This window comes from Pongo pygmaeus, chromosome 18, assembly GCF_028885625.2.
Source record: "Pongo pygmaeus isolate AG05252 chromosome 18, NHGRI_mPonPyg2-v2.0_pri, whole genome shotgun sequence".
Lineage (NCBI taxonomy): Eukaryota > Metazoa > Chordata > Mammalia > Primates > Hominidae > Pongo > Pongo pygmaeus.
In genome coordinates, this window is record NC_072391.2 from 3,497,241 (window position 1) to 3,567,663 (window position 70,423).

The following is a 70,423-nucleotide window of genomic DNA, read 5'->3' on the forward strand; positions in this document are numbered from 1 at the left end:
GCAGGGTTCTCCGCGGGACTCGGGGTTTCAGATATCGCCCGGCTCCTGGGCGCTCGCCCTGGGCGCACGCGCAGTCGCGAGGCCGCGCAGCGGACTGCATCTCCCAGCAGGCCCCGCGCCACAGGCCACGCGGCGCCACTGACTCGGGGGGTGGCCAGTTTCCTGGCCTCCCCGAGATGCCGATGAGCTCCCGGCTTCCGGAGCCGACGAGGCCGCAGGGGCCAGTGGGATCATCTTCAGCCAGCCCAGAGTAGCCGAAGCGGGTGGGGCCTGGCTTGGGGAAGGATTCATCGGGGGAAGCTTATTAACAATTCAGATTTCCGAGTCTCACCCCGACACTGACGCACTGGAGAGCGCCTGGCCCTGGGATCTGCGTTTTCCCAAACGCTCCGGAGTAATTCTAACCCAGGTTGCCCGGCAGTCACAACGGCCTCAAGCTTGTTTTCTTCGCTTGGATCCAGCAGCCCTGCCCCCAGTCACTCCCAGAATTTCTGGACGCGCCCCGTGGCCCCGCCTCTCGTCTCCAATTGGTCTCTCGCTTGTCCCGTCCCCGCAGGCAAATCTTCCCTTCTCATTGGTAGGTGGTGAGTGTGTGGCGAAACCTGACCTAATGGGCACTGGAGTTCGCAAAACGTGACCCGGAAGTTGGTCACGAGCAGGCGCCGTGGGCTTGTGGTCGCCTAACTCGTGCGCTGAGACTTCCGGCGTGGGAGCAGAGGTCTGAGTCTTGCGTGGGTCCTCTGTAGGGTGGGAAGCGTGGCGCTCGGTTCCTGCCTCGGGGAAGTCGTGGCGCAGATGGGCCACGGGGTCGGCGTGGCGGCGCTTGGGACCGACTGAGGCCTAGGCGCCGGAGCCGGCCGCGCCTGGGCTGGAGCGGGGCTCCTCGGCCTGGACTAGGAGCCCCCAGCCCCGGGCTCCTGCTGGCGCCGTCCATCCTTACATGGGTTCAGGGCGCCTTCGTAGGCGGGCACGGCTGGTTTCGGGCTAAGGCGCTCTGGAGACCTGACGATGGCGTCGGGCCCGGTCTCCCAGGAACGGGAAGGGCTCCTGATAGTGAAGCTGGAGGAGGACTGCGCCTGGAGCCAGGAGCTGCCCCCGCCTGACCCAGGGCCGAGCCCCGAGGCCTCCCACTTGCGCTTCAGACGGTTCCGCTTCCAAGAGGCAGCTGGTCCCCGGGAAGCCCTCAGCCGGCTCCAAGAGCTTTGCCATGGGTGGCTTCGGCCTGAGATGCGCACGAAGGAGCAGATCTTGGAGCTGCTGGTGCTGGAGCAGTTCCTGACCATCCTGCCCCAGGAGATCCAGAGCAGGGTGCAGGAGCTGCATCCGGAGAGCGGCGAAGAAGCGGTGACCCTTGTGGAGGATATGCAGAGAGAGCTTGGGAGACTGAGACAACAGGTGAGAGAGAGAAAGAGCTGTTTTATCTGTGGTTTGTTTAGCCCTGAGCACTGGGACATTGCGCCCCCGGTCGAATTCAAGTAAATTGCCCTGAGTAGACCTTACGTGGGGAAGAGGACTTGTGATTTAACCTGGAACACTCATTCTCCAGATTTTCCCCAAATGAACGAAAGCAGTGAAGAGTGCCCTGTTTCCACGCGGAGGCAGTGTCCCTGCAACAGTTAGTGTTAGCCGGGGAGTTAGATCGCCAGCGTTCAAATCCTCAATCTACTAGTACTAGCTTTGTTACTTTGGCAAATTACTTGATCTCTTTCGGCCTGTTTTCTTATTCGTAAAATGAGGGTATTAACATACTTTCTAGGGCTTAGAGGGAGAGCAGCATGTAAAGTTGTGAACACTACTAGCTTATAATGAGTGCTTAGTACTTGTTAGCTGTTGTTATATTAGGGTCCACGGTCTGGTCTTCTCTGCAAAGCTGGGCCTCCGTTAATTGTGAACTTTGAAAGATAATTTGGCACCGAGGCCCTGAGGTCGTTGGTCCCCAGGGCTGCCCCAATTTAGCTTATCCTATAGTGAGGAATAGAAGCACCTAGAAAAGGTGGGGAGAGCAAAAGGGAGTGAGGTGTATCTTAAGAGCTGTGTGGGGAAGGTGTGCTCTGGGAGTGGGCCCTTTCCCTAACCCCTCCCCCTGCACATGGGATCAAAAAAGCCTTCAGTGTAAACCGTTTTTCTGTTACCTGGGCCCAAAGGGATCGCCTGAGGTTCTCTGTTGAAGGCTTGCTCTCAGTATCCTATACTAATTTCCCTTCCTCTTGGGCCCTGTTGTGATGAGTGATGTGGGTTGGTTCCCAGGTCACAAACCATGGGCGGGGAACAGAAGTGCTTTTGGAGGAGCCTTTGCCTCTGGAAACAGCACGAGAGTCACCGAGCTTCAAGCTGGAGCCAATGGAGACTGAGCGAAGCCCTGGCCCCAGGCTGCAGGAGCTGCTAGGCCCCAGCCCCCAAAGGGACCCCCAGGCTGTAAAGGAGAGGGGTGAGGCACAGTTATCTGGGCAGGTGGGAGGGAGGAGGGGCTTGGGGGTTGCCCCCGACACTAGCAGGATGTAGCACCGGTGCGAAGGAGAAGGAATTTCTGAAGTTCAGGTTCTCACCTATGGAATGAAAGACCTGCAGTTGGTGGTGTGGGTTCTCCTGGGGCTGGGGGAAGGGAAGGGAGTCTCAGTAGAGCCCTTTTTTATGCAGAACAGAGGCGATTTAGAACCACTTGAATGATGCAGGGTTTGGAGTGCTTCTCTTGGTATTCCTTCCCTCTCACCCTGTCATTTTGGATATCAGCTTATGTTAGGCCTCTATGCAGTTTAGTGTCATCCGCAAAAGCAGAGACTGGGTGTTGGGGAATGGATACTGTGTTTTAATAATCCTTGGGTTGCCAAGAGTTAGGAATGCCATTCTCATTATAATTTCTGTCACCTTCAGCATTATCTGCTCCCTGGCTTTCTCTTTTTCCTCCTGAAGGGAACGTGGAAGACAAGGAGATGACTGGGCCCCAGGTGATGTGGAAGTTTCCATTATCTCCCCTCAGCACCCTTCCTCCCCTGAGTGTTGGGGGTGGGGGGTTCTCCATGTGGAAGGTCCTTTCTCCCTCACCACAGCGTCTCCCCCACTGCTTTGTCTGTTTCACACCTCACTTGTAGGCCTGACACCCTTCTTCCCCCATGACGTGTGCTTGGCATCCCTGGATTTTGCCCCTTTAACCCATGACTCTGCTTGAATTGTTCTTGGTGCATCAGGGGCTAAAGGAGATCTTGTGCTGTTTCAGTTGCCTGAGAGCTTAGAGGACGTGGCAATGTACATCTCCCAGGAGGAGTGGGGGCATCAGGATCCTAGTAAGAGGGCCCTCTCCAGGGACACGGTGCAGGAGAGTTATGAGAATGTGGACTCATTGGGTAAGGACTTCTTTTCCAGGGATGATGACTGTGCCATTTCTGACCAGGGTCCTGCCCCTTATTCATTCACCTCCTGGACACAGACTCTGAGTTTTGCCAGGAAGCCTCCACAGGAGACTTCCCTTTGTCTAAAGTCCCCTGTATGACAGTCATGTATCTGCCAAGTGGCACAGTTGGCACAGGCAGCCCTGGACTGGAGTCCCAGCTGCCAGAGCCTAAGGCGAGTCTGAGCCGTGTGGACTTCCTAGGGCAGAGCAAATCCAATGCAGTGACAACCTGCCAGCATCATACACATGCAGTGTCCCAGGATGCTGGGGGGGCTCTAAATGGTTGATTCCTTGCAATTTTGAGATGCTTATTCTTATGAGCTCGCCAGTGTTTCCTGTGTTCCGTTAGTGTTTCTAGGCTTATCCCCAAAGACAAAAATTTCAGGGGTAGTAGGATCAACATTCCTGCCTATCATCTCTCACAGCCCATAAAAATTCAGAAAGTGGGGAGGGTCTTGTGGAAATTTGGAAACAATGTATAGCTCCAAAGTAGGCTAAATCATAAATTAAGATGCACCTATGTCTTGTACTATTACTCAGTGTTTTAAAATTATGCCTACAGAATATGACAGACTGACATATAGTTGGATTTATGTGGAGGATATGCCAGTATTTATTGTACAATTCCCTCAACTTTTCTGTATGTATGAGAATTCTTTTAGTAAGTTGGGGAAGTCTTAACATGAAACAAGACTGTGTGTACATTATGATTATACCTATGTTGAAACACACCAGTAGAAAGACTCACTGGCGTGGTGGTAGTACCAGTTACTCAGGAGGCTGAGGGGAGAATCACCTGAGCCCGGTAGGTCAAGGCTGCAGTGAGCTATGATGATGCCACTGTACCTCAACTTAGGTGACAGAGTGAGACTCTGTTTCAAAACAAAAAAAGACACACTGCACATTGTTTCCATATATCAGGTTTGCCTAAAAAGTATCACAACTATACATTTGTTGACACTAATTCTGCAAACGCAATCTCGGCTTGCCGCAACCTCTGCCTCCCGGGTTCAAGTGATTCTCCTACCTCAGCCTCCCGAGTAGCTGGGATTACAGGCATGCACCACCATGCCCAGCTAATTTTTTGTATTTTTAGTAGAGACAGGATTTCTCCATGTTGGTCAGGCTCATCTTGAACTCCCGACCTCAGGTGATCCACCCGCCTCCCAAAGTGCTGGAATTACAGGTGTGAGCCACCACACCCGGCCTTTTTTTTTTTTTTTTTTTGAGGTGAGTCTTACTCTGTTGCCCAGGCTGCTCTCGAACTTCTAGGCTCAAGCAATCAGGAAGTGTGCCACTGTACCAGTTTCCATATTACTTTTCACTGCTGTGATGTCCAAAGTTGAACATGGCTCTTTTAGTGAGAGATGCTAAATAGGAGATCAGATTACAGCTTGTTGGAATTAAACTTCTGTTGGAGTCCATGTTTGCTGGAGGTGGAGGTTTTTGTTGTTCTTTTTGGCACAGCATAGAAATGGCACTTGTGGGTTTTAATCTCATGGTCCTCTTAGAGCCCTGGGTCCTTTTCTGATTGTCTATTATGTTGTATTTTCTTTCCCTGGAGTTGCCCGGTCAAATTTAGTTCTATTTTGTATTTATATGTAGAGACAAGGCTCTTTTATGATATTAAATGGATTATTCAAGGAACTGACCATGTTCATTTTATAGTTGTTTTAATTACAGTAGTGTACATTCTCATTGCAAAAAAACATGCCAAGTACCATGAATATGTTAAAAAAAATCGGCCAGGTGCAGTGGCTCACACCTGTAATCACAGCACTTTGAGAGGCCGAGGCAGGCAGATCACTTAAAGTCAGGAGTTTGAGACCAGCCTGGCCAACATGGTGAAACTCCATCTCTACTAAAAATACAAAAATTAGCTGGGTGTGGTGGTGCACGCCTGTAATCCCAGCTACTTGGGAGGCTGAGGCAGGAGAATCGCTTGAACCTAGGAGGCAGAGGTTGCAGTGAGCGGAGATCGTGCCACTGCACTCCAGCCTGGGCGACAGAGTGAGACTCTGTCTCAAAAAAAAAAATAGTCTCCCTCCCCTAATTTCTTTCTCTAGAGGTATCCACTGGGAAGAGTTTGTGTATATTCCAAGTAACTGCTGTCAGATTTATGGAGCATTCTGTATTTATCCACTGAGGGCAGGGAACAAGACTGTTTCCCTACCCTGGTAGAGGAAAGTGGCAGTACAGAAATCTGTTTCTTTCATTGTGAACAGAGTCTCACATTCCCAGTCAGGAGGTCCCAGGCACCCAGGTGGGACAAGGAGGAAAGCTATGGGATCCCAGTGTCCAGAGCTGCAAGGAGGGCCTGAGCCCCAGAGGCCCAGCTCCAGGTAAGGAATGAAGACGAGCGGCCTGCCCAGCAAGCAGCAAGGCTCTCACAGTTAAGAGTGAGGCATTTTTTTGTTTTGTTTTGTTCTGAGATGGAGTGTCACTCTTGTTGCCCAGGCTGGAGTGCAACGGTGTGATCTCGGCTCACTGCAAGCTCCGCCTCCTGGGTTCAAGCGGTTCTCCTGCCTCAGCCTCTTGAGCAGCTGGGATTACAGGCATGCGCCACCACGCCCGGCTAATTTTTTGTATTTTTAGTAGAGTCGGGGTTTCTCCATATTGGTCAGGCTGGTCTCCCTGACCTCAGGTGATCCACCCACCTCGGCCTCCCAAAGTGCTGGGATTTACAAGTGTGAGCCACCGCACCCAGCAGAGTAAGGCATTTGAGGATTTGGGTGCAGGGTCGGCCCAGCACAGCGGCCAGAGAGGTACATTACGTCCTTTGACCCTGCCATTCTCCATCCCAGTGAGGCAAGTGAGGAACCCAGGGTGCAGAGTTCAAGGAGGCCCTTACTCTTGAGCTCACTTGCCCCACCCTAGTCTCAGCCCTGTTCCATCCCACCCATTCCTGAAGGGCAGAAGCGAGAGGCTCAGCTGGAAAGGAAAATTCTAAGACTGGTCTCGGCTCTGATTCCTTGACCAGTGGCCCGACACTTTATCCTGATGCTTCTCCAGAGTGCTTTACCTTTAGGAGAGGATGGGAGACTGAGGTAGAAGCAGCCCTTCTGGGCTGCTGACCTAACAGGCAGCAGCAGACAGGTGGGATTTTCTTTTCTCCAGCATAGAAATAATGTAAGGGTTTGGTTTCTCTCTCTCTACCAGGAGAAGAGAAATTTGAGAACCTGGAAGGTGTTCCGTCTGTGTCCTCTGAGAACATCCACCCTCAGGTGCTGCTTCCTGACCAGGCCCGAGGGGAGGTACCCTGGAGTCCTGAGCTGGGAAGACCTCGTGACCGGCCGCAAGGGGATTGGGCGCCTCCCCCAGAGGGTGGAATGGAGCAGGCCTTGGCAGGAGCCTCAAGTGGCAGAGAACTGGGGCGACCAAAGGAACTGCAGCCAAAGAAACTCCATTTATGTCCCTTGTGTGGCAAAAATTTCTCAAACAACTCAAACCTAATTAGGCACCAGAGAATACATGCAGCTGAAAGACTGTGTATGGGTGTGGACTGCAGTGAAATCTTTGGTGGGAACTCACGTTTCCTGTCACTACACAGAGCACACCTGGGAGAGGAGGCCCACAAGTGCCTTGAATGTGGGAAATGCTTCAGTCAGAACACCCATCTGACTCGCCACCAGCGCACCCACACGGGTGAGAAGCCCTATCAGTGCAACATTTGTGGAAAATGTTTCTCCTGCAACTCCAACCTCCACAGGCACCAGAGAACACACACGGGGGAGAAGCCCTACAAGTGCCCTGAGTGTGGGGAGATCTTTGCTCACAGTTCCAACCTCCTTCGGCACCAGAGAATTCACACTGGAGAGCGACCTTATAAGTGTCCTGAGTGTGGGAAAAGTTTCTCTCGGAGTTCACACCTCGTCATTCACGAAAGAACTCATGAGAGAGAGAGACTTTACCCCTTCTCTGAGTGTGGGGAAGCTGTGAGTGACAGCACCCCCTTTCTTACAAACCATGGAGCCCACAAGGCAGAGAAGAAGCTCTTTGAATGTTTGACTTGTGGGAAAAGCTTCCGGCAGGGCATGCACCTCACCAGACATCAGAGAACACACACAGGAGAGAAACCGTATAAATGTACCCTTTGTGGGGAAAACTTCTCTCATAGATCCAATTTAATCAGGCACCAGAGAATCCACACAGGAGAAAAACCCTATACCTGTCATGAGTGTGGAGACAGTTTCTCCCACAGCTCCAATCGGATTCGCCACCTGAGAACGCATACGGGAGAGAGACCCTATAAATGTTCTGAATGTGGAGAAAGCTTCTCTCGGAGTTCCCGTCTTATGAGTCATCAGAGAACTCACACAGGTTAGTAACAGCGGGGTTTCTCTTTGCCACAGGTGAGGTGGCATATTCAGAGGGGCCTGTTGGCAAGAGCTGGTATTCCCTGCCCAGCCGACCAAATGACCTCTGCATTCTTCAGGTAATGGGGGCTCATTGTGAGGGAGGTGCAGAGGCAGCAGAGGATTGGCATGAAACTGAAAAGGAGTTCTGTCTGCATGAGAAAGGATGGCAAGTCTCTGAGGTGACCTCAGGGTGGAATTCTCTGTTAAGTCCACCCTGCCTCAGGGTGCTTCTACCCTCTTGGTCTTTTTAAAGCCAAGGTGTGATTTGGGTGCCTGACTGTCCAGTTTACCTTAACAAGTTTGGGAATCCATGTGATGTTTTTGATACTTCTTCCTCATTTGGGACATTCAGTAGGAGCATTTGGGCTTCCGGGACCCCTGAGACCAAAGAAGAGGGGCCAAGTGCCCTGGGAAATCAGCTGAAGGTCAACAAAAGACTGGTTTTGAGTTGCAGCTGTCCCGAAGGCCCCAGTTGGGAAGCCATGGGCAGTCCAGATCAAGCCACCACGTGCCCTACGATTGCCTAACAGGAGTGCCCATTGGCAGATCACACATACAAATGTGACCTCAGACAAAAAGGAACCAGAGGCCCAAGGGCAATAATAAGGTGGAATTTGCAGGTCAGCCCAAGAATTGGCAGAGGAAGTAGGTGTCTGATTACCCTTTGTGGAGAATGAGATTCCCCCAACCTGTGTGAGAAAAATAAACAGCTCTGGAGTCTTCTTCCTGACTCCAGAGGAACAAGAGCATTCCAGGAAAGAGAGATTCCCTGGAAAATTGAAAATGTGAATCCTAGGGGGAAATTGGGGATTGTGTCTTTCCCTGTTGAAAATGTTTGGATGGGAATAAATATCTTCAGGAAACATAAATGTGTGTGAGTCTTCATTGAAAGCCTCTGTCTAGACCCCCGAGTGTTGATCTGTCTCCCCTCTGCCTTGGTCAGAGGCCCTGCTTTCTCATAGACTTACGGGGTTGGTCAGGAAGATTCTGACAAAGGAGGTAGCAGACAGGCAGAGGCAGGTGAGGTCCTGGCAGCCTCCAGGCTGGGACTGCCATGTGGTAACAAAGGGTCAAGCCAAATAGCTGCTGGGGTGATGCTGTCATAGGGTCTGTAGAAAGTATTCTTTCCTTCTGAGGTCTATAGCAGTAAAAATGTTTTCAATTCTTTGTTTAGAATGTTTACATTCTTGTTCAGTAGCTGAGGAAGATCTGACTCTTAGAGAACAGGATATTTTGGTCTTGCAACTGATTTCCAGGGTGGAAGCTAAGATGGTCTCAGTATAACTGAGTTATTGATTATTAATGGTAGGAAGATATAGGAGATGGAGCAATTATTAAGGGAAAGCATTATATTTATTTTTTGGTAGACATGGGGTCTCACTATTTGCCCAGGCTGGTCTTGAGTTCCCAAGCTCAAGCGTTCTTCCCATCTTGGCCTCTCAAAGTGCTGGGATTACTAGCATTACATTTTAGAATGGCATATCAGAAATAGGAATTGTAGTAGTGTGTATCTGTGGGAAACGGGGGAGTATTCTAAGAGTAGGAAATCAGATGCCAGGAAAACACCTCAGGATACGAACCCGGAGGAAGGTATCCAGCTGTTCTTCGGGTGAAAAAAATGAAGAAACAGTCCTTTGGGAACAGGCTGATGGATATAGCAACTGGAAGTCGTGGAAACAGCGCTCCATTGATCCTTCTCTCAGCCCTGCCTCAGTTTAGTATGAGTTTTTCTTTGGTTGTCTGAGCTAGTTTTTTAATATCTCACTATTTCTCATTTCTGTAACTTCCTCTTAATCAGCTTGTGCACAGGAGGAGGGCAGTGGTGGTGTGGGGGTTGAGGTCAGGGAAGTGGAGGGTTAGGATTAGAGAGATCAGAGTAGGATCAGCAGGACCACACTCCAGTGGAGCAGTGCAGGGCCAGCCAGGCTGCTGATGTCATGAATTAGATGGAATGTAAAGCTGGTGTTCCTACAAAGCACTCTGGTTAAGATGGCAGTTTATGTGGACAGAGACTGGAAAGCGCCCCTTCCATCTACTCTCCCTTGGTAACATCACCCACACAGATCTTATGATGTGGTCCAACTGGTGCTGCTCATACTTGGAACACTGCAGCTTGAAGCTAGAAAATGACTCTCGGGTATTTGCCCTAAAAAGGCATTCCAGTGGAACGCTTCACTCAATCTTCAGTCTAGTTCCCCTTCTAGTAAACTTCACATGCTTAGCTGTTCTTGGCCTGTTTTAATGAGATGACATCACAGAAAATAACTACAGAAAGCAGCCCTATGCCTAGCATGTAAGAAAGTACTCTATTTGTGCCACCTGTCAACAGATGATCCAAAAGATTTCCTTCTAAGCACCTAACACTGACTGAGGTCACTGAAGACCACAGTGGCAGGAATTTCAGGGACTGATGACATCTCCTTCCCTTGTACTCATGTTTGAGAGAGTAGGTCTGATTCCCTTACTGCAGGCCCCCATGAGGTCTGATACGGTTTGGCTCTGTGACCCCACCCAAATCTCATCTCTAATTGTTATCCTCATGTGTCGAGGGAGGGACCTGGTGGGAAGTTCTTGGATCATGGGGACGGTTTTCCCCCATGCTGTTCTCCTGATACTGAATTCTCCCGAGAGCTGATGGTTTTAAAAGTGTAGCAGTTCCCCCTTCACTTGCGTGCTTGCTTGTTCTCTCTTGCCACCTTGTGAAGAAGGTACCTAATTCCCCTTTCCCTTCCACCATGATTGTAAGTTTCTTGAGGCCTCCCCAGCCACACAGAACTGAGTCAATTAAACCTCTTTTGTTTACAAATTACGCAGTCTGTGTATCTTTATAGCAGTGTGAGAACTAGGTCACTGCGAGAGATGTCCAAGTTAGTGCTTTTTCACATTAATACTTTGCCCACTAGGGCTCTTGTAAAAGAAGCCAAAACAGTTTGAGTGGCTTTTATGTCACAGGGAGACTAACCCTGGGACAATAAGGACCTCTAGCCTCTAAGTCCAAATGGGTACAAAGGGGTCTTGGGAGATGTGGAGTGACCCTGAGCAGCAGCCATACATCCTTAGGAAAGGTAGCACATGAAACCAGCAGAGATGCTGGTGGGTGAGAACCAGTGCCACATCTAAGCCGTGTGAAAAGGCCTGGCAGGGTCAGGCTGGGGAGCAATGATGACAAAGCCAGAGGTGGGACACAGACTGGAAGAAGTGTTTTAAAAGCACTGAATTTTTCAGAAAAATCCATCAGAAGTCACTTTAAAAGTTTTGATGGCTGTAATGAAAGAACTTTTGGGTCTCAGCACCATAATCTGAAATTTGAGGTTTTAAACTCAGCACTTTTTTGTTTTGTTTTGTTTGAGATGGAGTCGCTCCGTCGCCCAGGCTGGAGTGCAGTGGCACAATCTCGGCTCACTGCAAGCTTCGCCTCCCGGGTTCACGCCATTCTCCTGCCTCAGCCTCCCGAGTAGCTGGGACTACAGGCACCCACAACCACGCCCGGCTAATTTTTTGTATTTTTAGTAGAGACCGGGTTTCACCATGTTAGCCAGGATGGTCTCGATCTCCTGACCTCGTGATCCACCCGCCTCGGCCTCCCAAAGTGCTAGGATTACAGGCGTGAGCCACCGTGCCCGGCCTAGACTCAGCACTTTTTAAAGAAGAGTGATTCATTACATTAACTGATACTATTTTGGAATGTGCAAAATCACCACTGCTTTAAAACTTGTAATTTTTGAAAGTGTTTCACAAGCATTTGAAACAACTAAGTCATGTAAAGTGTTTTAATGTGTGTTACAGGAAAACCACCTAGCAAATTTCTTGGCACTAGGAGACTTAATTTTGGAGGTCAGGAACTCAGGAATAGCTAGATGAATTCAAGCAAAATGCATTTATTTATTTATTTATTTGAAATATTTTCTTTAACTCTTCAGTCTAGCTTGCAAGCACTCCCAATTAAAAATTGACTTCTGTTCTTGAAAGGGCAGTTAATATTTCCTTCCCATCATACACTTTTTAATAAGAGCAGCTAAACCTTGCCTGAGTGGTACAGTGAAGAGGCGCTGGGAATGATCTAGGTTAAGTTCAACAACGACAAAATGGTTGAGGAAAAATGACTCAGATCACAAAAAAATTCTGAACTTCCAGTTAATGTTATTGCTCTCAATTAGCTACAGAGACACCTTAAATGTCTCAAAAGATTCCGTCAGAAATCTGGTGGCTCTCAAGCATCCCCAACCTGCTCCAAGGAGAGTAGTATTTCTCAAGGCAGCGAGAACGGGAAAGAAAAACATTAAGGAGTATCATTCTGAAGTCCAGCGTATGTTTTTGGACATCATGAGGAATTGCTTACCCTCCATTCCGTTCAAGGAGGCCAGTGCCCCACTCCCGAGGTGCTGCTGTCCTTGAGGGAGTTCTCGGCTCTCCTGGGCCTCCCGGGAGGAGGCCAGCCCCAGCACCCGGCACAAGGGTGAGGGCCTGGACTTCTCGGAGAAGTTCCTATCCCCGGGAGTGATTTGCAGAACCAGAGACTCCCTTTTCAGGCTTGGGCAAAGCAGACGCCTCCTGCTCCGCATCGGCTCACACGCGGCTGGGCCCACGAGCCTCCTCCAACCGCCGCCCCGGGCCTCGGGGCTGCCGCTCCCCTGAGCGTCGGCTGTGCCCCCAGAGGCGAAGGCCGCCCTGCACCCGGTCCCGGCCTTTCCCTGTCCTCTGGCCGCTCCTCCTCCCGCGGCCGTCCCGGGACCTGTGCCCAGACCCCTGGGGCCACGATCACGCCCCCGCCGCCCAAGTTACTGCCCCTCCTCTTCCTTCCAGCGTTCCGGCCCGGGTGGTGTATGGTGGTTGCGGTGTATGGTGGTTCCCGCAAGCACAGCCGCAGGGGTTTCCTCTCCTAGACTCGAGGCGGTGGCGCACCTGCACCCTCTAAAGCTTCCCCGTCGGCCCTCGCGGTCTAGCGGGAGGCGCGGAGGGCCGAGCGACGTGATGGGAGAGCCGAGCTGGGGTGCGTGCGAGCGGGCGCCAGGAAAGCGCGGGGCCGCCCTAGGAGCTGGGCCTTTCTTTAAACAGTGGGAGGCTCACGAAGCGTCTAAAGCCCGAGGCTCCCCTTTTTGTTTTAGTTCGCTCTCTTCTGGTAAGAGAATAAGGGTTGGGCAAGAATGGAGAGGGGACAGAAAAGGAAGGCAGGGCAAGTGAAGAGGCAGAGTCGACGCAGAAGGTGAAGGGGGCTTGGACCAGGGCAGGGCAGTGAGGAGGAAGAGTGGAGAGGAGAGATCCAGGAGGTGGAGCGGTCAAGACTTACGTGGGCCGAGACCCGTCTAAAATCGTAGGATGTCCCTCAAGGACACTGGCCTTGACCTGTCTTTCCTGCTCTTCTCCGCCAGAGGCCCCCAGGGCAACGGTCCAGGGACCTTGCAGCTTGCCTGGGAGATACACGTGCCCACCGCAGAGACTGAGCCCCTGCTTCACAACTTTAAATCCCAGCTCAAAAGTCACGCACTGTCCTCTCAGACACCTCCCCTGCTATCCAAGTCTCAAAGGCCCTCCCTATGCTCACTTTGGCTCCGGCCCTTACACATCCCATGGTGGTTTGTTCTCATTCATTTTCTTGGTTATTCAGAGCTGAATCTCCAACAACATGCTATTGTCTAGTACATGAAACAGTTAACAGGAAGTTTCCAGAATCAATAAGTACTTTTGAAAACTGGGGTGACTCTCGGTCACTCTAGGAATTTATTATCACTAAAAAGAATGATGATGTTTGATGCAAAGACCCAAACTAAAAAGAACTAGAGAGCTGCCCAGAGTCCTCATCTGCCATCCCCCTCTGCTTCCACAATCCATCCTGTCCCAGGCCTGGAAGGTCTTTCAAAAGAGGCAAAACATCAAGCAAAGAGTAATTACTACCCTCGCCCTCACCCAACCCCAGCTTGCAGTCATTATGGACTAATCTTAAAAAAAGAAAAAGTCAAGCTGCTTGATGTTAAAGGTCTCCCATCTTCCACCAGGCTGCAGACTGCATAAGCCAAGAAAGCACAAATCAAGCCTAAACTGAATGTAAAAAGGATGCCCAGTGGCAATGTTGATAAATTTTTTCTACAAGTTCTGGGTAATAGAATAAGACACAAAAAAGATAACTACTGAATTTACAAGGTGAAAATATCAGCAATCACTACTAATAAAAAAGGATCCCACTTACAGCAACAACAAACCTACCTAGGAACAATAAAAAATATGAGAACTCCATTAAATGAAAACTGCACTTACAATTTGAAAGGAGAAAAAAGGAATGTAAATTCTTCCCAATTTTACTTAAATTATGAATAAATTCCCAGAGGGAGTTGGTGTCTGGAGGAGGCTTGAATAAATTTTATGCTGAAGTTGACTTAGGATAGTAAGAATAGCTTGTATATTTTCGAACATGGAAAGTGGGGATTTGCTTTTCATTAAAATTCACAGGCCGGGCGCGGTGGCTCACGCCTGTAATCCCAGCACTTTGGGAGGCTGAGGCAGGCGGATCATGAGGTCAGGAGTTCAAGACCAACCTGATCAACATGGTGAACCCTCGTCTCTACTAAAAATACAAAAATTAGTCAGGTGTGGTGGCACGCGCCTGTAATCCCAGCTACGCAGGAGGCTGAGGCAGAGTTGCTTGAACCCGGGAGGCGGAGGTTGCAGCAAGCCAAGATCGTGCCACTGCACTCCAGCTTGGGCAACACAGCGAGACTCCATCTCAAAAAAAAAAAAGAGAGAAATTCACATTAGCCAGTAATGAAAATGGCAAGGTACTACAGCAACAGTAGACACCAGTAGTACTGTATTTAGTCACTCATTTTATACTATAATTGCCTAGTATTCACCACTGTAACAGAATACGCATCTCAGAAACAGATTTTTTTTTTTTTTTTTTTTGAGACGGAGTCTCGCTCTGTCGCCCAGGCTGGAGTGCAGTGGCGCGAACTCGGCTCACTGCAAGCTCCGCCTCCTGGGTTCACGCCATTTTCCTGTCTCAGCCTCTCAAGTAGCTGGGACTACAGGCGCCTGCCACCACGCCCGGCTAATTTTTTGTATTTTTAGTAGAGACGGGGTTTCACCACGTTAGCCAAGATGGTCTCGATCTCCTGACCTCGTGATCCGCCCGTCTTGGCCTCCCAAAGTGCTGGGATTACAGGCGTCAGCCACCGCGCCCAGCCAGAAACAGATTCTTGAAGATAATATATGAGAAAGGAAACATTGAAAGCCAATAAGAACTAATTATCCAAACAATGCTTGTTATTTGCAAATATCAACTCACCTGACACCTTATATTAAATAGGGAACAACCATAAAGATACCATTCTTTTGGTTACAAAATTAGCAAAAAGCTAAGAGCATAACAATATTCAATGTTGGGATTGGTGCCTTGGGAAAAGTACTTTCAAAATAATGGCAAGAATGTGAAAGCAATTTAACAGTGTGTATCCAAGTTTTTTCAAAAGTTCATTCTATTTGACCTGGTAGTTCAACTGATATGTTACATCCCCTGGTGGCGTATTGAAAAACCATCAAATGTAAGGTTAAGAGATTTTAATGACCTAAGGGAAACTCTCAGAAATAGTGCAGCATGATGGTTAAAAGCCTGAGCTTTGGCATTAAATAGAACTTAAGTCTCATCTCTGCTATTTACTAGTTTATGTGACCTTTGTCAAGTTACTTAATCTCTCTAAATCCGTTTCCTTATGTATTTGAAAAGGGAAGTCATTATTATGAAGACTAACATATATATACAATCCTATATACTCTATAAATGCTAACTTATTAATAACAAACCATAAAATATGTTGACAGTAAGAGATAAGGTTTTATTTACAATGTAATCTCCCTATTTAAAAAAATATATGGTATACATCGAAGTGTTGGGGATATCATTAGTCAATAGAATTGAGTGCTTTTTATCTTTTTTTACATATTCCCTATAATCAGCATGTTACTTTCACAGTAAAACAAACACTAAATAGATAGTAACAGAGTTAAGAAAGCAGAGTGTGTTTTACCATTAAATTGAAAACCTAATCTATCCTTATCTTAAAGCTAACTAGAACTAGTCAGCACAGTTTCATTGTTATATACTATGATTACAAACTAATGCTTTTCTCAAAGGCATTCCACCTTATATAATCTGGGACAATACTTCATTATTCAGATCCTTGTGTAAAATTTAAAAAAATGAATTTATGAAACACAAATTTAAATAAATTTAAAGAAACACAAATGTATTATTTTTAAACTGTAAATTTTATAACCATTATATAAATGGACACTGATATACAAAATAATGTCAGTTGCTAAAATATGACAATTCACAGCTGGCCTACATCATATAATGGCAGAAATCTTTAAACACAAAATCTAATGATTAGAACCAGAAGTTGAAGGCCCACTGAAGGAGTCCTTAATATTATGAGGCCTAGGTTTCAAAAAGCTACCAATTCTAGAATGGATTTTACTCTGGAACTGTTTCTTGACTATTTCTTGTTGCATCTCTTTCAGTGTGAAGTGGAATCTCCGAAACTCAGGTGTGGCATCAACAAAGTCAAGAAGGTAGTCCAAACTCTGTCTTACAGCAGATAATTTAAATTCAGCAGTCTGCTTTTCAGCTTCTCCTCCTTTTTGAACAACTTCCTTTGTTATTCCACCTTTGGTTTTTAGGAGACAACCCTTTTCTTCATCTCCATTTAACCACACCCTATCATCATCCAACTTAGTTTCCAACTCTCCACATTTTTCAAGAATTTCTCTATAATCCCCATCTTCTAAGCCTTGAAAATCATATTCAGGTTCCTTTTTGTAAAGAAGATTTTCCCATGCATTTGCTATGGTTATTTGTTTTACTTCATCCCAACTTTTTGCCCAGTTAAAAATTGCACTTTTTATATTGTAGATTTTAATTTTGGAAACTCCTTTATCTCCTTTCTCTTGCTCATCATCACTTTCTTCAAATATTACAAGACTCTCTTCAAGTTGCTTCCATCTATATAGCCGTTTGCAGCTCAAGATCACACCTTGATTCATTGGTTGAATCAAGGCTGAAGTGTTATGGGGAAAGAACATACATTTTATTCGACCATCCTCACTGGTTAGGGATTCAGAGGAAGGATGAGCCGGGCAACTGTCCAGAAGTAACAATGCCCTGACGTCCTCTTCATGAAATCTTAGAATATTAAGTTGAAAATGTCGGACCTCAGGAACAAAGTTTTGAAAAAACCATTCTGAAAACAATTCTCTGGTGAACCAAACATCTTTACTGGGCTTATATATCACAGGCAATGTACTTGTGTCCTCTTTCACACTTTTGGGCAGTTTTGATTTTCCAATAATGATTGACTTTAATTTATGAGTTCCGTCTGCATTTGCACATAAAAGGGCAGACAACCTTTCTTTGTTTATTTTCTTCCCTGGTAGGCAGATATCTTTCCTACTTGCCTGAGAATTTTCTGGCATTGACTTCCAAAAGAGGTCCGTTTCATCCCCACTGTATAGCTGAGCTAGACACAGTTTCTCCTCTTTGATTATCGTGGACAGTTTTTGTCGAAATGGCTCAACATTTTCAGAAACTGAACTTAGGACTTGTTCCCCACATCCTTTTCGGTTCCCAATTGCATGCCGATTTCGAAATCTAAAAAGCCAACCAGTGCTAGCTTTGAAATCTGTTCGCCCAAAACACCGTGCAAATCTCTCTGCAGCAGCCTGAAGCTCCACGCCTCTTACTGGAACACCGGCTGAGCGTTTCTGTTGGTACCACATGTAGACCGCATCATCTACATCACCATATTTGGCTCCGGTTGTCCTCTTTCTCTTCTCAGCCCCTACTAATGGCATGTCCTGCTTCAGTACAAAGTCCAGAATTAACTTCTTATTTTTTTTAATGTCATAAAATGTTGACTTACTGATTCCAAATTCATCCATTACACTTTTAAGTGATCGTCCAGCTTCGATTCTACTTAGAACCTTCATTTTCTCCTCCAAATTCAGTGTTGTATATTTCCCTCTCTTATTCATACTGAATTTAACTCTGAACCACCAACAGGAGAAAACAAAGGGAAAAGCCTTAATGAATTGGCAAAAAAAACCCCCACATTTTTTAAACAAAACTTAGCTCAAAGCCCCAGAAGGCATTGTATTGGAGGATAATGGACTGAAGGGGATAACCATGACTGAAGAGCTAGTCTAGAGGTGGAGGTCTTATGTTCTCAGAAAGCTGCCAGTTCCAAAGTCCTGTCTGGCTCTTGCTCCTGCAAGCCATGAGTGATCATTTTTCGGAATGCCTCCTACTTCTCTCTTTTGACAGATACAACAGCCTCAGTCAGGAATGACAGGAATACCTGCATACTTTCCCTAACTCAATACCGGAAAAGGGACAATATGAAGAGAGGAGGGATTGAGCAAGATGTGCCCACAAGAAAGGACCCAGGTGGGATAAGTTTCCATAAAAACTGATGCTTGAGAAGAAGGGAGTGTGAAAGACTCAAAGGCAATGACAGAGTAATCCTGTGTGTAGCAGAGATGCAATGTGGCTTCTCTCCTTCCAAAAAGACCTGATTTTACCTCACTGCTAGAAAAGAAAATGGTGCTCAAATTGCTTTGTACATAGCGTTCACTGGGCAGCAGTTTATCTACCTTTATAAGGGCTCCAAGCTACAAGGACCCTGACATTGGGATGTATGGAGAGCTGGAATTCAGGAACAGTTGTACCGAATCTTGAAGTGAAGAAGAAAGTAGTTTCTGTTGTATATATGAATGAAATCCAACTTTTATTGCATTCAGTATAGTATTCTCAAGCACCATGCTTTAACTTGAATGTCTCTTGTGTTTGCCAAGGTAATATGTAAGTCTGTAAATAATTTATTTGTCAGTGGCACTTTACCATTCTCAGATCTTCTTTCTTGGGAACATCTGATGTATTCTCAAGTGCTATTTTTCACTGAAACAGTTCTCTGTTTGAGATATTATCAAGTTTCAGAATCACAGCAATTCTTAGAGATGAGCCCAAAAGTTTTACAAATATTTCACCATACTTAAAAAATTTTAAAGATCTGTCCTTTCATTTGTTTTCCTAAATTTACATTATAAGTAACATACTTTTTATATTTGAGACTTTGATTTCTCTTCAGGGTTTATTTTACTTAATTTGAACCAAGACTCAACTTTTCCACAGAAGAAATCTAAAAGGTTTCTCTGCTGCTGTTTCTGATCAATTGTTTCTCATAAATCCTACTGGCAAACTCTTCTGTCCCTCTAGGCCCTCAAATACTCTTTTCAGGTCCTCCTGGTGCTCCCCAAAGCCATTCCAGGTCCTTAGAAATGTCTTAGTCTAGATTAATTTCCTGGTTCTTATTCCAGATACACAACCTCATGGGAAGAAACAAAAACTGCCACTTTTATCCATTCCAGGTGCTATGAAGAAAGAAAAGTATGTCAGAGAAATAAGGGAAATGGCTGGTATCTCAATTATTCTTCCTCTTCTTTAGGGCAGAATCTGACTGGCCCATTCATTCCTCAACTACATAGAATTCTCTCTCTCTCTCTTTTTTTTTTTTTTTTTTTTGAGACAGAGTCTTGCTCTGTCACCCAGGCTGGAGTGCGATGCTGCCATCTCGGCTCACTGCAACCTCAGCCTCCCGGGTTCAAGCAATTCTCCTGCCTCAGCTTCCTGAGTAGCTGGGACTACAGGTGTGTGCCACCACACCCGGCTAATTTTTGTATTTTTTTGGTAAAGACAGGATTTCACTATGTTGGCCAGACTGATCTCGAACTCCTGAACTCGTGATCCACCCGCCTCAGCCTCCCAAAGTGCTGGGATTACAGGCGTGAGCCACCACGCCTGGCCCATAGAATTCTCTTAAGTCTCTCATCTAAAAACCCAGAAGAGTCAGACCACTGGTTTTCCTGTAATATTCATTGCAAGAAATGCCAACTATGAGTTATGGAGCATGGAGAAGATTACAAGAGAATATGGTAGTAATTAGGGTGTGGAGCCAATGGCAGGCTACGATCAAGCAACTTTCTAAATGAGGCAACTATAATTAAGGCAGTTAGTAAGTGATAACTCAGAGATAAATCTTGGTTTATCTCTTTCACTTATAAATGGAAAAATAAAAAAATATTTGCTAGCCAATAGCAGCACCATTAACTCGAGCCAGTCACCTAGCAAAAATATTCAGGCCACTATGACAGTCGTGTGGGTGTCTCAGAATTAATGTATTTGCTTTCAATGCTTCTCAGCTGTGCCGTCGTCTTTTTTTTTTGAGATGGGGTCTGGCTTTGTCGCCCAGGCTGGAGTGCAGTGGCACAATCTCGGCTCACTGCAACCTCTGCCTCCAGGGTTCAAGCCATTCTTGTGCCTCGGCCTCCCAAGTAGCTGGGATTATAGGCATGCACCACCATGCCCTGCTAATTTTTGTATTTTTAGTAGAGACAAGGTTTTGCCATGTTGGCCAGACTGGTCTTGAACTCCTGACCTCAAGTGATCCACCCACCTAGGCCTCCCAAAGTGCTGGGATTACAGGTGTAAGCCACTGCGCCCAGGCACAGTCATCATTTCTAAAACAGTGCCCAAGCAAGGGGAGGTGAAACCAAAAGGAAAGGCTCAAGGAACGTTTGTGGGCTTCAAAGGATAAGCCACTATGGCAGCAAACGTCACACAATGAAAATCATCAGTGCCTCTTATTCACTATTCACAATTTGTGCCTTGCTGCCTCTTTTTCCCATGAATCCCTTTTCCCTTTAACCAACTTCCTATGTTATTAATCAGGCCTGTCAATGATATACAAAGGGCACTGCTTAGCACTGCTAGCAGAACTTCACTTATTCAACTTAATAAATTCTAATTATATATTCAGCATTAGGCCAGGTGATGAGAATCTTAATGCTGAGGATGTTACTGTCCACTGGTTCTGATAGACTGAGAACAATATTTACTTCTGAAGAAATGAAATCCCAACCTGGCTGAGATTTTAAGGAAATGAACCTACTTAGACACATATTCAAGTGACTTAGGCAGATGCTCATTATTAAATCTCTGTTTATCTTTCTCTCTCACTTAAAATGGATCAAGATCTATGCCTAAGAGGAGTTACATACCATCCCATCCAAAAGCAAAAATAGCGTAATGGCCTCTCATCTTCATTCTTACCTTAAACTTACCTTAGATGAACTGCCATAGAAAGCAGCTCAGACAAAAACGCTCAAATTGTGCTCCAGGATTTACCTTTTTTTTTTTTTTTTTTTGAGACGGAGTCTCGCTCTGTCGCCCAGGTTGGAGTGCAGTGGCGTGAACTCGGCTCACTGCAAGCTCCGCCTCCCGGGTTCACGCCATTCTCCTGCCTCAGCCTCCCGAGTAGCTGGGACTACAGGCGCCCACCACCACGCCCGGCTAATTTTTTTTGTATTTTTTAGTAGAGACGGGGTTTCACCATGTTAGCCAGGATGGTCTCGATCTCCTGACCTCATGATCCGCCCGCCTCGGCCTCCCAAAGTGCTGGGATTACAGGCGTGAGCCACCGCGCCCGGCCAGGATTTACTTTCTTAAATGCACTCTTTTCATTCCCATTCAAAGGACTCCAGTATAAGTGCCACATAAACTCGTTTTCTAACTTTTAAAACTCTTCCTCTAAATGCAGCCCAACTTAGTAAAAACCTACCTAAGATCTCACACTCTAATGTTTCCAGCTTTTAAAGCCTTTACTCCTACCCTTCCCTCTGCCTGGAATGTGTCTCCATTCCCTGCTGTGGACAAAATCCCTCAAGGTCTTTTATAATTTCCCCCAACCCCAAATCAACTTAGATTTTCTTGGAGTTCTCACAGCATTCAGTTTATGTCCTATTCTTACCTTGTGTTACTGATACTCACGAAATTGCTCAGTCCTTTCAAGAGACTGCTTAAGGACAAAGACGTCTTACTCAACTCTGCAATATTGGCTACACATAGCTGACTTAATAAATAGTCCCTTGACTGGTATAAGCTGACGTTACAAAAACTGGTAATTCGGAAACCACTCATACTGGACTTATTAAATAATCCCTCAACTGGTACAGACTGACATTACAAAAACGGATTAATTCAGAGATCACCAAACACCCAAAACACTTAGATTCTTACAACTATGATTCAGTAAATATGTGTGGAATGCCTATCTTACCAGGTGACTATGTTAGGCGCTGCATGAGATATAAGATGAAAACAAGGATCCCATTTTCTAGGGAAGAAATACTGGAGTGGAAAACGCAGAGGATAACACAACAGGAGAGCTATTTCCGATTAGCGGCCGCCACTGCTGAGCTATGTGACCCTGAGCAAGTCACTTCTTAGGTCTCCGTTTCTCTGTCAAGGAGAGATAGAAAAAGAACCTATTTCACAGGTTCAAACCTACCTCAAGTAAAAATAGTTGTGGGGAATGCATCACGAGACCTAGAAAACGGTACAAAACCCTAGGGGGGCCGTTGTTTCTGACCTAGCGAGTGGCCCGACCCGGACAAAATGCCTCTTCCTCGAGGAGGCTGCGACGAGCCCAGCAAGAGCTCAAGCACGGCCGGCCGGGCCGCGGGAAGCCCGACGACACGGCGCGCGCAGCTGGGCGGCGACCCTTACCCGGCGAGGCTCCCGGGACCAAACGCCGCCCGACAGCCACGCAGAACAGACGTGGCAGTGCGACGCCTCCCCCACTGGGGAAACGAGACAGCGACAGCCACGCGGTGAGCCGGTGCAAGGCCCTCTAGGCTTCGGCGGGTCTGGACACTCGGTGGCATTAACCCTTCCCGCCGGGGCTGGCGGCAGTTTCTCTGGCGAGGAAGTAGGCCGGGCTCACACGCCTTAGCCAGAGGGCGGGCCTGCGCGCGCCCTCGGAAAGCGTCACTTCCACTTCCGGCCGTTGCTCAGGCTCTGCACCTGGACAGGGCAGCGGTAGGGCAGCGGTGGGCCGGCGGTTGCGCTCCTCAGATCGGCGGCCTTCCGGGCGGTGGCTTGCATTTGAGCCTCAGAAAGCGAGGAGCGGCCTCCACGGAAGCCAAGCTGGCCGAGGTAACCGAGAAGCGGCTTCCCCTATGGCTTCGACCCTGGAGCCCCTGGAGCGGCGGCGGCCGCAGGGAGGCAGCCATTTTCCGTAGGCGGCGGCCGCGGCGCTTCCGGGCCGCGCGGCTGGAGCCTGTGGCGGGGCCACCGTCGGGCTTGAGAAACCATTCTCTCCCCGCTTTTCGCAGCTATATCCCAGAGGCGTGGCTGAAGCTCGCTGGGACACTGTCCGCTTGCCCAGTGCCCACGGGCACGCCTGTCGCAGACACAGGCTGTGGCGAGTCCGAGTGCTGGCGGGCAGCAGTGCCTGCAGCTGCGCCGCCGACCCTTTCCCGCCTCCGCTGGCATTTCCGTGTCCGGCCGATGTCATGCGGTCGGTTGAGCCTCAGGGCTAGCAGCTTCTACTGATGCAGAAACATAGGAAGTGTCTTTGCTTCTGGAGCCGGGGTGGGCAGCAAGGAGCTGGCCACTTCTTTGAATACCGGTGGCATCCTGGGCAGAATTTCGGTGCCGTTTCTGCTGGCTCACTTCAGGAAAAGTGAGGCTCACGGCTCTCCTCAGCCCCCCTTAGAAGTCTAAATGACCGCTGGAGAAATACAAAGTCAGCAGAAAGTTTCACTTTCATCGTCACCAACTCCTGTTGGAGTTGATATTTAATAAACATCAGCGACAGAAAGAAAATACGACTTGATATTTTGTAAATAAGATATCCTTTTTTACAACTTGATATTTTGTAAACACAGGTCAACTGTAATTTTCTCCAGATCAAGTAAGCACACTTAAAAATTCGTATAGGCCGGGTGCGGTGGCTGACGCCTGTAATCCCAGCACTTTGGGACGCCAAGATGGGTGGATCACGAGGTCAGGAGTTCGAGACCACCCTGGCCAAGATGGTGAAACCCCGTCTCTACTAAAAACACAAAAATTAGCCGGGCGTGGTGGCACGCGCCTGTAATCCCAGCAAGTCGGGAGGCTGAGGCAGGAGAATGGCTTGAACCCGGAGGTGGAAGTTGCAGTGAGCTGAGATCACGCCACTGCACTCCAGCCTGGGTGACGGGGAGACTCCATCTCAAAAAAAAAAATTCGTATAAATCATCTGCATGGCACCCTTTATGTGTCTTGCAAAGAAGAATGATGAGCATCTTGTTACTTACTTGGGAGACATTGTCTGAAAATAGGCTACTTTTTTATTTTCCTTCTGTAGTACCCCCTCCCCCCCACTTTATCTGGGTTTCACTTACCCGCTGTCAACTGCCATCCAAAAAATATTAAATGGAAAACTCCAGAAATAAACAGTTCATTAGTTTTAAATAACTTTTTTTTTTTTTTTTGAGATAGAATCTCACTTTGCTGCCCTGGCTGGAGTGCCCTGGCACGGTCTCAGCTCACTGCAGCCTCCGCCTCCCGGGTTCAAACAATTCTCCTGCTTCAGCCTCCTGGGTGGCTGGGATTACAGGCGCGCACCACCACACCTGGCTAATTTTTGTATTTTCAGTAGAGAAGGTTTCACCATGTTGGCCAGGCTGATCTTGAAGTCCTGATCTCAGGTGATCCACCCACGTCAGGCCTCCCAAAGTGCTGGGATTACAGGCATGAGCCACGGCGCCCCGCCAGTTTTAAATAACTTATTACCGTGTTTTATTGTTAATCTCTTATTGTACCTAATTTATAAATTAAACTATCATAGCTATGTATACATAGAGAAAATAGTATAATGCAGTTAGATGCTGTTGGGGGTTTTAGGTATTCACAGAATGTACTGGAACTTACCCACCTTGGAGAAGGGATACGACTGTATTTTGATCTCACCGTCTCAGCTCCTTTGCCAGTATTCCTACAATGGAAAATATAAAATGTTGTTTTTTAAGGTGCCTTTATTTTTAGTTTTTAAATTAGAGACAAAGTCTTGCTCTGACTCCCAGGCTGGAGTGCAGTGATGAGGTCATGGCTCACTGCAACCTTGAATTCCTGGGCTCAAGCGACTCTCCCACCTCAGCCTCCTGAACTAGAACTACTGGTGTGCTCTACCATCCTGGCTATTTTTTTTTTTTTTTAATTTTGTGTTTTGTAGAGACGGGGTGTCGCTGTGTTGCTCAGGCTGGTCTGAAACTCCTGGCTCAAGTGATCCTCCCACCTCCGTCTCCAAAAGTGCTGGGAATGCAGGCATGAGCCACTGCCCCTGGCCTAAAATATTTTTAAAGTGAAGGCTTCCATCTTCACAAGAGGATGAAGGGTCATAAAAGTTGTACTCCCCTTACTAGAGACAGACGGGGATGATCTGTTGAAATTTAAGAGAATCTCAGAATGTTTTCCTAATCTTATTTTCTCCTATTCTTTTCTTATGGGGAAGATGGGATAGGAGGCACACCAGTTAAATCCTTGGAAAATCCCAAAATACTTTTCAGCCAGTGGGTGCCAATTTTCTTACCCACCAGCCTTTCCTAAATTGTTTTCTTTTTTATAAAAAAGACAGTTGTCCACTGACATTTGTGTTTTTTGTGCTGTGCTTCAGCTGAATAATAGAAAAGGAGAAAAACAAAGGGCCTGCTCGTTGATTTTGAAGGGAAGACAGGATACTTTTTCTGTTCTATTTTCTCTCATAAGTCGCAAGTGATGAGGTTCATGTGAATTTCTTATTGATACATACTTTTTTTTTCTTGTCCTCAGTGCTTTTAGGAAGAAGATCCTTTTATTGCTTTTGTACAAGACCAGACAGGATCTCATTTGTCAAACGTGGTACCAGTTGGGTGTCTTAACACAGGAGCAGAACTTCCTAGAGCAGAATGATGATGGTAGATCTGAAAGTGGCTGCGTACTTGGACCCTCAGATCAGGGCTTTGTGGGAGACCAAGGGGCCTGCAAGAGAGAGCTCCGGTCAGAGTAAAAAATCTCCTCGAATGGACAGTCTCGATCCTAAGAGCTCTTGCTGGCACTTCCGGAACTTCACCTATGATGAAGCAGCTGGACCCCGTGAGGCTGTCAGCAAACTTCAAGAATTATGTCATCTATGGCTGAGGCCAGCGATCCACTCAAAAGAGCAGATACTGGAACTGCTGGTGCTGGAGCAGTTCCTGACTATTCTGCCCAGGGAGACACAGACCCAGATGAAGAAGCACCATCCACAGAGCATTGAGGAGGCTGTGGCTCTGGTAGAACACTTGCAGAGGGAATCTGGTCAAACATGGAATGGGGTGAGAAGAAAGATTCCTGGCGTGTACAGTGAAATAGGATGCAGGTGGATATAGCAGAGATGGTGGCAGTTAGTTGAGAAATTCGATGGATTAGGTCACTGTGTTTTTTTTTTTTAGGACAGTTAAGGTGGGACTTGAAACTACAGGCCCACAGAAAAGTTTACAGGTTTCAGAGATTGTGGCAGATACTTCCCTGGCCTTAGAGAAAGAGAGTTGCTTTTGCCCTCTTTGGAGCCAGGGTGAATTGAGGGTGATGGGCCTAGTCTGGCTTGGCCAAGGAGACAGGACTTAAGTACTTAGAAACAGAATAAAAGGTAATAAAGAGTCAGGGAGGCTGGATGCAGTGGCTCACACCTGTGTTCCCAGCACTTTGGGAGGCTGAGGCGGGTGGCTCACCTGAGGTCAGGAGTTCAAGACCAGCCTGGACAGCATGGTGGAACCCTCTCTCTACAAAAATAAACAAATTAGCTGGGCGTGATGATGGGTGCCTGTAATCCCAGCTATCCTGGAGGCTGAGGAGGGAGAATCATTTGAACCTGGGGGGTTGCAGTGAGCCGAGATTGCGCCATTGCACTCCATCCTGGGCAACACAGCAAGACTCCATCTCACACACACACAAAAAAAGAGGGGCCAGGTGCAGTGGCTCACACCTGTAATCCCAGCACTTTGAGAGGCCAAGGCAGACGGATCTCCTGAGTCCAGCCTGGGCCACATGGTGAAACCCTGTCTCTACAAAAAACATGAAAATTAGCCAGGCATGGTGGCGCACACCTGTGGTCCCAGTTACTTGGGAGGCTGAGTCAGGAGAATCACCTGAGCCCAGGAGGTGGAGGTTGCAGTGAGCTGAGATCGCACCATTGCACTCCCTTGGGTGACAGAGTGAGACCCTGTCTTAAAAAAAAAAAAAAAGGGCAGATCCACAAGGAGAACACAGGAAAACAAGGACATTTAAAGAAAAGGAGAAATTGGCCAGGTTCGGTGGCTCATGCCTATATTTCGAACACTTTAGGGGGTCGCGGTGGGAGGACTGCTTGAGACCAGCCTGGGGAACATAGTGTGACCTTGTTGCTATGAAAAAAAAAAAAGAAAATAAGCCAGGCTGATGGCACATGCCTGTAGTCCCAGTTTCACAAGAGGTTGAGGTGAGAGGATTGCTTGACCCAGAAGTTTGAGGCTGCAGTGAGTTACTATTGCAGCATTGTGCTCTGGCCTGGGCAACAGAGTGAGACCTTGTCTCTTAAAAATAAAAAAATGTTTTAGGCCAGGCATGGTGGCTCACATCTGTAATCTCAGCACTTTGGGAGGCTGAGGTGGGCGGATCACAAGGTCAGGAGTTTGAAACCAGCCTGACCAACATGCTGAAGCCGTCTCTACTAAAAATACATAAACTAGCTGGGCGTGGTGGCGTGTGCCCGTAATCCTAGCTACTCAGAAGGCTGAGGCAGGAGAATGGCTTGAACTCAGGAGGCAGAGGTTGCAGTGAGCTGAGATTGTACCACTGCACTCCAGCCAGGGCAACTGAGCGAGACTCCATGTCAAAAAATATATATTTTTAAAAATTAGGAAAAATCCAGCCTGGGCAACATGGTGAACCTCCGTCTTTACAAAAAATACAAAAATCAGCTGGGCATGGTGGCATGTGCCTGTAGTCCCAGCTACTCGGGAGGCTGAGGTGGGAGGATCACCTGAGCCTGGCAAGGATGAGACTGCAGTGAGCCATGATTGCACTATTGTACCCCAGCCTGGGTGACAGAGTGAGACTCCCATCTCAAAAAACAAACAAACAAAAAACTAGGGGAAGACTGCAAAAGAAAAGAAAACAGAAAAAAGGGAAACAAAGATTTGGAAAAATGAAAACTCCCAACAGAATAGCCCAGGACAAGAAATGCACTGATGGGTAATGTCCTCCCTATAGTAGATGAAAGTCTCTACTGCCTTCCCTTAATGGTTGTTCCTTGGCTCTGCTGACAAGTCGGGAGCCAGGGTATGAACTTGGTGGGTGGCAACACATCTGCTGACCTCGGGTCTGCTGGGAAGAATACAGGGCAGGACCTATGTTTGGTGTCAGAATCATCTGGAGGTAGGTTGGAGCCACTCTTTCCCCTTTTTTCTCCATTCTGTCCCCATTCTCTGAAAACCTTCGCTGGCTATAGGGATAATCAGGCTGACAGGAAAACTTTTAAATTCATTTCTTTGAATTTTAGAGAAAACTAGAAGATAGAAAACCACAACTGTGGGATTTAAGTCAACAGAAAAGGCCTGACAAGACAGTATTAGAATGAGTGGCCTGCCCAGCTGGGCACGATGGCTCACACCTATAATCCCAGCACTTTGGGAGGCTGAGGTGGGCAGATCACCTGAGGCTGGGAGTTCGAGACCAACTTGACCAACATGGAGAAACCCCGTCTCTACTAAAAATGCAAAAATTAGCCGGGCATGGTGGTGCATGCCTGTAATCCCAGCTACTCGGAAGGCTGAGGCAGGAGAATCACTTGAACCCAGGAGGCAGAGGTAGCAGTGAGCTGATATTATGCCTTTGCACCCCAGCCTGGGCAACAAGAGCAAAACTCATCTCAAAAAAAAAAAAAAAACACAACATGAGTGGCCTGCCCAACCCTGCCAGTGGCCTGACCTAGACCGTATACAGAGGAGTAGAAGCTGCTGTGTTGAAGGGCTGGCAGGCACCACAGTTTATTTCCTTTTACCCTAGTTTTCTCATTTGTGTATAGTCATTTGTGGAACATTGGTAGCCCAGTATCTCTTTAAGCCTTTTTTTGTCGTTTTTTTTTTAAGTGTCTTATACTACCCACAATGTGGGCTGTACACCTGTTGCTCTGCCTCCACCCCCACAAACCAAAAGTAAGTTCTGTGGTAACAAGGATGGGAATTATTTCTAGGTTGCAGTCCATGAGCTGAGAAAGGAGGCAGTGCTCTTGGGAGAAACAACAGAGGCCTCAAGTTTCAGGCTGAAGCCAACAGAGTCCCAACCAGTGGGCATATCCCAAGATGAAGAATTTTGGAATACATACCAGGGTCTGCAAGAACAGCTCAGCAGGAATACTCATAAAGAGACTGAGCCTGTGTATGAGAGGGGTAAGGAGCTTCATGATAATTTCCTTCTCCTGGGAGCTGTGATAATAGTTTATTCACCCAAAATGTCATGGGCATTTTTTGAATACCCTGCTCTGTGGATTTGTAAAACCAACGTTGATAGCAACTATGATGTCCTTCCAGGTAGCAGTAGAAATGCCAACTGTGGATGAAAGTGGGAGCTGGCCTAGGGAACAGAAATATCTAAACCACAGAACTCTTGGTAATAACAGTGTGAACTCTGTTCCTTAGAAAAGTGGAGAGGAAGGAAAGAAATGGAGTGAGAAGGCTTGGGGCCACCTCATCCTCGTAAAATACAGAAGGAATTGGGATCAGATGGGTTGTTAGTGGCAGAATGTGAAAACAATTGTGTACCAGGAAAAACATAATAAAAGACAAAAAACTTCATCTCCTACTATACAGTAGAGTCCCTGAGTACTTCATTTTAAGGTATCTTTAATTTTTGCCTAACTCAGAAAAATATGAGAGGAAAAAGGGATTTCCCTTTTATTTCACTGATGAAAACTGAGGAAACATTTAATTGGGGAACTAGTTCTAGGGGCTGGTGGATATTTGGTTCTTATTTATGAAGAGACTGCTTCAGACATCACACACACCACACATGTAAAGGTGTCCCATCTGTACTTAAAAAGTCAGGATCAGTATTTTAGAAATGAGCTCAGGATGTTTATAGATAAAAGAGATTTCTTCTGGCTCTTTTCCCCCCACAGCTGTGCCTACTCAACAGATTCTAGCCTTTCCTGGGCAAACAAACACCAAAGACTGGACAGTGACACCTGAGCGCGTCTTACCTGAGTCTCAGGTGAGCTGTGCTTTCCAGCTGTTTAGGGCTACCTTTCTCTGCTATGTATGATTCATACTGTCCAGGAGGGGTTCAGAGGTGTGTTAGTCCCTGGTGTTCTCTGGGCAACTGGGTACCTCCCAGGCTGTGGGCTGACACCTTGGCTCCTTTTTTTCTGCCTTCTCACTTAAAAAAAAAATCATGTTCTGTTAATTCCTTTATCGCCTGGCCAATTCATAGCCAGGTGGCTAGGCTGCTTCTGTACAGTGGCAGGTTCTGAGCTGAAGTCCATTCTCTTCTTTAGAGCTTGTTGACATTTGAAGAAGTGGCCATGTATTTTTCCCAGGAAGAATGGGAGTTATTGGATCCCACTCAGAAGGCCCTCTACAATGATGTAATGCAGGAAAACTATGAGACTGTCATCTCTCTAGGTAAAGATTTTCCCTTCCCTTTATGTAGTTGAGTACTCTATTCTTGGCTTACTGAGAAGGAACCCTAGTGAGGGGTGTCTCACTGTTCCAGGAGCTGGTTGATTCTCAACTAGATGGTGTAGGGGAGGGTGTAGGTAGTGTATCCAGATCAGATCACCTGTGGAGCTTTTTCCAAATGTACATGCTGATTGCTTATCCTACATTGAGTTCTTTATCCTTTCCTTCTCTCTTCCACCAAACTTCCTCTTCTATGTCTTTCTTATCTCAGTAAGGTGCACAGTCATTATCCAGTTGCTCAAGGCATACAAAGTAAGTCCTTCTTTATTCTGATTTTGTCATCATACCCCACTGTTAATTCATTAGCAAGTTTTCCTAGCTTTACTTTGACATATCCTGACTGCAACCATGTCTCAGCTTCTTGCACTGTTAGCATCCTGGTGTAAGCCAGTGTCATCTTGAACCAGGCATACATGAGTAGCTTTTTAACAGGTGCCCCTTCATCTCCTTGTGCCCTTCCACAGTCTGTTTTCTATACAGAAGCTAGATTGATCTTTTAAAAACCTAATCAGATCATGACATTTCCTTTCCTCAAAAGCATGTGGTCACTGACATTCAGAAAAAAAAAGTCTGATATTACCAGGGCTCCAGGACACTCTACAGCCTGGTTCCTGCTCATCTGTCTGCCCTCATCTGCTACTCAAGCCCTTGCTTAGTCCTCACCAGCCACTTAGCTGGTCTCCTTGCTGTTAATTGAATTTGTCAAGTTCATTTTTACCCTCTTGTTTCATTTTATTTGGCACACTGGGCTTCCTGAGTACTTCATTTTCAAATTGAGTACATCTAAGTTTTGCTAAACTCAGAAAAATGTTTATCATGAGAGGGGAAAAAACCCTATATATATATCTTTTTATTAACTTTCCTCATGAAAACTGAGGATAATCATCTGGGGAACCGGTTCTAGGGGCTGGTAGACACTTGGTTCTAATTTACAAAGAACCAAGTGGTTACCATACGCACTCTTAAAAAGGTGTCCTATCTTTCCAGAAAGAATCAGGATCTTCTGTATTTTAGAAGTGAGCTAAGGACATTCATAGAAACAAGAGAAATGCCCTCTGGCTCTTTTCCACCCACAGCTGTGCCTGCTCAACAGATTTTAGTCTTTTTTGAGCAGACAAACACCAAAGACTGGACAGTGGCACCTGAGCTCCTCTTGCCTCAGTCCCAGGTGAGCTGTGCTTTCCAGCAGTGTAGGGCTACCTGAGCATGACCTTATCTGCCTTTCCCTGCTGCCCAAGACCCACACTGCCCAGCATGTGCCCTGAGGCATGTTAGCCCCAGAGGTTCTACCCTGGACAATTAGGCTTGGCCCAGAGGGAACTGGGTACCTCCTAGGCTGTTTGCTGACCCCTTGGCTCCTTTTTTTCTGCCTTCGCCCCCGCCCCCACCGCCGCCTTTTTTTTTTCTTAAATCGTATTCCGTTCATTTCTTTAGCACCTGGCCTACCATGCAATTCATACCCAGTTAGGCTGCTTCTGCAGTGGCAAGTTCGGAGCTGAAGTCCATTCTCTTCTTTAGAGCTTGTTGACATTTGAAGAAGTGGCCATATATTTTTCTCAGGAAGAATTGGAGTTACTGGATTACACTCAGAAGACCCTCTACAATGATGTAATGCAGGAAAACTATAAGACTATCATCTCTCTAGGTAAAGATTCTCCCTTTTTTTTGTGTAGAAGTTGAGTAATCTGTTCTCAGCTTACTGAGAATGAACCCCTGTGAGAGGGTCTCACTGTTCCAGGAGCTGGTTGATTCTCAACTAGATAGTGTAGGGGAGGGTGTAGGTAGTGTATCCAGATCACCTGGGGAGCTTTTTCCAAATGTACATGCTCATTCCTTATCCTACGTGGAGATGTTGATCCCTTCCCTTTCCCCAAACCTTCTCCATCATGTTTTTCCCATCTCAGTAAGGGGTATGAGCATTATCCAGTTGCTCAGGGCAAACAAAGTACTGTCATTTTTTTTTTTTTTTTTGAGATGGAGCCTCGCTCTGTCGCCCAGGCTGGAGTGCAGTGGTGCGATCTCAGCTCAGTGCAAGCTCCGCCTCCCAGGTTCATGCCATTCTCCTGCCTCAGCCTCCCAAGTAGTAGCTGGGACTACAGGTGCCCGCTACCACGCCCAGCTAATTTTTTTGTACTTTTTTAGTAGAGACAGGGTTTCATCATGTTAACCAGGATAGTCTCAATCTCCTGACCTTGTGATCCGCCCGCCTCGGCCTCCCAAAAAGTGCTGGGATTACGGGCGTGAGCCACCGTGCCCAGCTAGTACTGTCATCTTTTACCCTGATCTTGCCATCATACCCCCACTGTTAATTCATTAGCAAGTTCTCTTAGCTCTACTTTGACATATCCTGCCTGCAACCATGTTTCAGCCCCTTGCACTGCCAGCATCCTGATCTAAGCCAGTGTCATCTTGAAGCAGGTCAATGTCAGTAGCTTTCTAACAGGTCCCCCTGCCTCCACTCTTGTCCTCCCACAGTCTGTTTTCTACACAGCACCCCGATTGATTTTTTGAAAACCTAATCAGATCGTTGCATTTCCTTGCTTCAGAAGCCTGTGGTTACTTCTTAACCATATTTGGAGAAAAATCTAAACTTCTTACCAAGGCCTCTGGACCCTCCATGGTCTGGCTCCTGTGGACTTCTTTGCACATGTGTCCTGCTACTGGTGTGCTTGTGCACTCAGTCCTCTTTAGCCACACTGGTCGTCTTTCTGTTACTTGAACTCGCCAGGCTCATTTCTACTTTTCCTTTGCCTTGCATACTTTTCTGCCATGTGACAAAACTCACTTTTAGGTTTCTGCTCAAGTATTACTTTCTCCAACAGGTGTCCCACAGGACCTTATCTAAAATAGCTTCACAGGAGCAGAATCTTAAATACTCTTTACCATGATTTAATTTTCTTTAAAACATTTATCACTCCCTGACATTATTTTGTTTATTGATTGATTGTGCCACCCCTCTACTATAATGTAAAGTTCATGAAATCAGGGGTCTTCTTCACTACTATATCCCTAGCCCTTGAGCAGTGGCTAACACACCATAGCCACTCAATATGTGTTTGTTGAATGAATGAGTGACAGAGTTTCATACCTTGTAATCCGTAATTAGAGAAACTTCACCAAGTGATTTTGGTCTATTTCTTCTACCTGCATATGAACCAGTAGTCTATAGGAATGGTAGAAATCTATCCTAGCTGAGGGCCTGTGGCTAAAGAATAAAGGCTAAATAAAAAGTAACTGTAATTATAATAGTAATCACTTGTGCTTATGATACTCAAGTCAGCGTCCTTCACATTGGCTCTGCCATACCTGGTCTTATCCAGGCTGAGTCCTTCTAAAGAGTTAATAAGACCAGCTTATATTCCCTGCAACTTCTGGAGCTTGGTTCCCCCTTGGTTGGATATAGGGTATTGATGGCAAAAGAGGGAGAACATGTACTGGATTCCCAGTCCCTATATCCTTTTCATTGATCCACCATAGGTTTATTTCTTAGTCTCTGCTTTGCATAGCTACCTATAAGTATAGCATAGTATAAACATGATACTGAATCTTGGAGTCTATCCATTTAACCATTTGGAGTAAAAAATTGTAAAACGTCTTTGGTCATTCTGAAACAGTCTGGGATTAGTGAACCAGTTCACTGTTAAGTTACCAGTCCTTGACCTCATTTTGTCCATTTGACAGCATTGTTTGTGCTCCCCAAACCTAAAGTGATCTCCTGTCTAGAGCAAGGGGAAGAGCCATGGGTTCAAGTATCCCCGGAGTTTAAGGATAGTGCTGGAAAATCTCCTACAGGTAAATATACCATGGGAAGTGGAGAAATGTGCCTTGATATGAACTTTTGCAAGGGCTTAATATTTTAAGATTTTGTTCCTTTTTTTTTTTAATCATTGAATTTTTCTTTTTATTCCTGTGATTTTCTTGTTCTGGGGTACAGATGTATGATTATGTTTATTCCAACAGGGTTAAAGCTCAAAAACGACACTGAAAATCATCAGCCTGTATCCCTTTCTGACTTAGAAATACAAGCATCAGCAGGCATCATATCAAAAAAGGCCAAAGTAAAAGTTCCCCAGAAAACAGCAGGCAAAGAAAATCATTTTGATATGCACAGAGTGGGAAAATGGCACCAAGATTTTCCAGTGAAGAAAAGAAAGAAACTTTCAACCTGGAAACAAGAGCTGCTTAAACTTATGGATCGTCACAAGAAAGATTGTGCAAGAGAGAAGCCTTTTAAATGTCAGGAATGTGGGAAAACCTTCAGAGTTAGCTCTGACCTTATTAAGCACCAAAGAATTCACACTGAAGAGAAACCCTATAAATGTCAACAGTGTGATAAGAGGTTTAGATGGAGTTCAGATCTTAATAAGCACTTAACAACACACCAAGGAATAAAACCATATAAATGTTCATGGTGTGGGAAAAGCTTCAGTCAAAATACAAATCTACATACACACCAAAGAACTCATACAGGAGAAAAGCCCTTCACATGTCATGAATGTGGAAAAAAATTCAGTCAGAACTCCCACCTTATTAAACACCGGAGAACCCACACAGGTGAGCAGCCATATACTTGTAGCATATGCAGGAGAAACTTCAGCAGGCGGTCAAGCCTTCTTAGACACCAGAAACTCCACCTGTGAAGAGAAGCTTGTCCAGTGTCCTCATTCTGAAGACATTCACCAAATGGAGCTTGACACTAAAATTTATGTAAAACAAAAATCACAAACCTTGAAAAATTTTACATCAGAAAATGGAGGGATAAACATATGTTTCACAGAAAATAATCAAGACTTGCTCTGCAGCCACTCAGTAGTCTTCTGTGGTCACAGAAGTAAACATTGTTGGTTTTGTATTGATCTCTCCAGTCATGTTTGAACACATCCAATAGAAACATTGGCAGCATGGTCTTCCAAAACAGAAAGCAGTAACATGCATGTTTAATTGCATACCATTCTCTTCGCAGTAGCAGGCTTACCAATTTCAATAGTCTCATGAGGCAGAAATGAATTACAATGTAAAGTGTTCCAAGAACCAAATTGGATTTTCTTTCTTTTGTCATTGGACATGGTTTGCAAAGTTGAACATTATTTGAGTTCCTTCTTGAACTTTTTGGCAACTTCTCTTGGATCCTGTTATCACAGTTTTTTACTGTGATGAAATCATGTTAACTTCACCACTAGGGAATCTCCGGATGAACTATTAATGCACTATCTTATGCCTCTCATTGGTGATGTTTGGAAAATAGAAAACATCTCTAATGGAATCATGGGGAAACGGGTTGGAATTTGTAGCCATGGAATATATATTAGATGTAAAGAATTTTCTGCAATAAAAGAAACTATACTTGTTAATCCGTGCCTTGCAATGTCAGTAGGATAAAGCAGCTATAAAAATTAGTACTTGCCCAAGGCCTGAAAGAAAATTAGTGGGAATAAAATCAACTTCTCAGAGTTTTGTTTGTTTACTTTTTAATTGACTTTTCTTTGTTATTAAGAAAGACTTACATTTGCAAGGGAGTTGGAGTGTGTGTGCTGCAGGCAGGATCCTGTGGCTCATTTGGCATGGAGACCTGGACATCTAGTCAGCAGGAGACGGTTCCCTAAATAAAAAGTTTGGGCACTGGTGCTGAGTGTTGGGCGAGGATGAGCAAATCCACATCCATGTTGTTCTGTCCTATACTGTAAGCTCTACCTGTCTTTGTTCTTTCCAGCACAGCATTTAACAGCAGCCTCAGGTGATAAATTTGATGGATTGCCACAAGTCTGTGTAGCCTATGGATTTTCTTACAACTTGCTTGTTTAGTTACAGCAGTGACTCAGGTGCATTCCTTTTAGAGCTCTTAGGTATATCAGGAAAGGGGTTAAATAACTGACATCTTCCAAACCTCTTATTTTATTTTATTTTTTTGAGACAGTTTCGCTCTTGTCGCCCAGGCTGGAGTGCAATGGTGTGATCTCAGCTCATTGCATCCTCCGCCTCCCAGATTCAAGCAATTCTCCTGCCTCAGCCTCCAGAGTAGCTGGGATTACAGGCACCCACCACCACGCCTGGCTAATTTTTCGTATTTTTAGTAGAGAGGGGTTTCACCATGTTGAGCAGGCTGGTCTTGAACTCCTGACCTCAGGTGATCCACCCGCCTTGGCCTCCCAAAGTGCTGGGATTACATGCATGAGCCACTGTGCCCAGCCTATACTAATTATTTGTTAAGTACAGCCAACTCTGGATCTCTGGTCTGCATAGCTCTTACCCAGCACCACCTTAACCTAAGACCTCCAGGATTCTGTTTCTTCTCCCAGATTATGTGTAGCTTTCTTTCTGGCCCTACATTCACTCATTCTGTTCAATTTAATGAAGACCTATGATGTGTCAGGCACTGTCCTATACGCTGAGGACACAGGAGTGGCCAAGAGACAAAATTGCGTCTCTTCATGGAACTTGTATTCTAGTGAACAGTAAAAAGAATGGTTTTGCTTTCCTGCTCCTTGCACTAAGATGGGGTTATGAGATAGTTTTGGTCAATGAGTTGTGAGCAGAAGAAGCCTCACTTCTGGCTGAAGCTTTTCTTTCTTTCTTTTTTTTTTTTGCTGGTACAAGGCCAGTGCTCTCCTTTCCTGCCTTAATCATGGAACCACATACAGAGAGAGGAGCCATGAAATCAAAGCAGTCCAGAACACTGAACCACTGCATGGAAGGCGGCTATTCCCAAGAGTCTCCAGACCTATAGTGGACTTTGTGAGAACAAGAAATAAACATTTGTTCTGTTAAACCACTGAGACATTGGTGCTGTGTGTTTCTGTAGCATTACCTGGCCTTTTTTTTTTTTTTTTGATATGGAGTCTCGGTCTGTTGCCCAGGCTGGAGTGCAGTGGCACAGTCTCGGCTCACTGCAAGCTCCGCCTCCCGGGTTCATGCCATGCCATTCTCCTGCCTCAGCCTCCCAAGTTGCTGGGACTACAGGTGCCTGCCACCACGCCTGGCTAATTTTTGTATTTTCAGTAGAAACGGGGTTTCACCTTGTTAGCCAGGATGGTCTTGGTCTCCTAACCTTGTGATCCACCTGCCTCGGCCTCCTAAAGTCCTGGGATTACAGGTGTGAGCCACCACACCTGGCCAACCTGGCATATCTTAATAGAGCTTGGAAAAGGGCAGCTGGGGGAGTGACTGTTGTGCTGGAGCTCTGGAACCTTTCCATTTTCATTCTGCCTAGCCTTTGGCCCTCAAAAGAGATCTGGCTTCCCATGGATGCTAAACTGAGCTGATGCAACACTAATGGGACCACTTAGGACCTCCCAAGACTGTAGATGATAGGGAAGAAAGACATTGCTGTCTAGGACAAATCTTACGGGAGGTCAGTTCAAGGGGACAAGGCAACCCTCCTTCTCTATCTGGCCTTATTCCACTTCCCTTATTCTTTGTCTCCCTGCGCGTTGCCTCATGCACAAAACAGGCATTTCTATTGATGAATGGGCTATGGTGGGGTTTAGGGGGTAGGGATTGCCTCCCTCATATAAGTGCAGGAGATTTCAAAGAATGGTTTGTTAACTACCTCTGTCGTATCTTCAGTGAGTTGTGCCTCAGAGAACAGATGAGATATAGGGCAAAAGCAAATTTGCCCAGACCAGTGTAGACAGTAAGGTGGCTGTCTTCCTGGACTAAGGGATGACAGACAGCTGGGGAGAAACTTGGGCAGGGAGGCAGGAGCAGGACAGTTCCGCTTGTGGAGTGAGAATCCTGCAGGGGGAAAGTCGTAGCTTAGCCAGTACCCAGCTGCTGCGCATAACATGATGTGTCATAACAACCTTGGAATTTGTGGGGTGGGGAGTGGAAGAAGGGATTTCTGTAGCTTGAGATGAGATTGGATTACTAAAATGATATCAGATATGAGAACAGATTACTTAAACCATGATATTAAAATCTATTGAGGCTTGCTTTAAAAATGAAATATGACAGACACATAATCCTAGGTTTAGCCTTAAACATTAGTACTAAATGCACTAATTAGTACTAAATGCAGAAATATGTCCTCCGTAAACCAGCAGATGATTTCTAGGAAACAAGAAGGATGCTTTATTTTAGCATGTTCAGATAGCAGCCTTACTGTGGCTTCAAGGTTATTTCAGAGAACTGTATCATTGACCCTGTCTAGTCTCCTGACCTGTCCCCTGCACTAGTCTAAGTTCAGTGCTGGGACCATCCCAGACCTAGAGTTCTGCCTGCCATTAAGCAGACTGAACCTTGAGCTCACCTTGAGAACCTCAGATATATTTTATTTTTGAGACAAGGGTCTCACTCTGTTGCCCAGGCTGGGGCTCACCACAGCCTCGATCTCCCAGTCTCAAGCAATCCTCCCACTTCAGCCTCCTGAGTATCTGGGACTCCAGGCACATGCCACCATGCCTGGGTTATTACTTTTTACTTTTAGTAGAGACGAGGTCTTGCTGTGTTGCCCAGGCTGATCTTGAACTCCTAAGCTCAAGTGATCCTCCTGCCTTGGCCTCCCAAAGTACTGGGATTACAGGCATGAGCCACCGTGCCCAACCTCAGATATCTTTTAACTGGAGGGGAAGAACAGGAGGGCTTAGAATCAAACTAAATGTCAAAACTAAAACTCCTAGGGTTTCTGTTAACTTTTGGAACTACTGAGAACACTGTTTAATTTCCCAGGTGAGTTTGAGGAAGAACGCCCAGCAGCCTCTTTTATCCAAATGAACAATTGGTAACAAAAGATGGGAGTTCATAAAGGATTTTCCAAATATTTGTTGAGTCATGCCACTGAAGCATTTACTCCAATATTTCCTGGTCATTCCTCCCTGTCACGTGTGATGAAGGCTGCCCTGTTACTCTTCTCTTGGAGGTTTTCTAGTGCATAAATACTTGCTGAAGCTCTCCCCACATTCTTTCTGTGGACTGAATTCTCTCCTGTGTAGACTCTCTGAAGTCCCCTCAAGTGGGAAACGAAGTTTTGCCCATACTTCGCGTTTCTACTGTTTGTCCCAGTAGAAATCCACCCAAACAAAAAGCATACTTTTGTTTCTGAATCTTTTCTACACTTGTCACTTTTTCTTTCTTGTGTGGGTTCACTGGGGACCAAGATAAGGGCACTGTTTGAAACATCAACCAAATTTGGTACATGCCTAGGATTCCTTCATGTATTAATCCTCCACTGGGCAATGGTATATGGGCTGTACTGAAATGCCTTCTTCAGTCAAGCATCTGTAAGGCTTTTCTCCTGTACGATTCACCCAAATCTGATAATGCGTGTACTTTGCCTAAAGCAGTTCGCCTAGTCTGAATCCCTCCTGTGAAAGGAATCAAGCAAGCTACCTTTTGCATTGCGTTTCAGATTTAGGAAAACTATCTGAATCACTTTTCATTTCTGCCACAGTTCAGATAATGAATCTTGAGTTGCACCAATCTTAGCGCTGACATTAAAAATCAAGCTTTACAGTGTTTGGATACGATGCATCTTTTAGGAGAAACTAAGAAAGCTTACTGTTGAAATTTTTTTTTTTGACAAGTTAACATTTATTTTTGGGCTTTTCTTCCTATGTGTATTTCAAGTCTTTTTCAAAACAAGGACCCAGGAATCTCCAGATTCAATTATGTCCCTGGGCTTGGTCGACTGCTCCCAGAGTCTTAGGAAGCCTTGTACAAATGCTAGAGTTACTCATTTACCAACATTAAACCCTAGGATAGAAGATGCAACAAAGCAAGACTCCTTCAGCCGACAAGGAGGCAGCCAATGTAGAAAATGCTGGAATTTTTCCTTGAAACTGGATTGTGATGAGAGGTACTTGCCATGAACATAAGCTACTGTCTTTCCTTTAACCCTTCCTTTCCAGTTTTTGAAGATAAAGCAGGAAATAGTCTCCGAAGTTACTTGATAAAAAAAATCTCAAAAAAACAAAAACACATGCTTTCACTTCATTGATAAAAATTTACTGCAGTTTGGCACCTGGGTCTAGTTCAGCTGGCAGATTAGCTGATTGATGCATTCACCCCGATAGCCAGATGTGCCCATCTCCTTGAGGAAGCCCACTGTATTTTTGGTGGCATGATGGGCCACTGAGAGGTGGAAAGGGCGCAAGAACCATGAGATCTCCTGGAAATGCTTCCCTGGGAAGGCAATTTCATGAATGAGGTCTTCCAAGCAAATGACACCAAACTTCTCCAGGTGCTCCTCAATCACTGTGTTGTCTGTCAGAGGGATTGTCTTCTTATTGACCTTGGCTTGTCCATGTTTCAGAATGAGTTCCTGGACAGACTTCAGATTTGGAAATCCCCAGATCACATAAGGTTCCACTATACGCAGCATTTTTAGGTTCTGGGGGGTGACTTTTACAAAGACACCACTAAAAATTTTCTTCAGATGAAGTCTTGCAATGGCTCTCTGCACCAGTAGACTCACGCCATCAATTCTTTTGATGCATACAACAAAGGCCAAGGAATGTTTATCTGGCAATTCCAAGGCACGAGGTTTCATTTCTAGTCATCTGAGACACACCTTGTCACATTTCTGCCACCAGGAATCATGTAGGAATGATTCCAGTCCCTTAAACCTGAGCCCTTTTCCTTTCCGCTGCTCCTTCTTTGCCAAAAGTGCCTGCTTTGCCTGAGTGGCTTTGAGGACTTGATAAGCCTTCCTCTTTTTCAGGAGATTTTCTGGAACCAAAAGGATTTTTCTTTGCTCTTGCTCTGCCATCTTTCTAGTGTTGCAGCTGCTGATCCTTACTGTTGAATTTTTAAAACCAATAGATATACTTCCAACATAATTTTCACACTAAGCATTTGTCCATGATTTGTACAATCAACTGAATGATTTCAAAGCATTTGAAACAATCAAAAAGTAAAAGATCTTTACTGTTCACAAAGACAAAATTAAATATTTGTAGCATTAGAAAAATTCCTAAAATATTTAGTAGCATAGGGAACAACAGCTTGTTACACAGAGGAGTTAGGAAAAAAATTTTTTTATTTTATTTTTTGGAGACAGAGCCTCACTCTATCCCCCAGGCTGGAGTGCAATTGCTCACTGCAACCTCCACCTCCCTGGTTCAAGCAATTCTCGGGCCTCATGCTTCCCAAGTAGCTGGGACCACAGGTGTGCACCACCACACCTGGCTAATTTTTTGTATTTTAATAGAGGCAGGGTTTCACCATGTTGCCCAGGCTGGTCTTGAACTCCTGAGCTCAGGCAATTCACCTACATAGCAGAGTTAATAGATTGGCAAAGGCCATTGAGTTGAGGAAAGCACATTATGATGCATCAGCCTCGTGTTCTGGGACCAAATCAAAGTACTCACTCTACTGAATTGACCAAGCAACCATGAGAAAAATATCTAACTAAACTGCTCAGTGTTGTAATGGATTTCTCTCTGCGTATGTTTGTTTTATATATATTTTAGAGATGGGAGTCTTGCTATGTTGCCCAGGCTGGCCTTGAACTCCTGGACTCAAGTGATCCTTCTGCCTAAACCTCCCCAAATCTGGAACTACAGGTGCATGCCATCACACCTAGCTCCTACACACACACATACACACACACACACACACACACACACACATATATATATATACCTACATATACATATATATATATACCTACATATACATACATATGCTTACCTCAAATATGTTGCAGGTTTGGTTCCAGGCCCATGCAATAACATGAATATCACAATGAAGTGAGTCACACAAATTTTTTGGTTTCCCAGTACATATAAAAAAGTTATATTTACACTGTACTGTAGTCTTTTTTATTTTTCAATTTTGTATTGTATTGTGTTTTATGTTTTGAGACAGAACCTCACTCTGTCACCCAGACTGTAGTGCAGTGGCATGATCTCAGTTCCCTGCAACCTCTGCCTCCCAGGTTCAAGTGATTCTTTTGTCTCAGCCTCTGAAGTAGCTGGGATTACAGGCACCTGCCACCACACCCAGCTAATTTTTGTATTTTTAGTAGAGACGGGGTTTCACCATCTTGGCCAGGCTGGTCTTGAACTCCTGGCCTCAACCGATCAGCCACCCTCAGCCTCCCAAAGTGCTGGGATTACAGGCATGAGCCACTGTGCCCAGCCTATTTACTTATTTTTTAATAGAGATGGGGGTCTCACTATGTTGCCCAGGCTGGTCTCAAACTCCTGGGTTTAAGTGATCCTCCTGCCTTGGCTTCCCAAAGTGCTGGGATTACGAGTGTGAGCCATTACACCTGGCCTGTAGTATAGTCTTTAAGGGTGTAATTGCATTATGTCTAAAAAAACAATATATATATATACCTTAATTTAAAAATATTGGCATGGAGATACGAAGTGAGCATGTGCTGTTGGAAAAATGGCAGCGATAGACTTGCTCAAAACAGGCTTGCCACAAACCTTCAATTCATAAAAAATACAATATCTGTGAAGTGCCATAAAGTAAGGCACAATAAAATAAGGTATGCCTGTATATTAATACATATGTGAATACACTCTATGGATACCTATATTTCATACAGGTAGATATCTTAAGTGTATATATTTTTAAATATTAAGATGTTTTTCACTATGTTTTTGCTTTGTTGGTGTAAAAGGGAAAAAATGTAAAAATATAAAATATTTCTCAAATTGCCATGCTAAATGAGGCATGTAGGTACCTGATGTGAGTATTAGTGATGGAGATTATCTCCAAAGCATGGAGGTATTATACTGCAAGAGTACTCAAGTGCATTTTTTTTTTTTTTTTTAGACAGTCTCACTCTGTTGCCCAGGCTGGAGTGCAGTGGTGCGATCTCGGCTCACTGCAAGCTCTGCCTGCTGGGTTCAAGCGATTCTCCTGCCTCAGTCTCCTGAGTAGCTGGGATTACAGGTGCGCGCCACCAAGCCTGGCTAATTTTTTTATTTTTAGTAGAGACAGGGTTTCACCATGTTGGTCAGGCTGGTCTTAAACTCCAGACCTCGTGATCGGCCCGCCTCGGCCTCCCAAAGTGCTGGGATTACAGGCGTGAGCCACTGTGCCTGGCTCAAGTGCATTCTTATGATGACAGCCTGGGACGCCCAGAACAAACCCAGCACTCACCCTACACCAGGCAAAATGATGCCTTTCTTTTGGAAGTAAATACACTCTCCAAAATGAAGCACATTACACTCTCAAAACCATTCCCATCCACACCAGACACTGCCTTAAGGAAATCTTCCACCTGTACAGACCATCCAGGTCCCTGATCTCTGACCACAGCTTCACACCTCTATTGCAGTTTTAGAAGATATGGTTATTGCCCTCTGTTCTATTCTACTAGAAGCTTTACACATGGGGAGTGTAGCAGACATTTGTTGACTGCCTCCTAACATGCATTTCACCCTTTTTCCTCTCTGTCAATCCTGATTCCATTTGGAGATCTGAGAGGTTCCTGATCCTGGTTTCCAGGAATGGAGAATGTGACCTAACCTCAGTAAGAGAAAGATTCTGCCCCCTTGGTTAGACAGTGGCTCAGGGTTAGGCATATGGCCTTGAGCTGGTCCTATTGGGACTTTTCTTGGAGTTGCTAGAACAAATCCAGCTCTTGCTGGATGACGCATGTAACCCAGTAGCTGTTCACAATCTTCTTGAAACCGGGAGATATATGAGCCTTAGGATGAAACCAGCATCATAGAAAGCAGAATAGAGTGATAGAAATTCAGTCCTTGGTAACATCAGTGAGCTATAGGATCAAGCATCACCTCATACCTAGAACTGTCCAGTACTTTTCAGCTACGTGAATCTATACATTCCCTTTATTGTTCAAGCCAATGTGAATTGGGGTTTCTGTTAATTGTAACCAAAATAATTCTAATAAATACACAGAGTAATAACTGATTTAAAATAATATATATAGGAAATGCACAATCCTTTTATAGGTACCCACTTAGAGGTTTTTCTTATGGAAGTTATCAAACATATATATAATTATAAAGAGAATAGTATAATGAACCCCCTCTAGGCCTTAAAAATCACCAACATTTTGCCAATCTTGTTTCATTTATCCCCTCCAGTTTTTTTATTTTTTGCATTTAGAGGGTTGTTGGTTTGCTTTGGAGTATTTTAAAGTAAATCTCAGACATTCTAACATTTCACCATTAAATAGTTCAGTTTGTAAGTGATAATTCTTAACAGTCTCTGCCCTAAACCATCTTTGAGGAACAGTTCCTACTCAGTGGAGGACCTCTCTCCCATAGGAGCAAAGGTCATTGAGAACGCAGGAGCTGCCTTTCCCTTCCCCAGAGGGTGACCAAAACTTTACTGACAACTTCTCAAGATGGCTTTGTAAGAGGACTCTCTTGACCTCCTCCTTGGAGTATCCGTTTATGAGAACACCAGGCATCCTAGATGCCTCGTAATGAGAGTGGTCTGGAAGGGATACTAGATGACTGTAGTAATCCCTGGAGCAAGTTATTAATAACTTGAAACTAAGTAATCTACTCCTGCACTTTTAACAAGCCCCAGAGTGCTTCATTCATTAAGAGTTCAGTGGCATCAGTTAATTGTCAGTTTCCTGAAAGCCTACTGAACAAAAAACTAACAATAATTACACTTTGAACTCCCCAGGAGTTCAAAGTGCCCTCAGAAGAGTTTCTCATTTACTCACTTGCATTGGCTTTAATTTCTTTTTCTTGAAACAATGTGTAAATAAATATTCAAAGCATTAAATTTCATTATAGTTCACCTCCCTCTTAGTAAACCTGCTTGATTTTATTTCATTTTAATTAGCATTTGACCACCCCATTTGGGTAACTTCTAAGAAGAAAAATAGACCTCAAAATTTAATATCCCTATTCTACTTTCTTCCTCATTTGTTATCATGCTTCCTCGTAATGAGGAATTTTCTCTCCTTTCCCTTGGTTAGTGTTCCTTCCTTACCTTGTCTGTCTGGAGTTTTTCTAAAGTAGTTACTCTATACTTTAACACCCAGTGTCCTGATAGTCAAGAAGTGTGCTACAAACTGCTGTGAAAGATCCTTTATGGCCGGTTAATACTTGCCATAATTTATCAGTGTGGTTTTATAAAAACATACTTAGCCAAACAAGAGTTCTTTGCAACCAGAATTCCTCGTGCCATAAACTACTGTTTATTACCTTCTGCAGTTCTCAAATCAACACTTAAATTAACTTGCTGACAAAAATTCATTCTGTTCTTATCTCTGCCTAAGGATTACTCCGCCTAAGTTTACTCCCTAAAACTTTTTGAAAGTTATGTACTCTGTGTGCTCATTCATTCTTTCAACATTGGGAAGATATTTATTGGTCACTTTTTATGTATCAGCCTGTCAAAACTGTGAGGCAGGAAAAAAACCAAAAACCTAGCACCTGTCTCCTGGGAGGACAATGTAAGCTTGGGTAGGTAGCCAGACTAGGATGGAGAGCAGAAAACAACTGGTGTAGGAAATTGGCTCCCCTTTGGGGTTCTGTGCTCACCCTCCCTCTCCTTATCCCAACAACTCTCTTGAAAAGAACATACCCAAATCAGAAGCATACCATGTTAACTGAAGGCAGGGTCCCTGGTGGAGCAATGACAAACAGGGTTGACAAATGGGAAGAGTTCAAGCCCAGAGAGTGTTGCCAGGAGTACTGTGCTCTGAGGGTGTTGCCCCACGCCCTGTCTAAACTTGCCCGGTGGAGCACAGCTGGGGCCTGACCTTTGGTCTTTCCTTCACTCACTTTATCACCAAGGTAGCTGATGTGCACAGGGAATAGTAAACACAACACACGAAATAAAACAGTTGGGCAGACTAGGAAAATTAATTAATTAATTAATTAATTAATTTGAGGCAGGGTCTCGCTTTGTTGCCCAGGCAGGAGTACAATGGCATCATCTTGGCTCACTGATGGAGCCAAAGGGATGGGAGGGAAGACACACATACACACACACACACACACACACACACACACACACACACAAAGCTTAGCTATGGAGCAGGAAGAAGAAATGGAAACATTCTGCCTGCATTTGTGTGAGAAGGAGTATCAGAAAGGAGAGAAAAACAAACAATAATTAATATAGAAAATATCTGAAGAATGACCAAGAATGTCCCAGGATTAAAGACAAAAGAACACCACGAAAAGAGTTGATAGGATAGATAAGAATAAAGGCCAAAAAGGGGGAAAAACATGCATACCTAGAAACATTACAGTAAATTATTATTATTATTATTTTGAGACAGAGTCTCGTTCTGTCACCCAGGCTGGAGTGCAGTGGCACGATCTCAGCTCACTGCAAGCTCTGCCTCCCAGGTTCACGCCATTCTCCTGCCTCAGCCTCCTGAGTAGCTGGGACTACAGGCGCCTGCCACCACGCCCAGCATATTTTTGTATCTTTAGTAGAGGCGGGGTTTCACCGTGTTAGCCAGGATGGTCTCGGTCTCCTGACCTTGTGATCCGCCCACCTCGGCCTCCCAAAGTGCTGGGATTACAGGCGTGAGCCACGGCGCCTGGCCTTTTTTTTTTTTTTTGAGATGGAGTCTCACTCTGTTGCCCGGGCTGGAGTGCAGTGGCGCGATCTCGGCTCACTGCAACCTCTGCTTCCCGGGTTCAAGTGTTTCCCTGCCTCAGCCTCCTGAGTAGCTGGGATTACAGGTGCCCGCCACCATGTCTGGCTAATTTTTGTATTTTTAGTAGAGATGGGGTTTCACCATATTGACCAGGCTGGTCTCGAACTCCTGACCTTGTGATCTGCCTACCTCAGCCTCCCAAAGTGCTGGGATTACAGGCAAGAGCCACCGCGCCTGGCCTTAAAATTTAACAACATCAAAGAAAAAGTGTGTTTTTTTGTTTGTTTTTTGTTTTGTTTTGTTTGTTTTGTTTTCAGATGGAGTCTCGCTCTGTTGCCCAGGCTGGAGTGCAGTGGTGAGATCTCGGCCCACTGCAAGCTCTGCCTTCCAGGTTCACGCCATTCTCCTGCCTCAACCTCCCGAGTAGCTGGGAGTATAGGCGCCCTCCACCAAGCCCAGCTAATTTTTTGTATTTTTTTTTTCTTTTTTAGTAGAGACGGGGTTTCATCCTGTTATCCAGGATGATCTCGATCTCCTGACCTCGTGATCCACCCGCCTCAGCCTCCCAAAGTGCTGGGATTACAGACGTGAGCCACCATGCCTGGCCGATTATAAGACTTTTTCTAAAGCTACATTAATCAAAATAGTGTGGTATTTGTAAAGGGATAGACACATAGATCAATGGAACAGAATGGAGAGTCCAGAAATAGACCCGCATAGATATAGCCAATTAGTTTTACATAGGTAACTTTTTTTTGCCTTGTGAACCATCATAATCTTTATTTTTTTATTGATACATAATATATGTGTGTATGTGATGATTGAATACATTCATATGATGTGTAAACATCAAATGAGAGTAATTAGTATATCTATCACATTAAATATTTATCTTTTCTTTATGCTAAGAACATTTCAATTATTCTCTTCTAGCTATTTATTTTTACTTTTTAGAGACGGGGTCTTATTTTGTAGGCATGCAGTGGCACAATCACAGCTCACTGCCGTTTCAAATTCCTGGGCTCAAGAGATCATCCTGCCTCAACCTCCTGAGTGGCTAGGACTACAGGTGTGCACCACTAGGCCCAGCTAATTTGTAATTAAAATTTTTTTTTTTTTTTTTTGTAGAGACAGGGTCTTGCCATGTTGCCCAGGGTGGTCTTGAATTCCTGGACTCAAGTCATCCTCCTGACTCAGCCTCCCAAAGAGCTGGGATTACAGACGTTTTCTAGCTATTTTGAAAAGTGTAATCGATTATTGTTGACTATAGTCACCTTAGTGAACACTAGTTCTTATTTTTTTATTATAGTCACCTATTGAACACTAGTTCTTATTTTTTCTACCTAACTATATATTTGTACCAATTAATCAACCTCTTTTTATCCTCCCCCCGACTACCCTTCCTGGCCTCTGCTAACCTTCTCAGGCTTCATGAGATCCACTTTATTAGCTCCCACGTGTGAGTGAAAACATGTGATATTTGTGTTTCTATGTTTGACTTATTTCACTTAAAGTAATGACTTTCAGTTCCATCTGTGATGCTACAAATGACAAGATTTTTATTCTTTTTTATGGCTGAATAATCTATTGCATATATATATATATTATATATATATACACACATATACATACACCACATTTTCTTTATCCATTCATCCATTGATGGACGCTTAGGTTGGTTTCACATTTTGGCTTTTATGAATAGTGTTGCAATAAACATGGGAATTCAGATATCTCTTCAATATATTGACTTCCTTTCTTTTGAATATATATCCAGTAGTGGAATTGCTAGATCACATGGTAGTTTTATTTTTAGTTTTTTTGAGGAACTTCCAACAGTTTTCCATACTGGCTGTACTAATTTACATTCCCAACAACAGCGTACAGGGGTTCACCTTTCTCCACATCCTCGCCAGCAGCTGTTATTTTCTGTCTTTTTAAATTAAAGCCATTTTTAACTGGGGTGAGATATATCTCACTGTGGTTTTGATTTGCATTTCTCTGATGATTAGTGATATTGAACATTTTTTCATATGCCTGTAGGCCATATTTATGTCTTCATTTGAGAAATGTGTATTCGGATCTTTTGCCCATTTTCTAATTGGTTTTTTTTTTGCTATTGAGTTGTTTGAGTGCCTTATATTATTGTTTTTTAGTTTCTTGTCAGAAGGAGAGTTTACAAATATATATATGTATATATATGTGTATATATATATATATATATATATATATTTTTTTTTTTTTTTTTTTTGAGACGGATTCTCCCTCTGTCACCCAGGCTGGAGTGCAGTGGCATGATCTCGGCCCACTGCAAGCTCCGCCTCCCGGGTTCGCGCCGTTCTCCTGCCTCAGCCTCCCCAGTAGCTGGGACTACAGGCACCCACCACCGCACCCGGCTAATTTTTTGTATTTTTAGTAGAGACGGGGTTTCATCGTGTTAGCCAGGATGGTCTCAATCTCCTGACGTCGTGATCCGCCCGGCTCGGCCTCCCAAAGTGCAGGGATTACAGGCGTGGGCCACCGCGTCTGGCCAAGTTTACAAATATTTTCTATGGGTTATCTCTTCACTTTATTGTTTCCTTTGATGTACAAAAGATTTTTAGTTGGATGTAATTCGTTTGTCTTGTTGCCTGTGCTTTTGAGATCTTACACCAAAATATCTTTGCCCAGACCAATGTCCTGGAGCATTTTCCCCATGATTTCTTCTAGTAATTTCATAGTTTCAGGTCTTAGATTTAAATCTTTAATCCATTTTGAGTTGATTTTTGTATATGGTGAGAGATAGGGGGCTAGTTTTATTATTGTACCTATGTATATCCACTTTCCCAAGCACCATTTACTGAAGAGATTGTCCTTTCCCCATTACATATTCTTTTTTTTGCCGGGGGGACAGGGTCTCACTCTGTCACCCAGGCTAGAGTGCAGTGGCGCAATCTTGGCTCACTGCAACCTTCTCCTCCTGGACTTGGGTTATCTTCCTACCTCAGCCTTCTGAGTAGCTGGAACTACGCGCGTGTCCCACCATGCTTTGCTTTTTTTTGAGACGGAGTATCGCTCTCTCCCCAGGCTGAAGTGCAGTGGTGCAATTTCAGCTCACTGCAACCTCCGCCTACCGGGTTCAAGTGATTCTCCCGCCTCAGCCTCCCGAGTAGCTGGGACTACAGGCACGCACCACCACGCCTAGCTAATTTTTGTATTTTTAGTAGAGACAGGGTTTCACCATGTTGGCCAGGATGGTCTCGATCTCTTGACCTTGTGATCCGCCCACCTCGGCCTCCCAAAGTGCTGGGATTACAGGCTTGAGTCACCTCAGCACAACCTGCTAATTTTTTTTAAGTTTTTGTACAGACAGGGTTTTACCATGTTGCCCAGGCTGGTCGTGAACTCCTGGACTCAAGCAGTCTGCCCAACTCAGCCTCCCAAAGTGCAGGTGTTGGGAGGCCGAGCTGGGAAGATTGCTTGAGTCTAAACTATTCCCAAAGTACAGGGATTACAGGCATGAGCCACCATGCCCAGCCTTCCCATTGTGTATTCTTGACACCTTTGTTGAAAATGAGTTGGTTATAAATGCATGGATTTATATCTGTGTTCTCTATTCTGCTCCATTGGCCTATGTGTCTGTTTTTATGCCAGTACCATGCTGATTTGGTTATTATAGCTTTGTAGTATACTTTGAAGAAAGCTAGCGTGATGCTTCCACTTTGTTCTTTTTTTTTTTTTTTAAGACGGAGTCTCACTCTTGTTGCCCAGGCTGGAGTGCAATGGCTCGATCTCGGCTCACTGCAACCTCCGCCTCCCGGGTTCAAGTGATTCTCCTGCCTTAGCCTCCCCAGTAGCTGGGATTATAGGTGTGTGCCACCATGCCTGGCTAATTTTTATATTTTTAGTAGAGACGGGGTTTCACCATGTTGGCCAGGCTGGTCTCAAGCTCCTGACCTCAGGTGATCTGCCCGCCTCAGCCTCCCAAAGTGCTGGGATTACAGGCGTGAGCCACCATGCCTGTCTCCACTTAGTTGTTTATACTCAGGATTACTTTTACTATTAGGGGTCTTTTGTGGGTCTGTATAACTTTTAGGATTTTCTTATTTCTGTGAATAATGTCATTGGCATTTTGATAGAGATTGCATTGAATCTGTAAATTGCTTTGTGTAGTATTGTCATTTTAACAATTTTAAATCTTCCAATACATGAATATGGAATATGTTTCCATTTTTTGGTGTGTATGCTCTTCAGTGTCTTTCACCAGTGTTTTATAGTTATCTTTGTATAATCTTTTACTTGTTTGGTTAAATTGATTCCTAGGTATTATATATTATTTGAAGCTGTTGCAAGTGGGATTGCTTTCTTTATTTCTTTTTCATTTTTCAGATTGTGTGTTATTGGCATATATAAATGCTACTGCTTTTTTTTTTTTTTTTTTTTTTTTTTTATTTGAGATTGAGTCTTGCTCTATTGCCCAGGCTGGAGTGCAGTAGCGCATTATTGGCTCACTGCAACCTCCACCTCCTGGGTTCAAGCGAGTCTTATGCCTCAGCCTCCCCAGTAGCTGGGATTACAGGCCCCCGCCACCACATCCAGCTAATTTTTGTATTTTTAATAGAGATGAGGTTGCACCATGTTGGCAAGACTGGGCTACTACTTTTTATTTTGATTTTGTATCTACCAGCTTTACTGATCTTGCTTATTAGTTCTAAACATTTTTTTGTGGAGTCTTTAGGTTTTTCTAAATATAAGATCATGTCATGTGCAAACAAGACTAACTTCGCTTCTTCCTTTCTAATTTGGAGGCCCTTTATTTCTTTCTTTTTGCCTAATTACTCTGGTCAGGATTTCCAGTATTATGATGAAGACAAGTGGTAAAAGCGGATATGCTTGTCTTATTCCAAGTCTTAGAGGAAAGGCTTTCACTTTTTCCCCATATCAATATGATGTTAGCTGTGGGTTTGTCATATATGGACTTTATTATTTTGAGGTGTATGCCTTCTATACCTAGGTGGTGAGAGTTTTTATCATAAAGAGATGTTGAATTATGTCAAATGCCTTTTCAGAAACTATTGAAATGATAATATGGTTTTTATTCTTGGTTCTGTTAATATGATGCATTATGTTTATTGATTTGTATAAGTTGAACCCTCCTTGCATCCCTGGGATGAATCCCACTTGATCATGGTGAACGATCTTTTTAATGTGTTATTGAGTTTGGTTTGCTAACATTTTATTGAGAATTTTTGTATTCATCAGGACTATTGGCCTGTAGTTTTCTTTTTCTTTCTTTCTTTCTTTTTTTTGAGATGGAGTCTCGCTCTGTTGCTCAGGCTGCAGTGCAGTGGCGTGATCTTGGCTCACTGCAACCTCTGCCTCCTGGTTTCAAGCAATTCTCCTGCCTCAGCCTCCTGAGTAGCTGGGACTACAGGCACTTGCCACCATGCCTGGCTAATTTTGTGTTTTTAGTAGAGACGGAGTTTCACCATGTTGACCAGGCTGGTCTTGAACTCCTGACCTCAGGTGATCTGACTGCCTCAGCCTCCCAAAGTGCTAGGATTACAGGTGTGAGCTACCGCACCCGGCCTTAGTTTCTTTTTCTTTTTTTTTTTCTATTTTCTTTTTTTTGAGACAGAGTTTCGCTCTTGTTGCCCAGGCTGGAGTGCAATGGCATGATCTCCGCTCACCGCAACCTCCGTCTCCCAGGTTCAAGCGATTCTTCTTCTTCAGCCTCCCGAATAGCTGGGATTATAGGCATGTGCCACCACACCTGGCTAATTTTGTAATTTTAGTAGAGACGGGGTTTCTCTATGTTGGTCAGGCTGGTCTCGAACTCCCGACCTCAGGTGATCCTCCCATTTTGGCCTCCCAAAGTGCTGGGATTACAGGCGTGAGGCACTGCGCCTGGCCCATGCCTGGCTAATTTTTTGTATTTATAGTAGAGACAGAGTTTCGCCATGTTGGTCAGGCTGGTCTCGAACTCCTGACCTCAGGTGATCCAGCTGCCTCAGCCTCCCAAAGTGCTAAGATTACAGGCGTGAGCCATTGTGTCCAGGCTTTTTTTTTTTTTTTTTGAGACGGAGGCTTGCTCTGTCACCCAGGCTGGAGTGCAGTGGTGCAATCTCGGCTCACTGCAACCTGCACCTCCTGGATTCAAGCAATTCTCATGCCTCAGCCTCCCGAGTAGCTGGGATTACCAGTGAGGGGCACCACGCCCAGCTAATTTTTTAATTTTTAAATTTTTTTTTTGTTTTTAATAGAGACGGGGTTTCACCATGTTGCCTGGGCTCGTCTCGAACTCCTGAGCTCAGGCAATCCGCCTGCCTCAGCCTCCCAAAGTGCTGGGATTACAAGCATGGACCGCCACGCCCATCCCTGACTGTGTATTTTAAAATAGCCTGTCTCTCCTCTGCTTGATCCATTCTGCTGTTGAGAGTCTCTAATGAAAATTTTAATTCGGTAAGTGTTATTTCTCATTTCCAAGATTCCTGTTTGATTTTTTTAAAATTACCTCAATCTTTTTGTTATATTTCTCAGATACATTTTTGAATTGTTTTCCTAATTATCTTGATGACCACTGAGTTTCCTTAGAAATGCTATTTTGAATTCTGGGTCAGAGAGCTCACATATTGCTATCTTGTTAGGGACAGTCCTGGTCCCATCCTTTGTCCATTCATGAAGGTCAGGTTTCCCTGTTTGCTGTTGATTCTTGTGGATGTCTATCTGTCTTTGCATTGAAGGATTAGTTATTTATTCTGGTCTTCTCTGTCTGGCTTGCTTTGATTTTCATCGAATATGTTTTCTTAGGGATTCTTTGTAATTTGTCTGTTGAATTTATTTCTCCCCCATGCCTCCCCACAAGCTGCCCCCAACCCTAGGTAGGTCACTGTGTCCTTTTTGGCAGTAGACGGTGCCTTAAGCCCAGGTTTGCCTTGGCTCTAGTGAATGATTGGAGCACTGACCTTTCTGAATGGGGAAGTTCCCAAAGGGCTTATCCCAGTAGTGTGGGAAGGCTGGCTAAGGTTTGGGTCCAGAGGACCTGTGGAATGCATTTCCTACAGCATGGTGCAGCTAAGCAATCACTCTGATTTGGTGTCTCCTTTGACTGAGTTACACAGCAGAGATTTCAGGGTTGGGAATGGTAGTTTCACTTACCCTCTTTGACTCTGGCAATTCTCGGATATTTCTCCCTTAAGGCACTCATGATGCTTCCTGTGTGTTGAGAAAAGGACAGGTCTCCTGCCAGGGGACCCAAGATGGTGAGGAAGCTGGTTGTCCACCTTGATCTCATATCTTCCAGTGTAGAAACCATGAGTTGGGGGAAATTTTTCCATGTGTTTGGTGCTGGGCAGATTGGGGGAAAGGGGCATCATGCATATGGAATTCTGATTCTCTTGTTTTTGGTTTTCTGTGGGGCTGGACAGGAGTCAAGTATAGGCAACTTTTTTTTTTTTTTTTTTTTTTGAGACGGAGTCTTGCTCTGTCGCCCCGGCTGGAGGGCAGTGGCATGATCTCGGCCCACTGCAAGCTCCGCCTTCTGGGTTCATGCCATTCCCCTGCCTCAGCCTCCCATGTAGCTGGGACTACAGGCGCCCGCCACCACGCCCAGCTAATTTTTTGTATTTTTAGTAGAGACGGGGTTTCACGTGTTAGCCAGGATGGTCTCGATCTCCTGACCTCGTGATCCGCCCGCCTCGGCCTCCCAAAGTGCTGGGATTACAGGCTTGAGCCACCGCACCCGGCCTAGGCAACTTTTTAAATAAGATGATATTCACATAAAATAAAATTAACCATTTTAAGTGAACAATTTAATGACATTTAGTACATACACAATGTTGTTTAACCACCAGCTTCATCTAGTTCCAAAGTATTTTAATCACCTTGAAAGAAATTCCTTATTTGTTAGGTAATTAACTCCCTGTTTTCCCCTCCCCACAGTCCTTGGAAACCACAAATCGGCCTTTTGGTCCTATGGATTTAAATATTCTGAATAATAAACATAAATGGAATTACACAATATGTGACCTTTTGGGTCTGGCTTCTCTCATTTAGCCTAATATTTTTCAGGCCCGTCTACATTGTAGCATGTATCAGTACTTTATTCATTTTTGGGCTGAATAATGTTCTATAGCATTTCAATCTACTACAATTTGTTTATCCAGTCATCTGTTGATGAACATTAGTTTTTTTTTTTCATCTTTTGGCTAAATGAATAGTGTTGCTATAAATATGCATGTACATGTTTGAGTACCTGTTTTCAATTCTTTTGGGTATATAACTTGGAGTGGAATTGTGGGGTTGTATGGTAATTCTGTTTATTTTTTGAGAAACTGCCAAACTGTTTTCTACAGTGGCTGAACCATTTTACTTTTTGTTTTTGAGACGGAGTCTCGGTCTGTCGCCCAGGCTGGAGTGCAGTGGTGCAATCTCAGCTCACTGCAAGCTCTGCCTCCCGGGTTTACGCCATTCTCCTATCTCAGCCTCCCAAGTAGCTGGGACTACAGGCGCCCACGAGTACGCCCGGCTAATTTTTTGTATTTTTAGTAGAGACGGGGTTTCACCGCGTTAGCCAGGATGGTCTCGATCTCTTGACCTCGTGATCCACCCGCCTTGGCCTCCCAAAGTGCTGGGATTACAGGCGTGAGCCACCACACCCGGCCCCATTTTACTTTCCTATCAGCAATGTATGAGAGTTCTGATTTCTCTACATCCTTGCCAACAGTTATTATTTTCCTATTTCGTATATTATCATTATAGCCATTTAATGATTGTGAAGTGGGATTTTATTGTGGTTTTGACTTGCATTTCCCCAATGACTAATGATCTTTCGTATCTTTTTATGTATTTTTGGGCCATGTCTCTTCCTTGGGGAAATTTCTATCCAAGTATTTTCCCCATTTTAAAAATGAGTTGTGGCTGGGCGCAGTGGCTCACGCCTGTAATCCCAGCACTTTGGGAGGCCAAAGTGGGCAGATCACCTGAGGTCAGGAGTTCGAGACCAACCTGGCCAACATGCTGAAACCCCATCTCTACTAAAAATACAAAAATTAGCCAGGCATGGTGGCAGGCACCTGTAATTCCAGCTACTCGGGAGGCTGAGGCAGGAGAATCACTTGAACCCGGGAGGTGGAGGTTGCAGTGAGCCAAGATCATACCACTGCACTCCAGCCTGTGCAAAAGAGCAAAACTCTATCTCAAAAAAAAAAAAAAAAGAGAAAAAAGAAAAGAGTTGTCATTGTTTGTCTTTTTGTTTTTAGTTGTAGTCTTTTATATATTCTAGATATTAAACTCTTGTCCTATGTGTGATTCACAAGTATTTTCTCTACCTGTATAGGTTTTCTTTTTTCTCATAATAATACCCTATGATACACAAAGGTTTTTAATTTTAATGAGGTCCAATTTATGTATTCTTTATTTGGTGTCATATCTAAGAATCCATTGCCTAATCCAAGGTCATGAAGATTTACCCCTGTGTTTCCTTCTAAGAGTTCACAGTTTTGGCTGTGTTTTTTAGGTAATAGATTCATTTTTTGTTAACTTTGTATATCTTGTGAGAGGGAGTCCAACTTGATTCTTTTGCCTGTGGTTATACAGTTGTCTCAGCAGCATTTATTGAAGAGACTATTCTTTCCCCCATTGATATTGTCACCCTTATGGAAAATAAGTTGTCCATAGGGGGTTATTTATGGCTATATAGGTTTATTTCTGGAACCTCAATTCTATTCCAGTAGTTTGTGTATCTGTTCTTATGTCAGTACTACACAATTTTGGTTAATGTGGATTTATATTAAATTTTGAATTTGGGCAGTGTGACTCCTCCCACTTTGTTTTTTTTTCAAGATTGTTTTGGCTAATCAGGGTCCCTTGCAGTCCCTTATGAATTTGAAGATCAGCTTTTCCTTCCTGCAAAAAAAAAAAAGACCATTGAAAATTTTTTTAGGGATTGCATTGAATTTGTAGATCACTTTGGGGCGTATTGTCATATTACCAATATTAAGGCTTTCCAACTATAAATACAAGATGTCTTTCCTTTTATTTATATTTTTCTTTCAGCAGTGTTTTGTAATTTTCAGTGTACAAGTCTTTCGTCTACTTGGTTGAATTTACTCCTAGGTATTTTATTATTTTGGATGTTATTGTAAATTGAATTATTTTTATAATTTCCTTTTTGTTTATTGATGACATATTGAAACACAACTAATTTTTCTATGTTGCTCTTATATCCTGCAACTTTGCTGAATTAATTTATTAGCTCTAGTAGTTTTTATGTGGGTTCTTTGGGATTTTCTATATATATGATCATGCTATTTATGAATAGAGATAGTTATTACTTCTTTCCTTCTAATTTGGTTGCTTTAATTTCTTTTTCTTGCCTAATTACCCTACATAAAACTTCTAGTATAATGCTAAGGGGTAAAAGTGGTTTCCTTCTTTTCTTCCTGAATTCAGTCAGAAAGCTAAAACTTCTGATCAACCAGCTATAAATTGAAGATTTTCACAACCCCCTCCTAAGATTCAATCATCTTCTAGAATGGCTCACAAAACTCTGGTTTATTGTAAAAGATATTATGAAGGATACAGATGATAGCCAGATGAAGAGGTATATAGGGTAAGGTCTGCAAAGTTCCTGAGTATGAGCTCTGTCAGTGTGGAGCTGTGGTGTGCCATCTTCCTGGCATATGGATGTGTTCACCAACCCCATACTTTAGGGATTGTTAGGGAGGCTTCATCATGTAGGCATGATTGATTATTAGCTCCATATTCAGCTCATCTCTCCTCCCTGGAGAATGGGGTTGGGGCTGAAAGTTCCAAGCTTCAAAGCATGTCTTGGTCTTTCTTTCCATGAAACCCAACAATAGTACTCTTGGGCATTTATCCTAGATGAATAAAAGCTTATATTCACACAAAAATCTGTACATCAATGTTCATAACAGCCATATTTACAATAGCCAAAAGTGGAAATATACCAGATGTCCTTCTATGGGTCAATATTGAAACAAACCCGTCTCTACTAAAAATACAAAATTTAGCTAGGCATGGTGGCACGCGTCTGTAGTCCCAGCTGCCTGGGAGGCTGAGCAGGGAGAATCGCTTGAACTCAGGGGGCAGAAGTTGCTGTAAGCTAAGATCGTGCCACTGCACTCCAGCCTGGGCAACAGAGCGAGACCCTGTCTCAAAAAATAAAATAAAACCTTAAAAGCACAAACCAACATTAAGATAGAAAATGTACTAAATAGATTATGTCAATATTAAGGATTTCTGTTCAAAAAAGATCAGCATAGACCAAATTAGAGGGAAATATTTGTGATGTCTATAACTGGCAAAGTTTATCTCGACTGGCCTAAGAACTATTGCAAATGGGCTGGGTGCAATGGCTCACACTTGTAATCCCAGCACTTTGGGAGGCCAATGTGGGTGGATCACTTGAGGTCAGGAGTTTGAGACCAGCCAGGCCAACATGGCAAAACCCCATCTCTACTTATCTATCTACACCATAGAATAATACTGAACAATAAAAATGAGGCCTGGCGCAGTGACTCACGTCCATAATCGTAGCACTTTGAGAGGCCGAGGTGGGTGGATCACAAGGTTGGGAGTTCAAGATCAGCCTGGCCAACATGGCTAAACCCCGTCTCTACTAAAAATACAAAAATTACCGGGCGCAGTGGCAGGCGCCTGTAATCGCAGTTACTCAGGAGGCTGAGGCAGGAGAATCGCTTGAACCCGGGAGGTGCAGGTTGCAGTGAGCCAAGATCGCTGCACTCTAGCCTGGGCAACAAAGCAAGACTCCGTCTCAAAAAACAAAAATGAAAACAAAAACATGAATGAACTATTTATACATGAAAGAAGTTAGATGGATCTCCAGTGAATTATGCTGAGTGATAATAGCCAATCCAAAAAGGTTACATACTCTGCAGCTTAATTTACATTAATTTTTGAAACGACAAAATTTTACAAATGACAAATAAAATAGATGAATGGTATCAACATTAATGTGAGGGCAGGAGGTAGGTGGGTGTGGTTATAAAAGGGCAAACTGAGTGGTCTTTATGTTGATAACATTTTTCTTTATCTTGTTGTAGTGGCGGATACACAGACCTACACATGTGATAAAATTATAAAGAAATAAATATACATATGCACATACACACACAAATAAGCACAAGTACAACGAAAGAAATCTTCAGCTAACTTTTGTATTTTTTTGTAGAGACAGAGTCTGTGTTGCCCAGGCTTGTCTTGAACTCCTGGGCTCAAGCTATCCTCTTGCCTCCCAAGTGCTGTGATTATAGGCATGAGCCACCGCGTCTAGCCTCTATTATTTCTTACAACTTTACGTGGACATACATTTACCTCAATACATTTTTCATATAAAATTGGCCAAAATTGGCCGGGCGCGGTGGCTCACGCCTGTAATCCTAGCACTTTGGGAGGCTGAGGCAGGCAGATCACCTGAGGTCAGGAGTTTGAGACCAGCCTGGCCAATGTGGTGAAACCCCGTCTCTACTAAAAATACAAAAATTAGCCAGGTGTGGTGGTGGGCGCCTGTAGTCCCAGCTGCCTGGGAGGCTGAGCAGGGAGAATCACTTGAACTCAGCGGGCAGAAGTTGCTGTGAGCTAAGATCGTGCCACTGCACTCCAGCTTGGGCAACAGAGCGAGACCCTGTCTCAAAAAATAAAATAAAATAAAACCCTAAAAGCACAAACCAACATTAAGATAGAAAATTTACTAAAAAGATTATATCAATATTAAGGATTTCTGTTCAATAAAGGTCAGCATAGACCAAATTAGGGAGAAATATTTTTAATTTCTATAACTGGCAAAGTTTATCTCGACCGGCTTAAGAACTATTGCAAATGGGCCGGGTGCAATGGCTCACGCTTGTAATCCCAGCACTTTGGGAGCCCAATGTGGGGGGATCACTTGAGGTCAGGAGTTCGAGACCAGCCAGGCCAACATGGCAAAACCCCATTTCTACTTAAAATACAAAAAAATTAGTCGAGTGTGGTGGCGTGCACCTGTAATTCCAGCTACTTGGGAGGCCGAGGCACGAGAATCACTTGAACCCAGGAGGTGGAGGTTTCAATAAGCCGAGATCGCACCACTGCACTCCAGCCTGGGTGACAAGAGTGAGACTCCTTTAAAAAAAAAAATAAAGTAGAACTATTGTAAATAAACAAGAAAAACAGAAAAATGAAGAGAAAAGTAAGCAGAGGATATGAATGGGCAATTTACAGAAGGGGAAATAAAAATAGCTAACATATTTATTTTAAAATGTTCAACCTCATTGGTAATCAGAGAAATGCAAATAAAGTTGAGATAACATTTTATGCCCATCAGATTGGCATACATTAGAAAATTTGACGACCGGGCGCGGTGGCTCATGCCTGTAATCCCAGCACTTTGGGAGGCCGAGGCGGGCAGATCACGAGGTCAGGAAATCGAGACCATCCTGGCTAACACGGTGAAACCCCATCTCTACTAAAAATTCAAAAAATTAGCTGGGCATGGTGGCGGGCGCCTGTAGTCCTAGCTACTCGGGAGGCTGAGGCAGGAGAATCGCTTGAACTCAGGAGGCAGAGGTTGCAGTGAGCCGAGATCGGCGCCACTGCACTCCAGCCTGGGAGACAGAGTGAGACTCTGTCTCAAAAAAAAAAAAAAACTTTTGATTATACTAAGTGTTGGGTAGAACATGGGAAAATCAGGAACCTCCCTCTATAGCTGGTAGGAATTGTAGACTGCTACAACCCCTTTGGAACAGTCTGTTGGTGCATCTGGGTATATCTCTATTATTCAGCATTGTCCATTATCTGTTTATATATATATATATATATCTCCCTTTATGCACCAGGATGAGAGTCTATCACATATATGTATGTGTGTATATATATGTATAAATATACATATATATAATATGCTCATTACAACATTGTCGTCATTGTAGGAAATTAAAGACAAGCTATATGTTCATCCCTAGTGTAATGGACAAATAAAATATGATAGATGCATATCGATCATTAGAAACTTGAAACTAAACGTACACACCACAACATGGACATACCTTTGAACACATAAGTGAAAACATTGTGGAGGAAAAAGTGAATTAAAAAGTAAGAAATAGGCCGGGCGCGGTGGTTCACGCCTATAATCCCAGCACTTTGGGAGGCCGAGGTGGGCAGATCACGAGGTCAGGAGATCGAGACCATCCTGGCTAACATGGTGAAACCCCAACTCTACTAAAAAAATACAAAAAATTAGCCGGGCGTGGTGGCGGGTGCCTGTAGTCCCAGCTACTCGGGAGGCTGAGGCAGGAGAATGGCGTGAACCCAGGAGGCAGTGCTCGCAGTGAACCGAGATCGTGCCACTGCACTCCAGTCTGGGTGACAGAGTGAGACTCCGTCTCAAAAAAAAAAAAAAAGTAAGAAATAAAATAAGAGGTATGGCACTATATGTTTTACAAGGATACACATACACATAGTATATATACACACACACATATGTATATATTTGTTTGGATGCACATATATGTATCATTCGTGTACATATCCAAACAATTACATATCAAACACATCAATAGAGTAGGTGCCTATGAGGGAGTAGAGAGAAATAAGCATGGGGATTCTTTCCCTTTCCTTCCTTCTCTCCCTCCCTTCCTCCCTTCCTCTCTTTCTTCCTCTCTCTCATTCTCTCTCTCTCCCTCTTTCTTTTTTCTTTCTCTCTTTCTCTTTTCTGTCTCCTTCCTTCCTTCTTTCCTTCCTCCCTCCCTCTCTCTCTCTTTCTTTCTCTTTCAGACTGGAGTGCAGTTGTGCGACCATGGCTCACTGCAGCCTCGAACTCCTGGGCTCAAGCGATCCTCCCGCCTCAGCATCCCATGTAGCTGGGACTACAGGTGTGCACCACCATGTCTAACTAATTTTTAAAATTTTATGTAGAGACAAGGTCTCAGTATGTTGCCCAGGCTGGTCTTGAACTCCTGACTCAAGCAATCCTCCTGCTTTGGCCTCCCAAAGTGCTGGGATTGCAGGCATGAGCCACTGTGCTCGGCCTGATTTTTCTTCATAACATTTACCATCACTTGATATATTATAGACTTTGCTTTGCTGTGTGTGTGTGTGTGTGTTCTGACTCTTTACAATCAGATTGCAAACTCCCTGAGGGAATGGACTATATCCCAAGTGCCTAAGACATGGCCAGGAACATAGGGGTTACTGAGAAAATGATTGTTGAATGAATAAATAAATAGGAAAAGGTAACCAACCTTAAAGGCAAAGTACAAAGTCTAGAGGATCTCAGAGGAGATGCGAGTACATCCAGCTGGACTCTGAGGTTGGCTTGAAAGTCAGTTCAGTCTGCCATTAACCAGACCTATGGTCCCCTTGAGTGGGCCACCCAGGGTTCCAGCAACCTCAATTGGAAACAAACAAACAAACCAAAAACCTAGGTGATATCTGAGGGTTCCTTCTTGCTCTGAATTTTTAAAAATGTTTAACTTAAACTCTTTGTCACTTAAAATATTTTAATGAAAATGTCTATTCATCTTTTTTTTTTTTTTTTTTTGAGATGGAGTCTTCCTCTCACTCTGTCACTCAGGCTGGAGTGCAATGGTGTGATCTTGGCTCATTGCAACCTCTGCCTCCTGGGTTCAATCGATTTTCCTGCCTCAGCCTCCTGAGCAGCTGGGACTACAGACACCCGCCACCACGCTTGACTAATTTTTGTATTTTTTAAGTAGAGACAAGGTTTCATCATGTTGGCCAGGCTGGTCTCCAACTCTTGGCCTCAAGTGATCTGCCCACCTCAGGCTCCCAAAGTGCTGGGATTACAGGTGTGAGCCACCACCCCCGGCCTCCTTTATAATTAAAAAAATGTAAAAGGTGAGGCCAGTCATGGTGGCTCATACCTGTAATCCCAGCAGTTTAGGAGGCTGAGGTGGCCAGATCATTTGAGGCCAGGAGTTCAAGACCAGCCTGGCCAACATGGTGAAACCTCATCTCTACTAAAGAAATACAAAAATTAGCTGGGCGTGGTGGTGCATGCCTGTAGTCCCAGCTGCTCAGGAGGCTGAGGCAGGTGAATCACTTGAACCTGGGAGGCAGAGGTTGCAGTGAGCCGAGACTGTGCCACTGCACTCCAACCTGGGTGACAGAGCAGGACTCTGTCTCAAAAAAAAAAAAAAAAAAAAGGAGCCAAGGATGGTGGCTCAGGAGGCTGAGGAGGGAGGATAGCCTGAGCCTAGGAATTGGAGGCTTCGGTGAGCTAGGATTGCACCACTGCACTCCAGCCTAGATGATAGAGCCAGACCCTGTCTCTAATTAAATTAAATTAATTAAATTATCAAGGTAATGCAGGTTTACTGTGAGATATTCAAACAACACACATACTTTTTTTTTTTTTTTGAGACGGAGTTTTGCTCTGTTGCCCAGGCTGGAGTGCAGTGTCCCCTCGTCCATCCACACCTCCACTCCTCATATCAACTGCTTGCTTTTTTCTTTCCTTCCAGAGATTCCTGTTTGCATACAAACAAATATGTACATATATGTTGTTTTTCTTAGAAAATGAGATCATACGATGTGCATTGCTCTGCAACTGGCTTTTATCACTTAGCAATATGCCTAGGATGTTCTTCCATGTGAGAACCTGCAAATCTAGCCCTTAAAGGAGTACACACACAAGCACACACAGGCACACACACGCACACACGCACACACACATATGCACACACGCAGACACACGCACATGGGCACACACGAACACATGCACACACACCAACACACATGCACACACACACGCACACACATGCACACACACCAACACACATGCACACACACCAACACACACGCACACACACATGCACACACACACCAACACACATGCACACACACATGCACACACACACACCAACACACATGCACACACACATACACACATGCGCACACACACATGCACACACCCACTATAGCATTTTCTTGTAGTAGGTGGAAATTAAAGGCAAGTTATATATTCATCCCTAATTAAATGGATAAATAGAATATGATAGATGCATATTTAGCACACAAACATTAAGTGCATCTTTAACAATGTAGATGTCTATTCAAACAAAGTGAAAACGTTTTGAAAAGGTAAAAAACAGAATGAGGGCTACTAGTGTAAATTAAAACATGCACATACACAAAATAACACTATATATTTTTAAATGACACGTATCTATCCAAACACTAACAGACCAAATGCATTAGATGCCTATGGGGCAGTGCAGAGGAATGAGAATGGGGACTGGGAATAAAGTGGAAAAAGTGAATAAAATATAGTATTTAAGAGAGGTCTTGCAGAGACCAATGATGACAGTGAGCACAGTGTTTCATAGAGGGGCCATAATTTACTGAATTCCCCTACTGATAGACAATGAGATTATCCAGTTCCTCGTAAGTATGGATTTGGGAGTTAGACCTCATTTTAGTGGTTGTGCAGTTTACTAGCCATTTGCCCTTGGACAAATTACTGAATACCTCTCAGCCTGAGTTCCTCTATTGTAAAACAGGAATAATAAGCCCTGCCTGGTGTGATGGTTGTGATCATGTTTATAAACCGCTGGGCACAGTGACCAGCACACAGCACAAGCCAGCAAGCACTTCTATGATCAGGAGAGACTTGCTGGGGCTAGGCCCACGGGACAGTGGACCCCACTGGGCAGGAGCCAGACTGATCTTGCTCACCCTGTACCCACCTGCACCTGGCATACTCTCCATGCTTAGAGTGTCTTGAATGAATGTGGTTTCTAAGTCAGTAGTTTCAGGGTAATTCATCTTCTGTGACATCTAATGGCCTAATTAGGTTGCCAGGCACCTGTTATCTGTTTATTGAATAGTGGCTGTAAGTTCTTGCTTTTCACAGGGTGCCCTGTGAGTGTCTAAGGCTCATGTCCCTGATTTGTGGTTTATGTTGGAACCAGAGAAGTGGGACTCCCCCTATCTGCCCTTGCCCCTCAAAAGAACAAACACTCAAGGATGACAGCTCTCAGATGATGAGTCAAAAATAGCAACTTCCTCCGCATAGGATGGCCATCACAGGAGTCAGGTCACTCCTGTGTGACCCTGAGCCTGTCATATAACCACTTGATGTTCAATTTACTCCTCTGCCAAGAGGAGATAAGGCCACCTGCCTTCCACCACCTCCCTCCCCCACATTGTATAGTGTTTTAGGAACTAAGTTTGATAATGTCACAGCACCTTGAAAAGAATAAAATCATATAATTAGCAATTATTTAAGAAATGCCGTCATTTTTATTACTAGTTCAATTACTAATCTGTGTTTGCGGAGGGAGTTCATGTGAAAGACTGAGTCGGTTCTTCAGGGACAGCTTTTTCCTGTGTTCCGGCCACACTGGCGCTTCGTGCTAATTGCTTGTGTGGGCGTGGAGATCTACCCTTGGGCTCTGCAGAGTCAGCCAGAGCAAGCCAGGCTTCCAAGTGCAACCCAATGCTACTCCAGAGCCAGAAGAGCCCCGAGGTTAAAAGCTGTGGCCCCAGTTCTCGGACAGGAGGAGCGCAGCACAGCCTCCCTCTCGGTCCCATGCCTGCCCTCTCTCCTTGATTCACTAAGCATGGAGACAGAGGATGGATGTGGGGGAATCTCGAAGCCAAAGGTACATTTCCATAAACAATCCCTAGACTGATTATTAAAGAATGCAGTATATAGGAGAGAGAGGCAAAGAGGCGGAAAAAAGATGGGAAAAGGAAAATAGCAGATACAGAGAAGGAGAGAGAAAAGGGAGACTGTTAAATAGCTTTTTAAAGGCACTGATTTTGGGGGCCGGGTGTGGTGGTACATGCCTGTAATACCAGCTACTAGGGAGGCTGAGGCAAGAGAATAGCTTGAACCCAGGAGGTGGAGGTTGCAGTGAGCCAAGATCGTGCCACTGCACTCCAGCCTGAGCGACAGAGCGAGATTCCGTGTCAAAAAAAAAAAAAAAAAAAATTCACTGTTTTATGGCTTCTTCCTTTAGGCGAAAGGTTGGCGGTGACATGGTATTAGAGCCCAAGCCCATTTATACAGAGGTCTGTGACCTCTGTCAGCAAGAAGAGTCAGGAAGGAAAAATACTCAAACTGCAAAAGGGAACCTTTTTTTTTTTTTTTTTTGGAGGTAGAGTCTTGCTCTGTCGCCCAGGCTGGAGTGCAATGGCAAGATCTCAGCTCACTGCAACCACCGCCTTCCAGGTTCAAGCGATTCTCCCGCCTCAGCCTCCCAAGCAGCTGGAATTACAGGCGCCTGCCACCACGCCCGGCTAATTTTTGTATTTTTAGTAGAGACGGGGTTTCCCATGTTGGCCAGGCTGGTCTCGAACTCCTGACCTCAGATGATCCACCTGCCTCGGCCTCCCAAAGTGCTGAGATCACAGGCGTGAGCCACTGCGCCCAGCTCAAAGGGAAGTTTTTTGTTTGTTTGTTTGTTTGTTTGGTTGGTTGGTTTTTTTTTTTTTTTTTTTTTTTGAGATGGAGTCTTGCTCTGTTGCCCAGGCTGGAGTGCAGTGGCATGATCTTGGCTCACTGCAAGCTCCACGTCCCGAGTTCACGCCATTCTCCTGCCTCAGCCTCCCGAGTAGCTGGGACTACAGGCACCCGCCTCCGCGCCCGGCTAATTTTTTGTATTTTTAGTGGAGACGGGGTTTCACCGTGTTAGCCAGGATGATCTCGATCTCCTGACCTTGTGATCTGCCCACCTTGGCCTCCCAAAGTGCTGGGATTACAGGCTTGAGCCACGTGCCCGGCCCCAAAGGGAAGTTTTAAAACAACAATTTTAAGAACCCCTTCACAAAAGTCATCTCTGGAATGGTCCAGGAGAGAAGCTGGGAAATTCTTAACATACAAACAAACAAAAGCCTTTTTGCATGCACAAGTCTGTTCTGGGAACAGAGTGCTCAAGCAGGAAAGGATCATGAAAGACTTAGGGTATAGGCTGGGTGCAATGGCTCACGCCTGTGAACCTAACACTTTGAGAGGCTGAGGCAGGAGTATTGCTTCAGCCCGGGAGGTTGAGGCTGCAGTGGGCTATCATTGCACACTCCAGCCTGGGTGACACAGTGAGACCCTGACTCAAAAAAAAAAAAAAAAAAAAAAGAACTGGAGATATATTCAGTGCCTTCAGGCAGGCAAATCTCTAAGCATACCTTATTTTTCTCTTGCCAAATAATTTAATCAATATTTTATCACACTAACATCTCAAAATGCCCAATCGCAATTTCTCCTGCTCTCAATTTAAGCCTTTTTTCTTTTTTTCTTTTTCTTTTTCTTTTTTTTTTTTTTTTGATACAGAGTTTTGCTCTTTTGCCCAGGCTGGAGTGCAGTGGCACGATCTCGGCTTACCACAACCTCTGCCTCCCGGGTTCAAGCAATTCTCCTGCCTCAGCCTCCCTGTTTCTTTTGCTTTCCATAGAGAAGGAGAAGGAGAGCACCTGCTTATGAAGCAGAAATTTTTAAAATCTCCTCATAATAGTGAAGACATTAATTGGAAGAAAATTTGTTATGGAGAATGGTCTGAGAAAAAAATAATTGGAAATAAAAAACCCACCTCTCCCTTTAATTATTTCCTCCTAAACAAGTCTCCCGTCTTGGCCATACTTCATAGGACCTATGCCCTCCTTCTCCCTCTTCTCTAAAAATCTGTGTACTCCATTATCCTTTTTAAAATGCTAGGCAAATCCGGTAAGACGCTCGGATAAGGAATTGCTAATGCAGTACACAGCAGAAAGCTTACTCCCCGGCCCTTACATGGAACCTCCTTTTGTTCATTTTTCTCTCTGGGACACACATTGCAAGTTGCCTTCAGCTTGCAGAGAGATGTAACCTTGAGCGCTACTCCTGGGATGCTTGTGCTTCTCTAGCCTTTTCCAGTCTAAATTTGTGCTGTTGAATTTTTGCACTTATTTGATGTATTGCCAAGCATTTAGTCTGTTTTTTTTTTTTTTTTTCCTATTTTATAAGATCCTGGGCTTATTAGAACTGCCACCTTGGCTCAGCCCATGGTCCATTCAGCCAGAATTTTTTCTTTGACAGCAGAATTAGAAAATACATTTTAAAGGAGCTTGGTTGTTTTGCCTGATGCAAACATCAAAAGTTAAAGTCCCTTCCAAGTAGCCTAGATTTCCTTAATCATGTATTGTATCTGTGTTTGTTAAATTTAAATTTAAATTTTTTTTTTTTTTGAGACGGAGTCTCACTCTGTCGCCCAGGCTAGAGTGCAGTGGCTCAATCTCCGCTCACTGCAAGCTCCGCCTCCCAGATTCAGGCCATTCTCCTGCCTCAGCCTCCCAAGTAGCTGGGACTACAGGCGCCCACCACCACGCCTGGCTAATTTTTGTATTTTTAGTAGAGATGGGGTTTCACCTTGTTAGTCAGGATGGTCTTGGTTTCCTGACCTCGTGATCCACCCGCCTCGGCCTCCCAAAGTGTTGGGATTACAGGCGCGAGCCACCACGCCTGGCCAAATTTTAATGTTTTTAAACTTATGATGTTTTAATGTTTTTAAATTTTAATGTTTTTAAACTTACTGATGTCTCTTAGGAGTAATAATTTCCATAAATTTACTATTAACTATGTATTTTTTTCTTTCATTCATCCTTAATTGACTTCTTTTAAGATTCAAACTCCCCCATTTCTACTTCTTGAATTCTAAGATTTAGGGAGGGGGAAAATCCCTATTCACTTTGTCTAATACCAGCCCCCCACAGACCAAACAACTTTGGAAGAAGATGAGCAGTGTCTTTCTGTCTGTTTCTTTCTTTCTTTTTTTTTTTCTGAGGTAGAGTTTCACTCTTGTTGCCCAGGCTGGAGTGCAATGGCATTATCTCAGCTCACTGCAAACTTCGCCTCCTGGGTTCAAGTGATTCTCCTGCCTCAGCCTCCTGAGTAGCTGGGATTACAGACATGCACCACCACGCCCGGATAATTTTTGTATTTTTAGTAGAGACGCATTTCACCATGTTGGCCAGGCTGGTCTCGAACTCCCGACCTCAAGTGATCTGCCTGCCTCGGCCTCCCACAGTGCTGGGATTACAGGCGTGAGCCACTGCACCCGGCCCTGTCTATTTCTTTTCCCTAAAAGGACACAAGGGAACAAGCACCTGAACTGGCAGGACATAGTAGAATGGGTTTCAGGAAGAACTTCTGAAAAGAAAGATGAGCTGATTATCAGGTTAGTAACTCAGTTCCTCAGCTCTCTTAAGTCCTAGATGAAAAGGATAAGTAGGCCGGGCGCGGTGGCTCACACCTGTAATCCCAGCACTTTGGGAGGCTGAGGCGGGCAGATCACGAGGTCAAGAGATCGAAACCATCCTGGCCAACATGGTGAAACCCCATCTCTACTAAAAATACAAAAATTAGCTGGGGATGGTGGTGCACACCTGTAGTCCCAGCTGCTTAAGAGGCTGAGGCGGGAGAATTGCTTGAACTCGGGAGGTGGATGTTGCAGTGAGCCGAGATCGCACCACTGCACTCCGGCCTGGTGACAGAGCAAGACTCCGTCTCAAAAAAAAAAAAAAGAATAAGTAGGCCGGGCATGGTGGCTCATGCTTGTAATCTCAAAACTTTGGGAGGCCAAGGTAGGCGGATCACCTGAGGCCAGGAGTTCAAGACCAGCCTGGCCAACATGGTGAAACCCCGCCTCTACTAAAAATACAAAAATTAGTCAGGCATTGTGGTGCACTCCTGTAATCCCAGCTACTTGGGAGGCTGAGGCAGGAGAATCGCTTGAACCTGGGAGGCAGAGGTTGCAGTGAGCTGAGATCACGCCACTGCACTCCAGCCTAGGTGACACAGCTAGACTCCATCTCAAAAAAAAAAAAAAGAAAGAAAGAAAGAAGGGGAAGGGCTGTGGTTTATGATCTTCAGAAAAGCTGAGATCCTGGCCAAGGAAAGGGGATGGTGATTGGCCCACTATTAACAAGAGCTGATTTTTTTGTTCATGAGTTGGGTTTTTTGTTTGTTTGTTTTTCTTTTTCTTTTTCTTTTTGAGACAGAGACTAGCTCTATTTCCCAGGCTGAAGTGTAGTAGTGCAATCTCAACTCACTGCATCTTCTGCCTCCCTGTTTCAAGTGTTTCTGCTGCCTCAGCCTCCTGAGTAGCTGGGGCTGCAGGCGCCCGCCACCATGCCTGACAATTTTTTTGTATTATTAGTAGAGACGGGGTTTCACCATGTTGGCGAGGCTGATCTCAAACTCTTGGTCTCGAGTGATCTGCCCACTTTGACCTCCCGAAGTGTTGGGATTACAGGCGTGAGCCACTGTACCTGGTCTCATGAGATGTTAAGAATTATTTGATGATTTAGATGTGGACACAGTAGTTATATACCTCAAAAGAGGGATCTCCTCTGTAAATCTTCTAATTTCCCTTACTAATTATGAATACCCACTAACTAATTTAACCCCTTTTTGCATAACCTCTGTTTATATCTTTTGCTTTTTCCATCTAAACTTATTTAAGCTTAAGTGAAGTTTTCTTTGCTCTACATTGACCTCCTCTTAAATTGTATATTCCCAGCTTCTGTATTTGGAGAATAAGTCTATATCTACTCTTTCCATTATTTCTGTGACTTTATAGA

The 70,423-nt window shown here is 44.6% G+C and overlaps 3 protein-coding genes and 1 pseudogene across 17 annotated transcripts; 2 read left to right on the forward strand and 2 right to left on the reverse strand.

Annotated features, from left to right (window-relative positions):
- Positions 1-481: 481 nt before the first annotated feature.
- ZNF263 (zinc finger protein 263) lies at positions 482-18,853 on the forward strand. Of its 2 annotated transcripts, XM_054455707.2 has the most exons (8): positions 482-1,395; positions 2,248-2,428; positions 2,872-2,945; positions 3,215-3,341; positions 5,614-5,730; positions 6,548-7,708; positions 16,261-16,311; positions 18,059-18,853. In XM_054455707.2, exons 1-7 carry the CDS (start codon positions 1,009-1,011, stop codon positions 16,263-16,265), a joined length of 2,052 nt encoding a protein of 683 aa, XP_054311682.1. In that variant the 5' UTR covers positions 482-1,008; the 3' UTR covers positions 16,266-16,311; positions 18,059-18,853. The 2 variants fall into 2 exon arrangements, with proteins under 2 accessions (XP_054311682.1, XP_054311683.1); XM_054455708.2 differs by lacking the exons at positions 16,261-16,311; positions 18,059-18,853 and having other exon boundaries at positions 2,911-2,945; positions 6,548-8,615.
- TIGD7 (tigger transposable element derived 7) lies at positions 15,987-17,769 on the reverse strand. Its single transcript, XM_054455710.2, has one exon. It carries the CDS (start codon positions 17,767-17,769, stop codon positions 16,120-16,122), a length of 1,650 nt encoding a protein of 549 aa, XP_054311685.1. The 3' UTR covers positions 15,987-16,119.
- A 3,757-nt stretch (positions 18,854-22,610) lies between the features above and the next one.
- Positions 22,611-37,121, forward strand: ZNF75A (zinc finger protein 75A). 14 transcript variants are annotated; one of them, XM_054455712.2, is made up of 7 exons: positions 22,611-22,786; positions 25,445-25,968; positions 28,866-29,061; positions 29,790-29,881; positions 30,165-30,291; positions 34,030-34,140; positions 34,309-35,798. In XM_054455712.2, the coding sequence occupies exons 2-7, from the start codon at positions 25,561-25,563 to the stop codon at positions 34,986-34,988; spliced, it is 1,614 nt and encodes a 537-aa protein (XP_054311687.1). In that variant the 5' UTR covers positions 22,611-22,786; positions 25,445-25,560; the 3' UTR covers positions 34,989-35,798. The 14 variants fall into 14 exon arrangements, 13 of the variants coding, with proteins under 13 accessions (XP_054311687.1, XP_054311693.1, XP_054311688.1 ...); XM_054455718.2 differs by having other exon boundaries at positions 22,621-22,786; positions 25,445-28,048; XM_054455713.2 differs by having other exon boundaries at positions 22,627-23,546.
- Positions 37,122-40,309: 3,188 nt separating this feature from the next.
- On the reverse strand, positions 40,310-41,068 carry LOC129016342 (large ribosomal subunit protein uL30-like 1; annotated as a pseudogene).
- Positions 41,069-70,423: the final 29,355 nt, after the last annotated feature.

What these genes read in the sequence shown, in the direction of transcription:
- TIGD7 (XM_054455710.2), bottom strand. Translation starts at nt 17,769, where the DNA reads ATGAATAAGAGAGGGAAATATACAACACTGAATTTGGAGGAGAAAATG.
- ZNF263 (XM_054455707.2), top strand. Translation starts at nt 1,009, where the DNA reads ATGGCGTCGGGCCCGGTCTCCCAGGAACGGGAAGGGCTCCTGATAGTG. An exon ending in AGGAGATGACTGGGCCCCAG is followed by an intron (nt 2,946 to 3,214) that starts GTGATGTGGAAG and finishes GTGCTGTTTCAG; the next exon opens with TTGCCTGAGAGCTTAGAGGA. An exon ending in CCCCAGAGGCCCAGCTCCAG is followed by an intron (nt 5,731 to 6,547) that starts GTAAGGAATGAA and finishes TCTCTCTACCAG; the next exon opens with GAGAAGAGAAATTTGAGAAC.
- ZNF75A (XM_054455712.2), top strand. Translation starts at nt 25,561, where the DNA reads ATGATGATGGTAGATCTGAAAGTGGCTGCGTACTTGGACCCTCAGATC. An exon ending in TGAGCCTGTGTATGAGAGGG is followed by an intron (nt 29,062 to 29,789) that starts GTAAGGAGCTTC and finishes TTCCCCCCACAG; the next exon opens with CTGTGCCTACTCAACAGATT. An exon ending in TGAGACTGTCATCTCTCTAG is followed by an intron (nt 30,292 to 34,029) that starts GTAAAGATTTTC and finishes TCCATTTGACAG; the next exon opens with CATTGTTTGTGCTCCCCAAA.